The sequence below is a fragment of the Cibotium barometz genome, chromosome 7, assembly GCF_041138505.1.
Source record: "Cibotium barometz isolate CiBa-2024 chromosome 7, ASM4113850v1, whole genome shotgun sequence".
Lineage (NCBI taxonomy): Eukaryota > Viridiplantae > Streptophyta > Polypodiopsida > Cyatheales > Cibotiaceae > Cibotium > Cibotium barometz.
In genome coordinates this window covers 5,466,977-5,539,065 of record NC_141052.1, presented here as the reverse complement: position 1 = coordinate 5,539,065, position 72,089 = coordinate 5,466,977, and the positions used below count along the sequence as shown (strand labels likewise).

At 39.4% G+C, this 72,089-nt stretch overlaps 1 protein-coding gene across 7 annotated transcripts; it reads left to right on the top strand.

Annotated features, from left to right (window-relative positions):
- Positions 1 to 26,931: 26,931 nt before the first annotated feature.
- Positions 26,932 to 64,842, top strand: LOC147636617 (auxin efflux carrier component 2-like). 7 transcript variants are annotated; one of them, XM_086799817.1, is made up of 6 exons: positions 26,932 to 27,238; positions 27,340 to 27,652; positions 27,780 to 27,864; positions 27,966 to 28,126; positions 64,326 to 64,397; positions 64,527 to 64,842. In XM_086799817.1, exons 4-6 carry the CDS (start codon positions 28,064 to 28,066, stop codon positions 64,599 to 64,601), a joined length of 210 nt encoding a protein of 69 aa, XP_086655943.1. In that variant the 5' UTR covers positions 26,932 to 27,238; positions 27,340 to 27,652; positions 27,780 to 27,864; positions 27,966 to 28,063; the 3' UTR covers positions 64,602 to 64,842. The 7 variants fall into 6 exon arrangements, 4 of the variants coding, with proteins under 4 accessions (XP_086655943.1, XP_086655940.1, XP_086655942.1 ...); XR_015266120.1 differs by lacking the exons at positions 64,326 to 64,397; positions 64,527 to 64,842 and adding an exon at positions 37,474 to 37,568; XR_015266118.1 differs by lacking the exons at positions 64,326 to 64,397; positions 64,527 to 64,842 and adding an exon at positions 28,738 to 29,710.
- Positions 64,843 to 72,089: the final 7,247 nt, after the last annotated feature.

Here is a 72,089-nt window from a genome sequence, read left to right as displayed (position 1 = left end):
ACAATGAGCCTAGTAAAATTGTATTATGGCTGGTTATATGCTATTGATTAGAGCAAGAACATCTAGTATCAAAATATTTTTGGCTAATATTCAATGTAAATTCCTTAATTGTTGTTGTGATTACATTATGCAGGGAGGCTTGTGTTTTCCTCCATTCTACAATGGGTGCATGCATCCGAGTCCCCTTTTCGAATGGCAAATGTCTTGTGTCAATCAACATGATCCGGGGGAAGCTTGGAACTATTGGTGGGATAAATGTGGAGGCCTTACTTGAAATTGGAGGAGAGTATGAGCCCATTTGTCCTTTACACTTGTATGCAGGGATTGGAGATGAGGCATATTTTATCCTGGAGCATTCATTGTCCTCTGTATATATTGCCAAATCAGAGAATTATTTTGAGACCCCAGAACAAGGCCCCTCAACTATATTTCCTCCCGGTTCTCGAAAGAGTACTCCAATGCAAGTGGCATTAACTTTGACTTTGACATTTTTTGTTTTGCATTGTGCATTGAATTAGAGAGCATTGTGCTTTGCAGTGACTTGGACACTGAAGAGATAGAAGAAATCAATGTCCAGGCACATGGGTCATTGCAAGAGGAGGTAGAGGTCTCGCCTGTGGAAAAGTGCTTTCAACATTTGGAAGAGGAAGATGTTCAGTTTGATAGTGCGATCTCTTGCTTTCAAATAATCCGTATGTTACCTCCCACTGATGTCTTGCACACATTAATCCATGATTGTGATTACAAAGGCAAGGTAAAAGAGCTTCCCAAGGTGTACCCAGAGTTCAATACGTACGAGCTTGAAGGTGGGAAAGGTATGGAAGGGATGGAGCAAAAATACGAGGGCAACATTTGGACAAAGCAACAAACGCAAACTAGGGCCAATAAAACTTTTGTTCTTAGGAAGAGCTTCTGTGGGGGAACCTTCCAGTGCATGAATGAGCACTGCTCCTTTAGGACACGTATGAATCAACCAAACAAACTCCACCGGAATGGGCAGCTGATAAAATCTCCAAAATATGGAAATTTAGCAATTGGGAGCTTCGAGAACCTTCAGTGTTTTTTCTGCAAGCATGTGCCAATGTGTCTTAAAGAATGTCCTGCTTGTGTCTATTATTTTATGCCAAAAGAATCAATGCACAGCAGACTATTTATTCATTATGGCAAACATACACACATGGTTTCCAAGGGAATGTGCCGAGCATCGATACGAAATATCAAGGCCTTTGTAGCACGTGCAGTGGGCATCGACCACAACACTGGACCCAGAAAGGTACAAATGATTGTGGCAAGGGAGGTGGTTCTAAGAGCATTCACTGATGATGACAAGGCACAGGGAGAATTCATGACAGAGAGGGAGCTGCAGGAGATGTCGCAAGAGTTGCAAAGTTTGATAAATGTCAAAAAGGACGTAGGAAGTGCAATTTAGCAAAGAATAGTATGCAATTATCATCTTTAATACACTAAGTATGCTTTATGAATGCAGGGTGAAGCAGATGGTAATGCAAACACGAAAAACAACACGGCCTTTGGGTGAAGGATATGAAGCCATTCTTAATCTAAAAAGAACATGCCATTTTGAGTTCTTCCATGGTTCTCGATTTCCATTGCAAGCCACCACTACTACTGAGCGTTGCTTTATCTTTAAGATGTCTACTACTGGACCTGGTTCTGGGATTGACATTGTTCGGCGAATGGACAAGGATGGTAATGGGGATCTTCATCAAGCATGGGTCTGCTTTGATCATGTGCATCGAGTGGATACAATGGGAGCACATGTTTATGACCACATGTAAGTTACAAGCAGTAGAGAGCATTGCTTGTTTTGTGTCTTTAATATAACTCTCTTTCCATTTGCGGCATGCAGGATTGGTGAGCTGTTGACAATAGCAACTTGTGAATTTAGAGAAGAGGATGAGGATGCTCAAGTCATGTTTTGGGAAAACATGAATTTGGTAATGGTGGAGCACACAAGGAAGGTAGCAAATTTTTTTGGGTTTATGGCGGATGAGGCTGGCGCTAACTGGAATGCAGTGAGACGTGTCTTCAACAACGGCAAGGAGATGATTGAAAGGGAAAGGTCATGCTTATGGCATTGGGAAGACAACCTTCATGTCCACACGCAGAGGTACATCTATAGCCCACATCAAGAAAAGCACAGGGAGATGTGTGAGAAGTGGAGGACTGCCCCAAACAAAGAAAGTGCCCTTCAGCAATTTCGCAGGATACGAGCATGGTGGGCAACTAGCAAGGCAGCTGATAGAAACATCCCTAAGCTCGTTAGCTGGTTGAGTTGGTGGCACTATAGGGTTAGTCGATGGGGTCATTTCATTTTAAAGGTAATGTTTGTAAGAGATTATTCATTGTATTATTATGTGCCTCCTACTTATGTGCACTACATTGTTTTTAATCAATTTCTACCACTCTCTTGTAGGATGGAGAGCCTATTGTCAATGCTCTTGTCCCAAGGACAAATATGTCGGAGACCAAGCATGCAAGCTGGTTGGCAGGGGAGGGGTATAGGCAAAAGATTAGTCTTTATGATGCTTGTGTGACAGATCTAATCAATGCTTACTTCCAATGTGCCAGACAATTGGCTTTCTTGGAAGGAAAATACACAGGTTCTGGGCCTACATTGGAGCTTTTGGTTGAGAGAGCTCTTTCTCGACAAAAAGCAAGTCCATCCCCAGTAGCTACCTCACGAGCAGTGGATGATGCAGTGGGGCGGGGACCCCTATGTTTTCAAATAGGGTAAAATTCAAGGGTGAGAATAAAACTATTCGAGCCAAAAGGCCACTACACGACTCGACAGAAGAAAACTTTGGAAACTCTAGCCATAGGCCTGAGTTTAACTATGTGACAAGAGAGAGGTTAGAGCCTGCAATAGAGGTCGATGAGCAATGCAAAGTTTTGGAGAGCCTTGAAAGTGATGTGCATGATACAAAATGGGCCTTGCGGAGGATACCAACAGTGAATCGAGTTGAGTGCAACCACTCGGCATCGGGGAAAAAGTGTAGCTCAAAGTTGCGAGGGGGTGATGTCAGTCCTTGTTTTTGGAGTGATTGTCAACTATCCTCTTGGAAAAAGGAGAAGTATTGCTATTTTTGTAATACAGATGTTAGGCACACTTGGAAAATTACAAAGACAATATTACATCCACCAGAGGATGTCCCTTGTGTTTGGCCCATTGCTAAAGGTACCAAGTTACAAGTGAAAGAAGCCTGCAAGCTTATTAGAGTAGGATATGACATTGGTATTCCTCTTGAGTTTTTTCTAGAAAAGGAGCTTGCAAAAGGCACTAGTGAGACAAACAAGGAGGTGAAACAATTTCCATATCGACGAGGAATTTCAAAGGCTGCATTTGGTCAAATCACTGCGGCCTTAGATATGCATGCAGAAGTTGTAGGCAGCCATATACATATACAAGGGGTAAAGGAAACATTTAGTATTAATCCATTAACCAATGGGAGCCAAGACACACCTCTGATAGAGGTCACTATTCAGAAGAATCCAATGTGTTCATGTGTGGAGTTCAGAGATAGAGTGGCCAAGAAAAGACCATATCTTGCATGCAAGCACATATACTTTGTGTTCTTAATGATTCTTGGACAAGATGTGAATAACAATATGCATATTCATCAAGTTTGTATTTCTGAGAGAATTGTGAAAGACATGCTAACTAAGTCTATTAGAAGTCATCCTCAACAGCTTTAGGAACCTGCAACCCACTTTAGTTGAAATATGTATGGGAGTCATGTCATACCAGCTGAGCCGTAGTACGAGTTTATTAGTGATTGTTTTGGAAATGTTTTGGTTATTTTATAAATTTTCCTATCTATTGTCTTTTGTTTGCTAATGGCTCTCCAACATTGTGAATACTATAGATTCAACATCTTTTTAGCGAGCCAAGCAATATGGGTTTAATAGTGATTTTTTGTATCTGCACCATTGGTTCGAAAAAAAATTTATTGCAATGGTCATTTTAGAACATTTCATGTCTTCTTTGTTTGATTGCTACAGAATTGCACTGTGGTTCCACTCTTCTCTTTAACATTGCATGCTCGCTTAACATCATACCATCAAGAACTTGAGCTCTACTCATTTCTTTGTGCTCGCTGCTCTTGGCTCGCTTTTTGACCACCCCCCTTCTCCCTCTTGTGTGATTGGATTACAAAGGTCCCCAAGCACTCGATCGATAGAGCTCGAGGGATTGACCATCCTTAAGGTTTCCATTCTTGCAAGCAATACACTATCACAACTCTAGACGGGTTTGCACTCCTTGGTGTTGATATGCTTATTATAAGACTACAACTTCTTTATACAAGAGGCCCACTCTGTCGGGGGAGTAGAACTAGTGCTACAGTGGAATAGAGACACTCTATTGATCCATTGTTTATTTTTCTTGCCCATGAGTTGCAAAACTTGTAGTAGTTGAGTTTATGGTGTCAGTGAGTGATTAGGAGTGAAGTATGTGTGTTAGATTAAGATTTTCCTATTCGAAATGGCTTTAAGTACTCCTAGGAGTCCTTTGATCAAGCATTGTCTTCAGCCCTCTTGGGTGCCGTGGCCCTCTTCGAATCATGGTTCTTAATGCTAGGCTCCATTTTGGTTAATGATTTTGATCTTAGACTGTTTATGGATGGGGTGCCAGTAAAGCTATCATCAAAGTCTATGGCATCCAAGAAACACTCTATTAGCATTCGTCGTCGATGCCCTTTGCGGCATACAATGTAATGTAGTTACTTGCTTCTCAATCCTTTTCAAAACAATAAAATCAACCTAGTTTAACTTGGTTTTCCCTCAGTGAGACACCTGTTGCTCAAGATAATTAATTTAGTCTCTCACTATTTTGTGTTCAAGCTGCTTGAATTGATAGAGTTGAGTTATTAAGACACCTATCTTATTGTAAAACCTACCTCCAAGGCTTCCATGATTTCTCTTTAGGAATCTTCTAACAATTGGAGCCAAAGCAAAGCGTTGTTCTCTAAGGTAAAGCCAAAAATATCAATCTTTGTTCAAGGATGAGTCACCATTTTTGCAGTACAAACTTGCTTCAAAGAAGCTAGATGGCTGTAGGGATCTCTCATTTTGTCGAGCTTTGAATTGAGCTTGGCTATGAGAGAGGGTCTTATCCTAGGATGACCATACTCCATTTCCTCCCTCAATCCCTTGATTGGTTTGATTAGTGCTAGAATGGTGTCTGTGTGTCTTCTTGTTTCTTGGGTTATGTGAGTTCTAAACCTAGTCTCTATCAGTTCTACAACTTGCTCAAGAGCCATTGCGGCCATGTGCCTAGGTTCCATTCTGGGAGGTACCTGAGTGTAGGATGCTCCCACATATCCATAGGTTGGCAGCCCAAACGATGCTTCTCTTGGTTATTCATGGGATACAAATCTTGAATACATCATTGGGTACACTAGTTCTCTGGGAGTTATTGGTACACTTGAGGCTATATATTTGTGGTTCTTAACTGTTGCAGTTCCCTATCCTTAAATGAATTGGCACTACTTCAACTTGGTTATTGATATGGTTCTTTCTAAAGGCCCTTGCCTAATGGTTCTAATCCATGTGGAAGCTGAATGTTCCTCCCATATCTGGTCTAACATGGAGGGAAACCTGACTTTAACTTTGGGGTCAGTGCTAGCATTGTAGCACAACACTATGTGACATGCATAAGCACTTGATCTAGTGGCATAATATCGCTTGTAAAAGTTCTTTTAGTGAAGATTTTATGATTTTTAAAGTTTTTTTTAATTTTATGATGATTTTTTATATTTTTAAAGGTTGTTTGATAGAAAGCAATAGTCTTACAAACAAAATGAAAGGACATGCAAGATGCATATAAATAATATAATTATTTATAAATGAAAGGACATGCAAGATGCATATAAATAATATAATTATTATTTTTAAATTGTTTCTTATTTTTCAACTCTTTGAGAATCTAATAAGCTCAGCGATCTAGATATTTGATTAGGCAATTTGAATTACAGACAATATGAATTTCTTGATGATCCAACGATTGGTTGGATTGATGATCTAAGTAATGGTAATGATTTGGATCATATGATCTAGAGATACGATTGATGATCTAAAGTAATGGCAATGATTTGGATTGTAGATGATCCAGAGATACGATTGAAAAATGACCATGATTTGACCTTGGAATTGCTTAATCCAAATTTTGGATGATTTGGTTATCAGGATGATCTTAGAGTAGGATCAATGATCTAGACTTGTGTTGGCATCGATGATTGGGATTGGTGGGCTGACAATCTAATTGTCCAATAATGATGGTAGCAGGCACCATTCTATATACTTTTTCCAAATACAATATGGATCTTTACTCAACTTTATACCCTCTTACAAAAGAATATCTTGACAACCCCCTTTCTTAATGCTTAAGTGTATGATAATGAAGATCATTTACCATAAATAGTTCCTCATTAATCACTTTTAAGCTCATCACAACAATCTAGTTGTTGCAAATTCAACGATTTAAACTAGACGATTTGGATCTCGGTCAAGTGTGTGGCAATAAAGATCATTTACCACACATAGTCCCTCATCAACCGCTTTTAAGATCTGGTCCAACCATCTAGTTGTGGATTCAACAATATGAATCTAGATAATTTGGATCTTGGTCAACGATCCAAAAATTACAAATAACAGAGAACATAAAATTTTGGGGATTTTTATTTTTTTTCTTAATGTTTTTAAGGTTTTTTGACATGATAGGGGTGCTTAGCGACCCTCAACTAAGTGGAGAGATAACCTACGTTAACCACACCCAGGAGAGCTAGGAGAGCTTGCTCTTCATTCCATGACTCCCATGAGGTAAAGAATAGAAAAATAAATCAACCAAAAACATAAAAAAGGTTAAGGTTAGAAGCAAAGTGTACTCTAATCACACAAATCCACTCCTCAATACCCAAATAACACACACAATCACTCAAAACAAATTAAATCCTACTCTATAATACATTTTCTTAACATTCTACCAAGGATTTGTATCCAAGGCCAAGATAGAGTGAGAATGTTAGAAGCTCTTCCCCCCCACCCCCTTTCGCGTTGCTTCCTCCCCCCTTTTTTTTTTCGCCCCGCCATCGCCTTACCCCCCCTCCCCTTCTTTCTGCTTTTTTCCATCCCCTGGGTTTTTTTTCTCTGCCTTTCACGTTTCCCCCTCCGCCTTTTGTGCAGCTCGGTTCTTGCAGGACTCTCTGCATTCGCTCCGCCTTCGACATAGCGTCGACATAGCTTCACACACTGATGGAGGCTCCTCCTGCCACCCCACCTCAGAGGGACTCTTCCGTAGCCCCCTCCCCCACCCCTGAGGATACCCCCATCAGGCTTTCTCTTTCGCCAGAAGAGGAAGCAAGCCTCACCGCAGAGGTGGAACACCTCCAGGCACATTCCACCATCTGCCGTATAGTCGGCACTCACCCCAGCAAAGGGGAGATCCGAGATCTTCTCCAGGCCCGCCTTCTTGCAGATGTGGGCAAGATCCTGGACGTTCAGTTACTAGGTCGTGGACACTACCAAATTGAGTTCAAGACAGCCCAGAGCGTGGCCTAGAGGTCCTAGCCATGAGTCCCCTTGACATCAGGGGCGCTCGGGCATTCTTCGGACCTTGGCAGCATGGCTTTGACCTAGCAGCGGACGAGCAGGGAGAGCGCCTATTCCATGTTACAGTTTTTGTCCCTGAACTCCGTCATCGTGAGTACCTTCCGCTCCTTTCTAGGCTAGGAGCATTGGTGGGCTTGGTGCTTGAGACTGGCCCCACAATAGCTTCAGTGGTGGCTAGAGCAGTTGGGCTACCTTCGGTCAGAGTTTTGGTTCCTGACATCTCCTCCCTTCCGAAGGTCATTCAGCTACCTAGAATAGGGGGGGGATGGATTGATCAGAGAGTGGAGTTTTCGGGGCTCCCGAACCAGTGTTTTATCTGCAGGCAGGTCGGCCACATGGCCAAGGCCTACCCTCGCAGGAGACCCCGATCTTCATCGCAGGAGTAGGCCCCCGATGGCTTGCCCACAAGCGGCAGGCAGCCTTCGGGACACCTGCTCAGCCCACAGAGACCTTGGAGTGGCAGCCTGAACAGGGGCGCCGTAGAGGGAGACAACCACAGCAGCACGCCTAGAGACTGATGCAGCAGCAGCCATAGTCTCAGCATCACTGGGTTCCCATGAGGAACAGCTTTGCTCCCATTGTGGAATCCCTTGCATCTATTGGTGTTTCAGTAGATGATGATGATAAGGTGGAAGTCTATCTACGTGGTCTCAGACCACAATACAAGGCGTTCAAGGCGTTTATTTAGACTCGAGAAAACATTCCCAATTTCACAGATTTGGTGTCTATGTTGATTATAGAAAAGAATAATTCACAACAACAACATGTAGGAGAAAGAGGCCAATTCAGAGGCAGGGGGAGTCAAAGAGGTTGTGGAAATTGGCAAAGGCAGTGTAATGATACACGTGGATGCTTTTATTGTGGTAAGCCTGGACATGTGGCAGATTGTTATAAGAAGTAGGCTGACATGAAAAATGGAAAATTGCAACAAAACAACTATGCATCCTTGAGCAAAAACAATGAGGATAATGAAAGGTTGTTTGTTATGCAGCATGTCGTTAATGCCATGTCTGAAAATGTTAAAGCAGCATATAAAGATGATGTATAGTACGTTGATTCAGGTGCTTCGAACCACATGACAAGTCATGGAGAGTGATTCAAGGAGATGAAAAACCTTGAAAGACCAGGTTTTATGGAAACAGGGGATAATACTACTCATCCAATTGCCCATGTTGAAGATGTGCCATTGTCTATGCAGGATGGCAAAGTGAAGTACCTTGCAGATGTACTTCATGTTCCAAACATAACAAAGAATCTGGTTTCAGTTGGCCAGATGATTGAGCAGGGTTTGCAGGTTCGGTTTAATCCTGATGGTTGTTATGTTGAAGACTTTAAAGACAAGTGCAGGTTGGTTGCAAAAGGCAACAGAGTGGGCAGAATGTTTACATTGAATGTAAACATGCCTAAAGTGAGTACTGCGATGTTTGCAAATGGTTCAGGAATGGTTGCAAACACAGACATTTGGCATAAAAGAATTGGACATGTGAATGTGCAAATAATGAAGTCTATGCAAACTAAAGGAATTGTGACATGGCTGCCAAAGTTTAAAGTTGAAGGTATGCAGAAAATATGTGAAGCATGCCAATTTGGAAAGCAAACAAAGCATGTATTTCCATGTGACAGAAATGTGAGCAAAAATGCACTAGATGTTGTGCATCCAGATGTATGGGGTCCTACGAAGACCATGTCTATAGGAGGCTGCACAGCAGGTATTATATATATATATGTGACATTTATTGATGACCAAACAAGGAAAGTGTGGGTTTACTTCATGAAGCAGAAGAGAGGTGTTCACTCATTTTCAGAATTTCAGAGTTATGGTTGAAAAGCAAAAAGGGAAACATGTAAAGTGCCTAAGGTCAGATGGAGGGGGAGAGTACTTCTCTGAAAAGATGCAGGGGAGAAGAGAGCTTGAGCTCTTGCAAGCACACACACACTCACAAAACCCTAAAAGAGAACACACAAGGTGAGAGGCTAAAAATCATCTTCTTCTTCACACAACACTCAACACACCATATACAAAGATAAGAGTACACTCATATAAAAAGGTACTCAACCAAATACATACTAGGGTTCTCTATAGTGTGAACCCAACTAAATGAGCTGGCGCTATGACTATGCCAGTCTCTAGAATGGCTATTATACAGCCTGTCATTCCCCACTAGCCACATATCACCCATGATCTCACCAACCATGCCAGTGGTGTAAGTGTGGGGCCTATCCCCCAGGCAGGTCATCAATGTCTACTGCCTCACTAGATGAGCTCGATATCTCAACACTCCCCCTCAAGCTCAACTCCATCTCATGTACACCAAGTGAAGCCCTGAATCTGCGGAGCTTCTCTATACCCAATGCTTTGGTGAAGATGTCAACGACCTGATCCTGTGTGTGTGTGCTGACATAAACAAGGTCAACGTCTCCTGCCAAAAGCTTCTCTCTTGACAAAACGGTAGTGGACCTCTATATGCTTCATGTGAGCATGAAAAACTAGGTTCCTGGCCAACTGTATACTGCTAATGTTGTCACAGAAAATGAAAACTTGTCTATCCACCGATAGACCCAAATCTACAAGTAGCTTTCTCAACCAAGCTACCTCACATGCTGCCATAGCAGCACCTCTGTACTTGGCCTTTGTACTGGATAGAGCAACCGTAGGCTACTTCTTGCTGCTCCAAGTCACAGCAGCACTCCCCAAAGAAAACATGAAGCCACATGTACACATATCTCTGTCATAGTTTCATAAAATAGTCCACAATGCAAAGTAGACCTCACATACCTCATTATGCGTCTCAATGCATCCAAATGTGGCTTCTGAGGAACCTGCATAAACTGACTCACCAACCCAATAGCATAGCTCAAATCTGGCCTGGTGATCGTCATGTAGATCAAGCTTCCTACTATGCGCCTATACATAGTAGGATCCTCCAAAATCTCTCCTGAATCTGCACTCAACTTGCCATTCTGATCCAATGGCACTGAGATAGGCTTACAACCTGTCATACCATACTTGGACAACATGTCTAACCCATACTGTCTTTGCAGTAATCCAATACCATGTGGTGACCTAATCACCTCAATGCCTAAGAAATATCTGAGCTCCCCCAGATCCTTCATCTCAAACTTCTGTCTAAGCAAGATCTTTACATCAAAGATCTCTGCATCATGGTCTCCCGTAATGATCAAGTCATCTACATAGATGACAACAAGCACAACCCCTCTATCACTGTGTCTCACACACAATGAGAAATCTGCATTGGCTACATGAAAGCCAATAGTGACAAGATATTCAAAAATCTTGTCAGACCGTGCTCTTGGTGCTTGTTTTAAGCCATACAAGGCTTTCTTCAACCTGCAAACATGCTCGGGGTGACTCACATCCTCATAGCTAGATGGCTACAGCATATACACCTCTTCTTGCAAATCCCCATGCAAGAATGCATTCTTTACATCCATCTGATGTAAAGACCATTGCTTTGATGTAGCCACTGCTATCACAACTCTCATGGTTACCATCTTGGCAACTGGGCTGAAAGTTTCCTCATAATCAATGCCATATGTCTGCGCATATCCTTTGGCTACCAATCTAGCCTTGTACCTACTTATGCTTCCATCATTGTTATGTTTTACTTTGTACACCCACTTGCATCCAATGGCTTTCTTGCCTTCAGGCAATTGCACTAAATCCCAAGTCTCCTCATTTCCATATAGTGCATCCATCTCCTCATCCCTAGCTTTCTTCCAACACACATTTCCATATAGTGCATCCATCTCCTCATCCCTAGCTTTCTTCCAACACACATTTCCAACAGCCTCATCAGTGCATGTGGGCTCTACAACCTGCACAACTTTTGCCATGTATGCATAGTGATGTGCCACATAACCATCATAGGTAAACCTCTGCATAGGATTCTTCACTCTCCCAGATCTTTGCTTGCATTCATGGCTTCCATAGCCTTCTTTACACCAGGTGTTCTCATAGCTGGTATCCCAAGATCCTCATCAAGGCTCATCTTTGAGCCACTAGACTCTCCATCAACATGAGAATGCCCTGCAGAAATGTCAGGCATACTAAGGGGCTCAACCACTTTCTCTTTGCCTTTATGTGATGTACTAATCACATTTGTAGGACTGGTATTATAATGCAGCCTGCCACTCCATGGTCTATCAACTGAACCACTAGATGAGGACTCTCCGGGTCAACTCAAAGACTATGATTGTTGCTGACTTGCATTCTGTGCAACCACATTTCCACTCACATCAGCCCCAACAGCTTCTTTTTCAGCAGCATACCAGCTTTTTTTTCAGCAGCATAGTAGCAGGGTTATAACACCTGTATCCCTTTTTCTCAAGGGAATACCCAATAAACACACATTTTTCAGCTTTTGGATCCAGCTTAGCTCTCAGCTCATCTGGCACATGCACATATGCAATGCATCCAAAGACTTTCATATGAGACAAATCAGGTTTTCTCCTAGTAGTAAACCTCTCCTCTTGAGTTACACCATGTATGGCTGGAGTCCTGTTCATCATGTAAACTGTTGTAGAAATAGCCTCAGCCCAATAGCTATGCGGCATATTCTTCTCTCCCATCAATGCTCATGCAATCTTAGCAATGTGCCTGTTTTTCCGCTCAGCAACTCCATTTTGTTGTGGAGTGTATCTGCATGTAAACTGTCTCCAAATACCATTCTTCTTCAAAAATTCAAAGAACTCATTGGAGAAGTACTCTCCCCCTCCATCTGACCTTAGGCACTTTACATATTTCCCTGTTTGCTTTTCAACCATAACTCTGAAATTCTGAAAATGAGTGAACACCTCACCCTTCTCCTTCATGAAGTATACCCACACTTTCCTTGTGTGGACAATAAATATCACATAATACCTGTAGCCTGCCCATAGACATGGTCTTCGTAGGACCCCATACATCTAAATGCACAACATCTAGTGCGATTCTGCTCACATTTATGTCACGTGGAAATACATGCTTTGTTTGCTTTCCAAATTGGCATGCTTCACATATTTTCTGCATACCTTCAACTTTAAACTTTGGCAGCCCTGTCATAATTCCTTTAGTCTGCATAGACTTCATTCTCTGCACATTCACATGTCCAAATCTTTATGCCAAATGTCTGTGTCTGCAACAATTCCTGAACCATTTGCAAACATCGTAACACTCACGCATGTTTACATTCAATGTAAACATTCTGCCCACTCTGTTTTCTTTTGCAACCAACCTACACTTATCTTTAAAGTCTTCAACATAACAACCATCAGGGTTAAACCGAACCTACAAACCCTACTCAATCATTTGGCCAACTGAAACCAGATTCTTTGTTATGTTGGGAACATGAAGTACATCTACAAGGTACTTCACTTTGCCATCCTGCATAGACAATGGCACATCTCCAACATGGGCAATTGGATGAGCAGTGTCATCCCCTGTTTCCACAAAACCTGGTCTTTCAAGGTTTTTCATCTCCTTGAACCACTCCCCATGACTTGTCATGTGGTTCAAAGCACCTGAATCAACGTACCATACATCATCTTTATGTGCTGCTTCAACATTTTCAGACATGGCATTAACGATATGCTACATAACAAACAACCTTTCATTATCCTCATTGTTTCTACTTGAGGATGCATAATTGTTTTGCTGCAATTTTCCATTTTGCATGTCAGCCTGCTTCTTATAACAATCTACCTACACATGTCTAGGCTTACCATAATAAAAGCATCCACGTGTATCATTATACTACCTTTTCCAATTTCCACGACCTCTTTGACTCCCTCTGCCTCTGAAATTGGCCTCTTCTACCTGCGTGTTGTTGTTGTTGTGAATTTTGGGACTACTGCTGTTGCTGCTGCTGCTGGCCATAATTCTGATTACCTATTCGGCCACCTCCTTGGCCGCGTCCACGGCCTCCTCTACCTCGTCTTCTTCCTGAACTTGTGTAGAAGGCCTGTTGCTTTGAACTGTTTTTGTTTTGTGAAGATTGTTGGTCTTCACCCAAGCTCTTCTCTTCTATAATCAACATAGACACCAAATCTGTGAAATTGGGAATGTTTTTTCGAGTCTGAATAAATGTTTTGAACGCCTTGTATTGTGGCCCGAGACCACGTAGACAGACTTCCACCTTATCATCATCATCTACTGAAACGCCAATAGATGCAAGGGATTCCACAATACCCTTGATCTTCAATGCATAGTCATTCACAGACATACTCTTTTTCTCCACAGTATGAAGTTCATTCTTTAACTGTATCTTTCGTACCTTGGTATTTGTTTCATAGAGTTTTACCAAGGTGTCCCATGCCTCCTTGGGAGACTATGTGCCCAATCATGGTGTCCTGTATACTGATAGAGAGCCAATACATATCTCTGGTGCCTCTTCATGCTCACCTTCTATGTAGTCCCAGTAACCCTTTCCCATCAGGAAATTTGTCAACCTGAACCTCCAAGCATGGAAGTTGTTCTTGTCAAGATTCGCAACAATCTGGTTTATGCCATCATTTGACATCTTGCCAGACACACAATCTGCTGTATTTTCTGCAGCGGTACTGTATAGTAGGAAGTTTGATATACATGACGATCACCAGGCCAGATTTGAGCTATGCTGTTGGGTTGGTGAGTCAGTTTATGCAGGTTCCTCGGAAGCTACATTAGGATGCATTATTGATAGAAGGAAGCCTTCGCTTCCAAGAAAGCCTATGCTCTGAAACCTGGACCAATCTCAAGGCTTACCTCAGAAAGAGATTTTGTCTCCCAGGCTTTCTTGAAACTAAGATGAATGAGTTCTTGGAACTAAAGCAGGAAAGCCGGACAATTGAAGAGTACCATTAGGCTTTTGCCCTTCTCCTTAAATACTCCCCTCAATTGGATGAAGAGCAGCTGATGGCTAGGTTCATTCGGGGAATGAACGAGCCATTGGATACTTTAGTCAAGAATGCCAAACCTATCTCAATGGCCAAAGCAGTAAGTATGGCGAAGGATTTCGCCAAAGCCTTTGATGTCAAAGTCCCGCCAAAGCCAGCACCATCACCTTTCAAAAGGTTTTTATTCCCAGAAGGTGATTCCATCCTTCCTCCGCCTAAGAGATATCAGGGTCAAACCCAGGATATGGGAAGTTCTAAAATGGAAGAAATGTCCTTTTCCTGAAACTCAATTCCCTGGAATTCAACTTCACAAGTTCCACCCTTGAACAAGAGAGTGAAATGTTATAATTGTCAAGGATTTGGACATCGCAGTATGGATTGCCCAACTCCTTTTGGATCAAGGTTTTCAAGGCAGGGAAATCAGGGGTCAAGATTCCAGACTCCAGCCCCCAGTTTCAATCCAAAGTAATACAAGACCTCCACCTCAGAATAGGAAAAGTCAAAGAGAGTTGTTCCCAAATCGGCCGTCCACTTCCAAGGCAGTAACGCTGGAAGTGATTGAAGAAGAAGATGAAAAAGATCATACTCCACCTGCAAGATGAGGACATCTCGTGTTTTTTAAGTGGGGTAGAATGTACGATTCCTCCCCCAGCCCCTCATGATGTCCAGTATCTTCCCTTGTAATCAATTTCCTCTTCAGAAATATAAAAGATCTTGTTTCTATCAGTTTTGGCCTAGAGAGAGAAAATCTTCTAGAGAGTGGTTATTCAAATTTTAAATATTTTTGGACAGAAAAATACCTCATCTTATTAAAATAAGTTCCCTTGAAATAGAAGTTCAAAAAGATTTTCAGAAGGTGCATTAGAAATTAAGTATAATCTGTTCAAGAGGCATTATCCTGGGGGTGAAGATTTTTTTGAAATTTTAAATTAAGATTCCTATGGACCAATAAGATTCATCCAAATGTAGGGAGGAGATAAATGAAGAAATAAAAGAAAAATCTCCCAAAAATGAGTAAATACTCACATAAGATGAAGAGTTGACTAAGGACAAGGTTAATAGTTAAAAAAGGGAGATATTTAGAAGTAATGATGCATTTTTGACACCTCTGCATGGGGGAATTTCCCTCATGAAGAGGGTACCTATTTCACATGCTTGAATGAGTTTTAAACTCCCAAATAATGAGATATTTTTATCTCTCCTCTCTCCTGTTTCAACTAGATCCAAAAAGTGAGCAAAACTGACCTAAAAATGGTCAAAAATTGAGCAAACTGATTTGGAAAATTCTAGAATCAGTTTGCTTGGTTAAAAATTGACCAAACTGATCTGGAAAATTCTAGAATCAGTTTGGTCAAAAATTGACCAAACTGATCTGAAAAATTCTAGAATTAGATTGCTTGGTTAGAGGCTCACTTTTTTCTATAAATAGAAGCCCTCCCCTTTGTTGAAACTCAATAGTGTTTTATGCACTGTTACTCTGCTCCTCCCAAGCCAAGAACTGTGAATTTATTAATAATTCACTAGTTTTTGATATTTTCCTCTTCCAAAGATTGGTGGCCACTCTTGTTACAAACAAGAGTTGAACCCTCAAACCATCAAGCCAAAGGAAAGCTCCAAGAAATTATGTAAGTAGAGATTCTTGTATTTTTCTTTATTGATTTTATGTTTTTCTAATGTTTATGATTGTTTGAAGTGATAAATGGATGTTATGCCTTGATCGACACGCTTTTACCCTCTCTCTTCTTAGAATCAACCCTTCTTTATCCTAGTTAAGTGAAAATTGTTGGAATTAAACTTTTTATAATGTTTTCTCTTTTATAAGTGAATTTTGATTAGTATAGATTACTCTAAATCAATTAGAGTTAATTTTTAAGACAAAATTAAGTAGGAAAAATTAAAAAATGGTCAGCCATACAAAGGAGGTTATGGTAAAATTTTTGAAAATAAGAATTATCTTTTATTATGCTAAAAGAGGAATTCCTATCAATTCTATACTCTAAAAGTGTCATTTTCATGCATAGAAGATGCATATTGATTATTATTATTCTTATGCATAAAGGAATAATTTTCTTTTATTATGAAAGTGTTACTTTCATCAAAATAGATTTTTATGCATGAAGGAATAATTTTCTTTTATTATGAAAGTGTTACTTTCATCAAAATAGATTTTTATGCATAAAGGAATAATTTTTTTTATTATGAAAGTGTTACTTTCATCAAAATAAATTTTTAGGCATAAAAGATTATTATTTTATTATAAAAGTGTTACTTTTATCATAATTGATTTTCATGCATAAAAGTATGCATAAAAGATTATTATTTTATTATAAAAGTGTTACTTTTATCATAATTGATTTTCATGCATAGAGGTATGCATAAAAGATTATTATTTTATTATAAAAGTGTTACTTTTATCATATTTGATTTTCATGCATAAAGGTATGCATAAAAGATTATTATTTTATTGTAAAAGTGTTACTTTTATCATATTTGATTTTCATGGATAGAGGTATGCATAAAAGATTATTATTTTATTATAAAAGTGTTACTTTTATCATAATTGATTTTCATGCATAAAGGTATGCATAAAAGATTATTATTTTATTATAAAAGTGTTACTTTTATCATAATTGATTTTCATGCATAGAAGTATGCATAAAAGATTTTTTTTATATAAAAGTGTTACTTTCATCATAAATGATTTTATGCATAAATTAGATGCATAAAAGAAATTCTTTTATATTAAAAGAGTGATTTTCATCACATAAATGATTGTATTCATAATCATATGCATAAAAGATATTTTTTATATTAAAAGAGTGATTTTTATCATAAATGATTTTATGCATAAATTGGATGCATAAGAAAAATTCTTTTATTCTAAAAGTGTAATTCCTACTAAATTAGATTTATGCATGGAAAGATGCATAAAGAAATCTATTTTTTAGTTGAAAAGAGTTATTTTCATCAATTTTGATTTTATGCATAGGAAGATGCATTAAAGAATTGATTTTCTATTCAAAAGTATCATTCTCATTTAAAATGAATTTATGCATAGGAAGATGCATAAAAGATTGATTTTTATTTCGAAAGTGTTAATCTCCTTAAAATGAAATTTATGCATAAATAAATGCGTAAAGAAATCTTATATCGAAAAGAAGAATTCTCTTGTATTCTATAAATAGATATGAGGATGTGAAACGAATCAATTAGATGAAAATGAACGAGGAATAGATGGAGATGTATATATGTGAAAGAATAGATGTAGTTATATGTATGTGAAAGAAATGATGTAGATGTGGAATGTGGATATGGATGTATGGATGAGAATGTGAATGTGAATGTGGATGTGTGAATGTGGATATGGATGTAGATATGGAATGTGGATGTGGATGTATGGATGTATGGATGAGAATGTGAATGTGAATGTGGATGTGTGAATGTGGATATGGATGTAGATATGGAATGTGGATGTGGATGTATGTAAATGTGAATAAGGATGTGGAATGTGGATATGGATGTCTGGATGTGAATGTGTATGTGAATGTGGATGTATGTGAATGTGGATGTGTGAATGGGGATATGGATATAGATATGGAATGTGAATGTGGATGTATGTGAATATGAATGTGGATGTGTGAATGGGGATATGGAATGTGGATGTGGATGTATGTGAATGTGAATGAGGATGCGGAATGTGGATATGGATGTATAGATGTGAATGTGAATGTGGATGTATGAATGTAGATGTAGATGTGGATGTATGAATGTGGATTGGATGTGGATTTATGAATGTGGATGTGAAAATGGATGTATGAATGTAGATGTGAATGTGGATGTGTGTGTGGAATAATGAATGCAAATATGAATGTGAATGGATATGAAGTCGATATGAGCGAATGGATGAGATGAGATGTCATGAGAATCAGAATGTGAATGAATAATATAAGATCTGAACGAATGAGATATAATGAGAAATGGATGTGAGGAGACGTAATGTAAATTAAGAAAGATAAGAATGGATGTTATGTGAAGCGAATGAATCCTATGTGATGGGATAGAAAATGATGTAACTGGTCAAGAATGGATACACATATGAATTGGAATCGGATTGAATAATATGGATTAATGTGGAATAATGTGGAAAGACGAGAGTTCAATATAGAAACTGTATTTGTGACCTATTTGTAAATGACTGTATTATGTCAAGAATGCTGGGGAAGCATTTTGACCATCTTGTGATTAAGGTCGTGGAGACCTACCTGGATAAAGTTGCAACTGTTGAGACGGAGAGTCAATGGAGGACGTCTCGCGTAGCAAGGTCGGCCGAGGTCTTGACCAGCCTCGGTTCGATTTAAATGGTGAGCTTCCGGTATGGTGGATGAGGGACCAAGGAAGCGGCCTATGAGTGAAGCGCTAGGTGACCTACGAAGGATCCTAGAGGGTGCTGACCATACGATGCTCGGGCTCTGGGTCGCCGAAGATACCCACACGTGCGTCGTGGAAGATATTGGAATAAGGAGTAAGAGTTGTTTTCTGAAACCGGGCATGGATATGGTTGATTGACCTTGCTGGTCCTCCTCAACGGATGAGTCCATGGCTCTTTTATATGGATCTGTTGGTTGATCTTGCTGATCTTCAACGAGGATTCCATCTTGATTTTATAAGTGATTATCTACCGGGTACTATGAGCTAGGAACTATAGAAAAGGCCCCTGAGTGAACAGGTGGTAGCGTTCTGGTTGCCAATGATGCCATAGATACTCCGATGAAGGAATGATTAAAAATTAAGATTCAACTGGATACTTGGAAGTTTATGATCAGTAACACTATGATTTCTTTAAATGATGTTATCCTGGTGGAATCGTCCGTGCTTTCCGGGCAAGAGAAGTTTTTCCGAGTTCGGTTTGGAAGAATCGAGGAATTAGTCACCTGTCCGGATATCCGTGGTGGGCGAGGCCCTGAGTGTGGGACCCTGCCCCGCGCCAAGAAGTATTACTTCCGCTGCTAGCACCCCGAATTTGTTACGCGGCGGGGAGAGGGATCTCACAGTTGGTATCAGAGCTATTTGGCTAATGAGGATCAACCGAGAAGCCAAATATGTCAAAAACTTATCAAGAGGCACTAAAAGGTTGTAATTGTGTGATAAAATTCATACAATTTGATATTCATATTGAAATTTGTAAATTGGTAATTGGGTCTTCAAATGGACGTACCGCAATTGTACGGAATCCCTGACTTGCTTGAGGCCTAGACATGATGGTATTTACCTTATAGTTCTAAGAACCATGACTACCCGTATATATCGAGGATATAACTGCAGCTCTTTACTGGCAGTATATACGAGTAAATCTAAGACTTGAAATTATAAGCATTAATGCTATCCAGTTGATGAATTCGAATGTGATTGATATGATTTTTAAATTCTGATTGAGAACTGATGAGTTGATTTGGATTCTGATTGAAAAATGATGATCCCTGAAAATTGGTTGAAATGTAATAAGCTGAGCGAAACCGCAATGAGGATGAATGGGACGAGTCCCTGTGATAATGTTCGTAGTAGCTAGAATGAAGTTAATGACTTCAGCCAATCACTATCAGATTAGTGGACTGTGCTGCCAGATTACTACTGTTAACTTTTGATCAGTGGATCAAGTTAAGGGATGATAAATTAAAAATCTAAAAACTTGAAATCCCCATGGAGGACTGTTCAGATGGAAAAATTTAGTCTAATGGACCATTACTGTGTTAAATATATGAATGAGATATTCTGAATGAATTATTAACTGATAATGCGTTCTATATGAGTATCTTTATCCCTTGATTCTGTGGGGAGCCGACCTATTTAGAGAACCCCGGAATCAGTTGAATCAAAAATCGGATTGAATCTTAAATAAAGAGACTTAACAAGAGTTTTCGTATTGATAGGAACATGGATTGAGGTCGTCGTGGTAGAAATGTTAACCCCCAACTCAATGAAGAAGAGCTCGACCTAGATGTTCGTAAAACTCTTCATAGTTTGCAGCCTGGACCTTTCAAGGGTGAAGGGGAAAACTTGGGCGAGACTGTGGAGAAGTGGATCGAATCAATGGAAGAATACTTTGATGTCACCGGGTACAATGAGAAGAGCAAAATGGCTCTTGCAAGGCTAAAGATAGTGGAGACAGCTAGAGTGGCAATTTCACTAGTAATGGAATGCTTTTGTATTTTAGGATGCATGTAAATTCCAATGATAATGATAGTCACAAATTCATCTTGTACTCCAAAAACAAGTGTCTGTAAGTAGTTGAGCTAAAAAAAGGGAAAAACTTTGGAAAAGCCTATTTAGAGACTTGCATTTTTACCTCTAAAACATATTTCCTCAATCTTTTAAAAAAATAAAATTTTGAAGCATTTTAGTCAGAAATTAGCTCAAAAATTTTGTAAATTCTCAAAGATAATTGTGTATTGCTATAGGACCTTTGGTACATGGAGTTTTGAATATTCCACAAATTGATTAATAAAGGAAATAAACCATAGACATCACAACATAACTCAAGAGCATAAAAATCAAAGAGCACAAGATTGGGTGCAATCCTCCCTTCCCCCCCCCCCAATGTGTGTGGCTTCTCTCCCACATGTGGTATTTAAATCATATTTTATAAATTTAGCCCTTGGAGCCATAAATATCATAGCTTTTTCCAAAATTGATGCTTTTAAAGTATCTTATCGAAAATAAACCTTGCCTAATATATGTACAATGGGCTAAACCATATAAAATTAATTATTTTGCACACATGTGCATGGCTAGATAATTCTGTCCAATGTCCACCTTCATTGTCCCGATTGTAACTTGCACAGTGCTATTGGTTTGCTTTTCTATTCTCCTACATGGACACACATCGATTGTACCTCTTAAAGGTGGAAATTGAATCTGCAGAACTCGAGCATAACCTGCACAATGCTAGTTTCATTTTTTATTTGGCTTTTGCTTTTGCATGCATGGACACACGTTGATTGAACCTATTGAAGTTGAAAATTGAATTTGTAGAACTCGAGCAGGTGCATGCATAACCTGCATAGTGCTATTTTTTTTTTGCTTTTTCTTTTGCATGCGTTGACACACCTCGATATTGAAGCTACTGAAGGAGGACATTGAAGCTATTGAATCCTGGCACACAGGCTGCAGAACTCGAGCAGGTATTGGCCCTTAGTTTTTATGTGAACATATCAGTGTTTTTCCTTCTTTATAGAAAATTTTATGGTGTTCTCTTTGCTCATGTTTGGTTGTTGTAAATATGTGCAATGGTTAAGTATGGATATATTATAATCGTATGGATGTATATCTAGGGTTCAAACCCAAACCCCTACTAGGTGATCTGAATGCCTTACCAACTTGTGTACATGCCCATGGACTGAATTGGTTTATTGTTGCAGTGCTGCTAATTGGAAGTTTTCCCTTAGTTTTATGGTGAACATATCAAATTTTTATCAATGAGGATTCAAATATCAAACTTAATGCTTGAATAGGGATTTATGAATAGTTGGTGTTTATTGATGGATTTTTTAATAACTGGTACTATGCTATAAGGACGTGTGGACATATGTCAGGAGGGTGGGTCTTAGGGCGAAAGATTCGGAGAATCTTATGTTTGCCCCTCAATCATGAGATTCAAGGAAATTACAACATTGACCAGGTTTGAAACAAAGTAGACACACTAAAAAAACAATATAAAAAGAAGAAAAAACTTGTAGAGAGAACGGGCTTAGTGCCATCTACCTGGCCATTTTACTAGGCATTAGACGCCATCTTGGGTACTACTCCTAAGATGGCTAGAGTTATTGGAGCGATTGACACTGATGTAAGGCCAACACCTCTTCCTAAGGGCACAACGATGACGTGGTCTTGGAGAGCAATACACAAGACAAGAAGTAAAGGATGACAATGGTCTAAAGGGACAGAAAGTGAAGGAGCACAAACAAGCAAAAAAAGAGAACCCAGAACTAGCATTCTCGCATGTTGTACCAGAGGGGTTCAAGTGTATCACTATGGAGCAAGTCGAAGAAAAAAGAATCAACCTCGAAGAGAGACTCTTTAAAATCAAATAGGAAGAGGAGATAAAGAGATTGGAAATCATGGCAAACGTTCAACTTCGTATAGTGGAGATCATGCATTTCTCTCCACCTCAGTAGTGTGTGCAGGTAATGTGTTTGACAATTGGTTAAGATAAAGCAAAGTTGTACAATGCCTTTTATTGTTTCTTTTGTCTACCTGAATGAGGGTAGAGAGAGAGAGAGAGAGAGAGAGAGAGAGAGAGAGAGAGAGAGAGAGAGAGAGAGAGAGAGAGAGAGAGAGAGAGAGACGCCACTTTATGGTAGAGGTAGTTTATAATGTGCCCATAGCATGGATAATGAAGTAATTTTATTCATGTTGAACATGTTGATCTAGCTGTCCTGGATAAGAGATGAAGAGGATCAGACCACAATCCTTTATGGTATTATTTTTCTTTGCCATGGCGGCAATCCTAGCTATGGATGCAATAGATTCCCCTGATTAAGGGCCTCACCTATGGTGGGTATTTCCAAGGCAAGTAACATTGTGGCAACAACTACATTTAGGCTTGTGGCGTGAAGCAATGTTAGAAAACCAATATAGGTACCAAACATTTTACCGTATGGGGTACGATAGTTTTCATTTATTGAAGTCCCAAATAGAGTTGTATTTACCATCACTTTGTTAAAAGGATTTGTCTTGTGGCGCTTTGCACATAGGGACTCAGCCACGAGTGACTGTTGAAATATTTGTAATAGGATGCATCGTGATTAGAAAGTACACAAAAGCCATGATGGGAATACTATGCTCCAAACGAATGTTGGTGAAGCATGGCATTACAATTCCATCCAGCGATTGCCTAAATAGAATCATCACCGAATTTGAAGCTATGACGTCTTTTCCCAATATGTGTGGTGCAATAGACAGGTCACACATCCGATTCCATCGGCTTCCCAATGAAGATGACACCCCAGCTTAGTATGTTTGTAGACATGGTTTTCCAAGCGTCTTGCTACAAGGCATAGTTGACTCTAGAAAAACGTTCTGGAGTGTCGTGTGCAATGGTCCTAGTGGCATGCATGATTCAACACATTTCAAAGAGTCGGCCGTGTATGATAAGCTGATTGGAAAAGTGATCTTGCAAGAGCTAGTTCTCCAAATACAAGGTGAGAATATTAGATCATATATCGCTGCAAATTTTGCCTACAAGGCTAAAGCATTTGTATTGAAAGCTTTTAGAGCAAGAGGTGGGTTATACCATGAAGAGAAATTACTATTTCACCGCCAACATGTTAGCAAGGGTAGAGTTGTCATAGAGAATGCATCCGAAATGTTGAAAGGTAGGTGGTGTATTCCTAGGGAGGTCAATGCCCATATGTCTTTAGCGCCGCAATAGCTTGTTGTGTGCTGCATAACTTTGTAACAAAGCGTGGGGAGGTTGATTTAGTTGACTGTGAAAATCCTCATCTAAATGATAGGGAGGTTGCATGGGAGGTAGTGGAAGGTGAATGGATGTAGGAACTTAAATGCGAGGAGCTCTATTCAGAGATTTTACCTACAGAGCATTAGGAGTGGTAGTGAATGATGATGTTATGATTGATGGTAAGGGGGAAGAGGGGAATGGTGATGGAGGTGAAGAAGCACTGATTGATGGTGATGTTGTAAGAAATTATTTTTTTCTCATATAGGTTGGATCTACGATGACATCTTTGGTTCTGTGAGGTTAGCTTTTTAATAAAAATAAAAAAGAGTCATTTGCATGTGTTGTTTGCTTGCATCCATGTTTTTTTTTGTGCATGTGGTGTGTTTTTTTATCTTTTTTTTTAATTTTTTATTGCTTGGTCATGTGTGTGGTCCTTTGTCATGTGTGTGGCCCACCTAAGCAGTGTGTATGTATGTTTGTGTGTTAGCATGTTTGCTTGTATGCCTATTTGTAGCTTAGGTAGGCAAGGCCTCATGGTAGACACATTTGTGTCAGGGTTCGAATCCCAAAAGGTCATTAGACATGCAAATGTTATTAGAGGACATCCAAATGTTTGTAAGGTGAATCCATTGTGCCTGCCTATCGGATTTCTATCTGACACATGTGCCCCAAAACTTTGATAGGGTCTAACAAACTACAGGTTGACATGTCCCCTTGAGATCCATAAAGCACTCGGGTAGTATTTACCTGTACGCACCATCTTCAAAAGTGTACTTTGCAATGAGGCTCCTAGTTTATTAGCTATGTAGTTGTCCATATAGACATAGGCTCTCTCAAATAATTTTACAAGGGAGAGGCAGACCTTATTTTTTAAGTTTGCTTGGCCATACAGAGCATATAGCTGTCTACCTCTTGTTATTTCCTCGCTTGATATGTTGTGCGAGAAAAATTTAAAGTGTGACTTGTGCAAATCCTTCATACAATAGCCTATCATTCCTTCTAGTGTGTGCATCCTAATCTGTCGTCGAAGGCCTCTGCACATGACCAAGCCTCCCTCCGGCTTAAACCTTAAACATATCCCAACCCAGGTATCTCTTTATGGTTTTGCCTGTGCTAATTAATGATGGTGCCATTAAACTAGCCACCATTTGAAAGTGCAAGTGATTCAATGTGCCCCCCTCCTTTAAATAAAAAAGGCCTTTAAAGCATTCCATTCTAACAAATTCTTCTAAGGGTTCCCAGGAAGATAATTTAATATTGCCATTCCCTATACCTATAGTCACATACACCTCAAACAGTCGTGTTTTTTTCTCTGCTGGGAATTTAGGTATCTTGTGAATCGATGGTTCGGATGTCTTTGGTTTTTTCTTATCCGAATATGTGGATCATGTAATTTTCAGAAATGCAGTATTTAATATAATTTTAAATTAATATATATCATCATTTAAACATTACCGGACTGATGTAGTTTACAAAAATGTAGTATTTAACTCTTTTTAAATCAAAATAAATCATCATTTCAAACATTTCAGACTGTTATATATAAGACAAAGACTTTATAGTGTTATAAAGTGCACAACACTTATTAGCAAACGACGAAATATGAAAAAAAAAAAGAAACAGAGCATATAAGACTATAAGCATCAATTTATTTTCCTGGATAGCGGATAGAAATAGAGCATACAAGGCCTTATAGTCTTTATTAGCAACATTGCATGATATCGTGGCAGGTCCAGAAAAGGAAACTAACATTGCATGCAAGCCTTCATATACCATGGCTGCAATTAAACACTTGTCCAAAAGCCAAACAAGTGTTTGATTGGATAGCGAAAAGAAATGGCGCATACAATATCATATTTGTGGAGTTATTTTAATTCACACATGTGGAGAACGAACTGCACGCAGCTTTTATTTTATTGCATATTGCACAGAAAGACTATCCAATCAACGACGTAGTTAACAAACGACAAAATAACAACATAAAATAAATCAGGGAAATCAATACCGGAGGATCTGGCTGTTTGCTTCACCGCACGAAGATTACGGACTATAGAAGGGCCATCAGGTGGAGTGGTGATCGGGGCCCCACGGAGACCTCTCTAGGCATAGTAGATGATGTAGGGCAATCTGAAATTCGAGCTGGTCATGGTGACGGACTTTGCATGCATGCAACAACTCCATCAGAAGGACGAGAAGGGACACTGGGAACTGTCCAAGTAGAAGGATATCCTTCACGACAAGCCGAAGTAGAAGGACGACGATCAACACACATAAAGTTGCTAATATCATTCATGGCTTTCCTTTTAGGAGCCATTTGAGAGAAGAGGACCACACAAACTGTACAGAAGACAACTGTACGAACTATGATACCAAACAGATACAACGGAAAGGCGAACACAACGTTGATTAAATAGGGGAAGAGGCATAACTTGCCATAACAGGCCACAACGAAACATAGCCACATACCCAAGGAGCATGAGCATCCATAATGTAGGTGGCACGAGAAATGATGCGCAGTGGCCACGAAGGACATCCAAAAGCAGGTGAAGAAGACCCTGATCCGGAAGAAACGATCATGCTTGGCGAAGAAGATCTCCTCCCAGCAACATTGCATGATGTCATGGCTGCTCCAGGAAAAGAAGCAAAGATTGCATGCAAGCCTTCATATAGAGTGGCTGCAATCAAACACTTGTCCAAATAATCCTCTAAAAAGGTTCTGGGTGCATATTCATTCTCTAAAATATTAGGTTTAGTTCAGTCTCACTTTCCGTCAAATGAATTGTGATGTTCACAACTTCGCTCTCTCTCTCTCTCTCTCTCTCTCTCGACACACTTTCTCTCTCTACGCCCCTCTATAGACATACTCTCTCTCTCTACACCCCTCTCTCTAGACACAGTACTGTTCAACTTCAGTGGATATGCGCGCGCGCTCTCTCTCTCTCTCTCTCTTACTGTTTAACTTCAGTGGATATGCGCGCGCGCGCTCTCTCTCTCTCTCTCTCTCGACACACTTTCTCTCTCTACGCCCCTCTATAGACATACTCTCTCTCTCTACACCCCTCTCTCTAGACACAGTACTGTTCACTGTCTTTGGCGCCCTTTCTCTCTACTCTCTATGCACACTTTCAGAACTGCGCTACCTACTGTTCTTTGGTAAGGAGCTGCACATGTTTGTTGGAGCTCAACAGCTTCCCCTTTATCAGAAGTTAGAACTCAAAGGTGTACAAGAAGTGAAGGAATTAAGGATGCATGTTCGGCCTTCTCGACCACACACACCTAATGGAGGTAACCAAATGTTTATGGGTTGGTTGGTTCATGTTTGATAGCATGTATAATGTGATGACCCACCATTATCTGGTATCCTTCATTGAAGTTTTATGTAGCAGATCTCCATGAACCCTTGAATCAGGCACCCTGTCCACCACGTGCGCTTAATGGGGGTGAAGCCTTCAGTTTTGGGAGCCGAGCAGTGTACCCATAAGAAACACACTCCCCTTTTGATAAAGATCAGCAAAGTGCATCCATGTCTATTACAACAACACATTCCCCAAAAATGCCTGGATTTGGAAACCCTAAAGAGATGCCTCCTACTCCTGTCATGATGAAGCTTATCCTACAGATGGTTGGCCAAAAACTTCTCCGGAATCCTAATACATACTCAAGCTTAGTTGGCCTCGTGTGGTCTCTTATCTCCTTCAGGTGAGTGGGTGTGTGTTATCCATGTTGGCAATCTGCCTTAGCTATCTTATGTATATTGATAGTCGTCAAGCATAGGACAGTACTCAAATCCTATGCTTATTCTATGTCTTTCTTTGGATTTTTGAAGGTGGAACATTAGGGTGCCAAAGATCATTGATAACTCAATAAGCATACTATCAGACGCTGGTCTGGGGATGCTATATTCAGTTTAGGTGAAGCTCTCATGCGTATTTGTTAGAGGAAGTCTACTCATGCATGCATTCTCTGCAAAGCAGTTTTTTGCCTAATAGGCATTTTGATTGCATTTGGTTAGGTTTGTTTATGGCCCTCCAGCATAGACTCATTGCCTGTGGCACCCACATCCTTCACCACATTTGCAATGGCTGAAGATTTCTGACAGGGCCGGCCATAATGGCTGCTTCATCAATTGCGGTTGGCTTAAGAGGTGTTGATCTACATGCTGCTGTAGTACAGGTATGCATCCTAATATACTGTGTCTTGCCGTTGTGGTTGAGTATGCCTCTCTATCTGTCATAGTTTCGGGCACACCCCATTGTTGCAAATGCCTGCGTCCTCTTTTTAATGACTAAACAATGTCAAAGTGTGTCTCCAGACTTAGAAGGGGTCACAGTTCAACATGTGGAGTGCTCTTTTTAATTGCACGAGGAAAGCATAGAAAGTAAAAAATCCGTTAAGTTGACCATGTAAGCCCTGGTGGGGTCTTAGGCACCTGGCTGTGCTGATTTGGGGCTGCCTAGGGCTGAATAAACAGCCTCCAAATTGGCCATCCATGCCTGCACACCTCGTGCTCATCTCCTCTATGCTGAGATCTGGGCCTGCCATTAGCTTCCACATTGCATTCGTTTAGGCAGGCACAAAAGCCTCCAGGCACTGGTACCTCCCATCATAGGCATGCACTTGTTCAATTTAAGTGCATCCCTACTCACCTGAAGGAGATAAGAGACCACACGAGGCCAACTACCCCACGAAATGTTCCTCACTTTTAAGTTGAGGGTTGGCTTTCTTTTTTAAGGGTGGGGTGTTGAAGCTTTCCTTTTTAACGATATGTTTCTTATTTTGCCCAGTTTCTTCTTGGCTTTTACATCTTTTTGGAAATAATGTCATCAAAATCGCTTCCTTCCTATGTTTCGACTCCTCACACGTTTTCAAAAGACAAATGCACTCATCATTGAAAGGGTTACCTCCTCCCCTTGGACATTTTAGATTCAACTTTGTGTTGGACTATACCAACAGTTGTATCCAGTTCTCGTAATACGAAGGATCTGGAATAGAAGCAACTTCCCTTTCTTGGTCTTTGATTTCTACTCCAATCTTTTTAAGATCCATGTTAAGGCCTTCATTAACGACCCCTTCTTTCTCAGCAAAGATTTGTTGTTCAAGGTCTAAGACTTATCTTCACACATTAAGCAAACACCTGTCTCAGCAGTGGATTTCTTTGAATGAGATGTTATGTTCGATTCTAGAACAGTAGGAGATCTAGTGATTAAGCGATACGATTAGCCACACCGTGCACTCTCAATCAGCTTCTCCCTCTATGCTCCAAGGCAAGAAGACCACAAGAAGCTCAAGCTCTTGGTTAAAGAGCTATGAAAAAGGAAGCGTCAGGAAAAAAAACGAAAAGCTTTTATTGCTTCAAGAACTAACATAGTGCTTCCTCTCGTAATCACAAGAAGACCTCAAAGTACTAGAAAAAAATAATTATTTAAGTTTTATTAAAACAAAAAAACTTTTCTTATTCATATATAGATGGATATCCTTACAATACTATGGTCTTTGACACACTATAAAGAGATTGTTATGAGAATTACTCTTGAGTATTCGGAATTATATTTCTTATTTTATATCGGGGACGCTCGTGTTTATTGTACTAGTTGGTTCTTGTGATTTGATATTGTGGTTGCTTATATCCAAAAATAGCATTAGGATTGATTGATGTATTCTATTGATTATTTAACTAACGTGGATTATGTCTATAAGTATAGGTAATGAGATGTGCGAGGGTAACGATTGAGGTGTTGTACTATACGAGGGTATTGATTGAGGTGTTATATGAGTGCGAGAGTACCGATTGAGGTGCCGCACTATTGATTCTAAGGGCTAAAAATATGAACATAACATAAATACCGCGAGTGGGAGGAAGAGCCATACATGTTGGAGGGGAGATTGTACCCAATACCCGTGTCTTGTGTGGTAAAGTATTTCTGAAGTGTCCATGTTCATCTTCTGAATGCTTGTATTATTTTTCTCTATTCAATTTAATTGCATTATGAGAATATGATTTAAATTTGTATTTGGAGAAAGATTTTCGTTTCAGATGTATTAGAGCTAACGTCAGTATAAGGATATCTTGAAAGTTTAAATCTAAAAATATAATATTGAAGAAATTTAAAATTCAAAAGTATGCTTAAATCTCTTGTAGATTTAATTTAAGCTATTTTAAAGCGTATGAAAATAGTTTTTTTTAAAAGTCTGTGAATTTATTTCAAGTTGAAACGTGAAGTGTACAAATAATTTTTATGGTTTGGGAATAAAAGCATGTGTTTTCTTGAGTCTTTTGGATAAAAGAATAGAGAATCTAGAGACTTTTGGATAAAGGGATTCAATGGTTTATGTGATTTTTTTGGATAATTGGATCTAACACTAAATCAAAGGCTCTTAATTTATATTATATTCTTGTCCAAAATCACTTTATATAACTAAAGATCTCTTTTCTTGATAAAAAATGATTCTCTCTCTCTTAACTTTTTGTTGGTACGTCTATACTAATGAAATTGACATATAAGAGAGGATTGGATTCAATCGTTAGATTGTAAAACTAGTAAAGGAGTCATAAATCTATAATGAATGGTGGGAGTTTGCACAAAAATCAATTTGAAGTTCAAAAGTGATTTTTGAACTCAATTGTTGGATTGTTAAACCAGTAGTAGAGGAGTCAAAAATCTATAATGGATGGTCTATAATGGTAGGAGTTTGTATCAAATCAATTTGAAGTTCAAAAGAGATTTTTTTATAAGCCATTAGTATTGGGTTAAAGCTTAATTAATAAAAAATTTAAGACTTTTAAAGCTTTGAATTTTATAATGGAGATTGTAACAAATCAATCAAATGAACATATGTGAATCGATCGAGTCTAAATGACCTATACCATAAAGGCACATTCCACATATACACATAAGGTGATAAAAGATAAAAGACATAAATGTGTTTGGTGTAGGTGCATGCAATGTGTTTCATGTAGGTACATGAAATGAATTTGATGTTCCATGCCACCAGATTAATTCTATATATTACTCTTTCATAATAGAAATTTGAGACGGAGTGGGCAGTTTTCTTTGAAACTTAAATTTTGACATAAATTTTTTTATCTTAAAATTTTAGTGTGTGTGTGTGTGCGTATATATATATATATATATAAATTTAAATTTCTAATTAAGTTTTTATAAATTAATATCTAAAGTGAAAAATATTTAGAGTATGCATGCTAAAGTGTATTATTACTTATAAAATGAGAGGTGAGTGAGATGTTAATGAATTTTCTTTGAATAATTATTTCTTTTCGAAATCTTATTCTAAGGGTTGAGAGTGTTTTAAAGGAAGTTTGAATTATTCTCTTGAATTTCTTGGTAGACTTAATCATTATAGAAACTTGAAGAGAAGAGAAGAACAAGCAAATTTAAAGCATTGATAGCCTTCAATTTCATATTAATTAATCCAAAACTAATGGCTTGTAAAAAGAAAATCGCTTTAATCCAAAACTAATGGCTTGTAAAAAGAAAATCGTTTTTCTTCTTCGAATTAATTTTTGAGTAAACTCTCATTATCCATTATAGATTTTTGACTCCTCTATTGATTTAATAATCCAACAATTGAATCTAATTCTTTCTTGTATGTTAGTTTTATACATATAGATGGATCAATAAGAGGTTAAGAGACATGGAAAACCTTTTTTGATCAAGGATGATTTTTAGTTATACAAAGTGGTTTTGGACAAGAAGATGGCATCAATTAAGAGCGCTTGATCTAGTGTTAGATCTAATTATCCAAAAAATTCACATAAATCATTGAACCCCTTTACCCAAAGGTCTCTAGATTCTATATTCTTTTATCTAAAAGACTAATGTTGGTGAGTATTATATACTTCTAACCACCCGTGTGACTGATTATCCATTGATAAGTATTAGCGACAATCTCGTAGTTGACTGGTGTTGCTGGTATGTCATTTGGGACAAACAGGTCGAGTTTGTTGACCCTGTTGTCCAGAATTTTTGAATTTTGTAAGACATGACACCAACTACGGAGGTTGAGGACTATTGGATGTAAAGGATAAAAGAAGATATCTTGTGGGTTAGTTAATATCAGATTCTCCCTCAAATGTCCATACAGATAGTTGGGTCAGCATCTCGCTCGGTATTTTGTTTAATAAGAGTTAATTCTCCTAAACTTATATCTTCAGCTAAGTTAATGTCATGTTGAAGTAATGAGAGTGTTAGTGTAGACAGAAAGCACATGCTTTTATTCCCAAACCTTAAGAATTATTTATATACTTCACATTTCAACTTAATGAAGACTTATATGTTTTTTCTTTAAAAACTATTTTTATATCTTTGAAATAATTTAAATCAAATTTACAAGAGATTTAGATATACTTTAGAATTTTAAATTATTTCAATATTATATTTTTGGATTTAAATCTTTAAGATATCCTTGTACTTGTCTTAGCTCTGATACCACTGAAATATGAATCTTTCTCTAAGTATAAATTTAAACCAATATTCTCACAATACAATTAAATGGAATAGAGAAGATGAACGTGAACACTTGAAAAACACTTTACACAAGCATTGGGTGCAATCTTCTCCCTGATGTGTGTGACTCCTTCTCCCATATGTGGTATTTATGTCATATTTATATTTTTAGTCCTTGGAGCTAATAATAATATCTTTTTCATTTTTGGGCTTTTGCTCTACATATAAATAACCTTGTCAAAAGTTTTTAAGGTTTACACATGACAACTTTAGTTCAATGATAAATACTAATGGATCTATACACATAACTACATGTGCACAGGGTACATAAAATAATTTTGTATAATCTTGTGCACATTGATACATAAAATAATCTTTTACATACTCGTACATGAAATAATCTTGTACACACTTGCACAAAATCTAGCCACATGATAGGTTACAAATAATTAATTAAATTTTAATACGTGATTATCACATGATCTTTATCTTTTTACCACCGCTCAATCCAACATTCATACGACACCTCAATCGGTATCCTTGTATAGTATGACACCTCAGTCGGTACCCTCGCATATCTCGATTCATACAATAGCCCAAACGATAACCTCTTATAGTGTGACACCTCAATTAGTATCCTCATATATCTCATTATCTATTTCTCATACATATAATCCACGTTAATTAAACAATCAATTGAACACATCAATCAATCCCAATGTTGTGACGAGAAATAGACAACCATAATATCAAATCACATGTACTAACTGGTACGGTACACATGAGCATCCCTGATATAAAATAAGAAATATAATTTCCAATACTCAAGAGTAATTCTCATAACAAAGATGGTCTAAAAATATATATGCCTAGAATTAAAAAGTTAAAATACACGTGCTTAGAAATAATAAGTTGAACTTGTCAGCTTAGCAAGGCCTTCTTGAGTTGATAAGAGTCATTCTTCTTGAGTTGATAAGAGTCATTCTTCTTGAGGTGCTTGGGTACTTGTCTTTGTAATTGTCCAATTAGCTATCTTTAGTCTCTTATTGCTTATATTGATCATCCTAAAATCCATGCTGCTTATGTTGCTTTGGTCTTCGTGTGTGTTTCCTTAAAAGTACAAAGAGAATCATCACAAAATTGGATGCATAGGTTTGTGAACATATTATAATGTGTGCAATAATGTTTTTTCTAAAAGAAAAGCACTTTGCTTAAAAATAAAAATAAAAATATAGAGATAGCTTTTGAAAATCTAGAAGATGAAGTAGGAAAGAAGTCGAGTCTTCGGCATTTGTTGCATCACGTCGTTTTACAAGTGGCGAGGGTGTGCGTCCGTATCAAAAATAAACTTTTTTTCTAACTGGTGAAAAAAAGAATGACCTTCAAGTCCAACGAGTTTTATAAAAAAAATGCATAGATTAATCGATTTTATAACTAAAACTTTAAAAATTTAAAAGGCTAGGCAAAATTATAACCGGTTTAGGCAAAACTATAACTAGTTTTTCTCGATTTGAGCCGTGAAAATTACATTGAAGGACGGTTTTTTTCTGACACTGTGCAACGTTAAAGGCTTAAAAGCATTGTGTAAAGACTTGCAAACCTAGGATTAAGGCCTATGAGGGGCTAGCGTGCGAGACCAATCCTAGGAACATTAGTAGATGAAGAGAGTAGAGGAAACGTTGTAAGCTAGCAGCAGTCGTGGGTTGGCTTATCAAATGGGGAGAGCTATGTAGATCTTTGTGCTAATGTCGCAACAGTATGTAGTGACACAACTGACATATCCCTGAGAGATTTAGGCTGCCCATGGTCCACAATATACACAATCAGAGAAGAGAGTTCTAGGTCGACGGCTTAAGCACTAATCCACAGTTCGTGAAAGGTGTCGTTGAAGAAGCAATAGGGTTAGGCTAGGGTTTCGTTGTAGAAGTAATCAAGGTTGCTCTGTGAGTCATGCGGCTCTATTTCACCAAAGAGTGTAAGGTTTCATTGTAAAAGGTATCTTTGGTTTGCAGTGGTAGTAGTGCAAGGAGCCATCAGTAACATGAACAAAAAAGTGTCGTTTTCTCCCCAGAAGTTTGTCAATTTGGAGCCCAGTTTTAATAGACGTTAGTAATAAGGTTTTAAAAAAATATCTTGTAATAGAGGCCTGAGGGTGGTCGAAGACTCTGTTTAAGGAAAAATGCTTTTTATATACGTTTATCAAATTGTAGTTTAGATACGGACATCTTCAAAAAATTTTAGTAGCACGTCTGTAGAGATTCCTCAAACTGGTTTGAGTCTAGTCTTTGCAACCGGATTTTGACATGGCACTTTATGGTTTTATTGAGTCTTTAATGGTGAAGGATATGTGGTTTAATTCGGACAATGGTACAAATTGGCCATGATGAAGAATGATTGATTCCTAGTCGGGATGTGACAAAGAAGGATTGGAATTTGATAGCTAGAGGTATACTATGGGTTTTTTTTGCCCAACTTTGTTATGGTCAGACTTTTAGGATCAACCATGTGGGTTTTCCATAAAAAGAAGATCGCCTTAAGTAGTCAGATTGGTAACAAACGAAGAGGTTCATGTACATGAGGTTATTAATGATACTTGTATGCAAGCCTCGTGGATAAGACCTTGGACTTTCTACGGGAGGTCTTGGTTCAAATCTTCTTGGGGACATCTTATACTAAGAGTGTGTTCGCGTGTAGGTGGGCACGTAGGCAGCCATCCGTACTCCTTGGGCCGTCATCGTTCGATCATCATGGTGCTTGCTTCCACCTTCCTCTTCGGCAATCCTGCGGCGGCGGTGACAAGTTACAACAGTGTGCAATGCTTGCCCTTCAAGCTCACGCTCTGTATCAAGAAGGATGGTTTCCATGAACATCAAAGATCGTGACTCGACTTACGATGCCCAGTTCTACCAAAGCTGTGCAAGGTGTTCACTCCAATCGGCTGAGTGACTAACTTGTGGGGTTTGTCTCGTGGATTGTCCACTACCTATAAAGTAGCCAGTATTTGGAAAGGGTGGTACTCCCTTGTGGTACTCAGGTGTGTGTGTGTGGTTAGTATGGTGTGTGTAGCCGACTGAGATTCCCATGTGCGACTAGGAATGAAATAAGACCTCATGAAACAAAAAGAGTGGGGTTTCCATGTGTTGCCTAGAACACCTAAGGTTGAGTTGGAAAGCGAGCAAGAGGCTTGAAAGTTGCGCAATGACAAAGGAGGGAGGTTGCTTGAGAACTATGGAATAGACTCTAGTTTCCTCTATCTTTGTTAAAGACACGAGAGCATGTGGATCGTCTTCTTTGGATGTGTTTGAAGACCTTGTTGTGGTTGGTGTGATAGATAATCTTCTTCTTGAATTGGCGTTTTTTGCCGCCTATGGCTGTTTTTGACTGTTATGGGGCTTGCTTCCTTTAGGCCTTGCCTTGGGTGGGTGCCTTGGACTCTTTGGTCTCCCTTTAAAAAGCTCTCCTCCAACCTTCTCTCCATCATAAGTTTCAAGCTCTTAATCTCAAGCTCTTATAGCTCCTCTAGCTTCTCAAGCTCAAGCTCTCATTGCTCTCAAGCTCTCCTCTCTTCGGCCTTGGCACTTGTAAGGTGCCCAACTCCAAGTCTCCAAGCATTGTCTCTCCCTGTAATGAAGGGGTTTTAATGAGCACATACATATGGGGGATGGGCCTAGGCACCTTGGGCTTAGGGGCATTTGCACATACGTTGTGTAGGGTATATGGGGACTATAAAAGGCACCAGACCTACGATATTGAACTCTTTGATATCTTTTGATATACTTTTTGATATATGACATCTTCTTGCGTAGAGCAAGCTTCTCCTTCTTGAGATGCTAGGATGGTGACCTACACCCTTGTTGTTTACTCTAAGCATTTAGTGGGCCACTATCTTACAATGGTATCAGAATTCTTGGCTTAGATATCTCTTAATGATTTGATTAAGAGATTAATCATTTTCAGATTCTTCTTAATCTAGTTTTTAGAATGCATTTTCTTGATTATGACTAATGATAATCATTTTTAGATTACTGTTAATTTAATTTTTTAAAATGCATTTTCTTGATTATGATTAGTATTAATCATTTTCGGAATTGATTTTTACACAGTTTTCAGATTTGCTAATTTCTTGATTTAAAAAGATTAGCAATGAAATTTGTATTAATCATTTTTAAATTTATATTCATCAATGTTTTGAGAACCGTAATTCACTTTACTGCATGATTTCTTGAAGTTCTTGATCTTCTTGAACTTGATTTTTTGAAATTTTCTTGATTTTCAAAATTAGGGTTTACAAAAATTTCAACAATCGATTTTAAGTGATTTCTTGTATTATCTTTCTTTAGAAGCATACTTTTTCAAAGAGTAATCCTTAGAGCCCTTATTTCTTGAAGATTGAAATCCTAGATTGCCAAATCTTTGAGTTCTTAAAGAAACATTACAAGAAGAAGGTTACTCTGCAGAATCTTGGTGTAGTTTCAAGAAAGTGTACAAAATATTGGTATAGTTTCAAGAAGTATGCAAAATACAGTTATTGTGCAGATTTAAGTATAGAGTTGAAGAACAGTGAAGATCTGTTTCAAGATCAGTCTAGAATTGAAGATTATAGTACAGAGTACTGTTCTGTTCTAGATCTACAGTGTAGAATAGAGCAGTTTGTAAATTATGCAAAGTTTATTGTGTTGAAATCAAATCTTGATGGAAAACAACAACAGTAAGTGATTCTTGAACAAAATCTTTCTAATCTTGTTACGTTCTTGCAAAGACGTTAGAAAAAGATTACAAATTTATATTAGAGTAGTACAAATCTACACAGATTAGTGTGATCCTGATGTATTGTATGAAAAGTGTTGAGAAAACACTGTTTGCAAGCACACATTCTGGATTATAGCATTTTAGTACATTTTCATCTAGAAATGTTTAGCATAGTGTTCTATAGATGTAGATATTAGTGTTATGTAGAGAGCATATTTATGAATAATTGATGCAAAAGTGTGCATCTTTAACCATTTCAAGTGCACAAATTCAGAAACTTAGCTTACTAACAATTGTATTTGCAAGTATGGTCCTGCTGGGAATCGAACCCAGTGTACAGGTTGAACCAGTGTGCACCATACACCACAGGGTTCTCTAACCTGGTGACACATGATGGAAATGTAGTTCATATGGGACAAGTGTCGTGACTTACTTGCGGTGCAAGACTTTTGCAAGTCGTTTTAGAGTTTCAAGCTATTTTGGGATACTATTTTACCATTGGACAAAGTGAAGGTAGGGTCAATGACTTGAGATCAACTAATCTGATCATCTGAATGTGATTCATTGGCCTTTGATCCTACAAACAACGTCAACACTTATAGGCAAGCTCAACATTCATCAAAGTTGTTCAAGGTTTCATCGTTGCCTTAGGAAGGCTCAACTTATCGTTAGAGAGAGAGAGAGAGGAACACATCTCACTCCCTCGGGAGCAACGCTCTACTCTCAACTTTCTTAAATGCTGATTTTGAATAAGTACAATGAGTAATGCAGAGTGCAAATGCAAAATCTGAGGATTCGTTTCTATGGAGTGATTTGCAGAGGTCGTGGCAATTCTACCTCACAGGCTCGTTTTATTGTATAACTTTGAATGCCAGGTTTCTTTATCAGAAGAAGCTCTCAAGAGAGAACCTCTCTCATGGGGGTAAGAAGAGCAAAACTAGTGGTATGTTCCACGGTGTGCGTGCTACTGCTACTGCTACTGCTACTGTTGGCTTTATGTAAGAGTACTAGTGCTTCATCGTTTCTTTTAATCTGTGCCCAAAGCTCCACCTTGAAGAAGAGGCTCTCTGGATATCAGTGCCTTTATGATGATGATGATGGTGGAAATTGGGTTTACAGTGGCATAACGTCAAGAGTTGCAGAGGTTAATGGCACAACTCTGGTTTACAGCGACATAGCGTCCAGAGTTGTAGAACCAGCGTAGCTGCCAAGCATTTCAGACGATAACCTGTTTCAGCCAGCGTCAGAAAGAATGAGCGCAACTGCCAGCGTCTCACACCACAGCCTGTTTCAGCCACACCGAGCACAAGCTTGCAGCTGAAATCGCAAACAAGGCTTTGCAGGTCGTCCTTGCTGATTGTAGGAGCTTGACCTTACAGACATTGTCACCAAGCACAAGCTTACAGCCAAAATTGCAAGCAAGGCTTTGCAGGTCGGCATAGTGTTTAAGGAGAGCAACTCTCTGCTTCGTTTTGTTTCCAGCATTTCATCGTCCTCTGAGACTCGGCGCCACGAAACTGGCTACAGTGGTGTTTCCTCTCCGTAGTAAGAATTTATGCGCAAGCATACGTTTCGTCTCTCTCTCTCTCTCTCTCTCTCCAATGCATTTTTCTTTTTTTTTTTTTCCCTGGGCACACGGTAAAGAAGCTCAGCTAGTTCCCTTTGCATACTTAGATCCTATACTATTGGACAAAGAGTTATCATGGGATGTAGGGGCATCATTGATGGAGATAGACTATGTTTATGAGGATGACCTTAGAGCCTTGGGAATGCCATTAGATGATGATTTAGGAGATGATACCATTTATCTTTCATGTGAGGATACCTCTTCATTTTCCAGTGTGATGACTATGATGATGATGATGATGATTATATTGATGACATGCATAGAGGGTCTTTTGCACATGAGGATATAGTCCATGGGTCGGCGGATCACACTCATGCACATATAGATGCAGTGGATCATGCCTTAAGACTTTTCGAGTGGAGCTATGTGGGATGATGATGGCATGGGTGCGAAGGATGGGTGGCAAAACCACCTTACCATAAACAATCTCAAACGGGGCCTTTCCCGATGCGTGCACTGTGTTGTTGTATGCAAATTCCACAAGCGGTAAGTACTTCTCCCAAGAAGACTTCTGATCCACCACATAACATTTCAAGAGATCCAACACGGCTGAATTTGCAGCCTCACTTTGTCCATCCGTTTGAGGGTGATAAGCTGATGAGAAGTCCAATTTGGTGCCCATATTATCCAATAAGGCCTGCCAAAAGAGACTGGTAGTCCTAGGATCTCTATCCCCCACAATGGACTTCAGCATTCCATGATGTTTGAACACTTGTGCAAGATATATTTTAACCATATGCTGAGCTTTGATGGTCTTTTTGACCGGCTAGAAATGAGCTTGCTTGCTAAACCTGTCCACAATTGTCCAAATTGTATCATTATCCTGTTGGGTACGTGGCAAGTCCATAATGAAATCCACTGTAATACTTTCCCATGGCTGCGTGAGAATAGGCAATGGCTGAAGCAAACCTGGTGCCTTTTGCCTATCAAATTTGACCTTTTGACAGGTGATACATGCACGTACATGTGCCTCTATGTCCTTCCGCATACCTGGCCAAACGAAATACCGCTCAATCATGTGCGTAGTAGGCATTATGCCTCTATGACCAGCATATGGAGGAGCATGGCACTCATCCAAAACCTTTTGCCTCATGTCAGACACCACACATAGGCAATTATCTTTCATGAGATAACCCTCTTTGATCACATATGAGGCATGTGCATGACCAACCATCAAATTAGCCCAAATAGTGGCAAAATCAGCATCCGTATGATACAAATCACGCATGGTAGACAAGTCCCCATGAGAGGCAACCGAGATAGTTGCTACATACGGCTTTCGTGACAATGCATCGGCCACTACATTCTTCTTTCCCGGGGTGTGTAAGATCTGAAAATGAAACATAGAGAGGAAATTGGCCATCCTCATATGCTTCTCTGATAACTTAGTTTGAGTAAGAAAATACCTCAAACTCTGGTGATCTGTCTTCATAGTGAAATCAGCCCCAAGAAGATAGTGTTTCCATATAGTAAGTGCATGAATTACAGCCAAGAGCTCTTTCTCATACATGCCAAGAGATAGCTCCGCATGATGCAACCTACTGCTGTCATAAGCCACGGCGTGTCCCTCTTGATTAAGGACAGCTCCTATGCAATTTCCAGATGCATCACATTCCACACAAAAAGGCTTTTGCAAATCCAGAACGATCAACACTGGACCATGAGTAGTTCCATCTTTCAATATTAGGAATGCATCTCTCTCTACATTAGTCCATTTGAACACGGCCTTCTTCTTTGTCAAATCATGCAAAGGAGAAGGAATCCATGCAAAGTGCCGAATGAACTTGCGGTAGTAAGAGCATAATCCAAGAAAACTACGGATCTCATGCACCGAACTCAATTCGGGCCAATTTCGAATTGCATCAATCTTTGCAGGATCCATCCGCACTCCATCTTTGGACACAATATGCCCAAGATAATGTATCTCTGATAAGAAGAACTCACTCTTCTTTGCATTTATGAAGAGTTTATGCTTATGGAGCTCTTTAAAAACAATAGCCAAATGAGCTTTATGCTCTTCTTCGGTCTTCGAGAAGACTAGGATGTCATTAAAGAAGACACCTGTAAATTTTCTGTATCCACAGAATATGGATCCATCATTCTATTGAATGTAGCCGGGGCATTTGTAAGACCAAAAGGCATAACAAGATACTCATAAAGCCCAAATGCTGTCCTGAAAGCAGTTTTGTGTACATCCTCAGTCACACTACACGCACTTGATGATATCCACTCTTGAGATCAATTCGGCAAAGCATGCCGATCTATCCAACTTGTCAAGGATGTCGTCTATGCGTGGAATCGAAAACCGATTCTTGATGGTAAGCTTATTCAAAGCTCAATAATCCACACACATACGAAAGGATCCATCCTTCTTTTGAACTAAGAGGACGGGTGAACAATATGGGGAAGAGCTTGGCTGAACCAAACCCTTCTCAAGAAGCTCATTTACTTGCTTCATGATCTCCTCTTTTTGGGATGCATTTACACGATAGGCTGGCCTATTAGGTGGTGAGCTACCCGGCACAAGATCAATGCGATGATCTTCCGGTCGTACAGGTGGTAACTCATTTGGTAACTCATCAGCAAAACAATCATTGTGCTCTTGCAAAAATTTCAGCCTATCATTACAAAGAGTGTTTACATGTATATCATTTTCCTCAACAGGATCTCGTACAAAAATCAAGTACGCAAAAATACTCTTTTTCATTACTTTCTTAATTTGTACATGAGATACAAGGGGAATGGTATCACCCTCACCAGCATGAAGGTGATCCTGTTAGTCTTGTAAGCCTTGCAGGGATCAATACGTGTATGCTAAGGCTTTCCAAGCAATACATCACAGCTATTCAAAGGCGCCACAAGAAAATCCTCATGATCCACATAGCCTTGAATGTGTATGCGCAACTTGCCAAAAATAGGCATGACCTGCACTTCTCTACCAACAAAGGCAGCCCCTCCTTCAATTTGAGGACCCATGTCCTCCACTTCAATACCCAAAGCAGCTGCCATCTGAGTGGATATGAAATTCTCTGTTGCACAATCATCAAACATAAACAAAGCGGGCTGATTCTTGAGTTGTTCCCAAGCTTTGCATACAACCCTATCTTTGCTATCATGTGAAGTGTTGCCCTGCACATCCGGAACCACATGCACATTAGGCTTCGGTACATTAGCATTTTCAGTTTTGTTCTTTTTATTTGGGCATGCTCTTGCCATGTGCTCAGTGCTGCCACAAGTAAAGCATTTGCCTTCACGCATATATTGCTCTTTCTTCTCAGCACTAAGACCAAAGTTTGCCGGCTTATAAGGGCGCTTTTTAGCAAACTTATTTTCAGCTTTTGGACCTAATTTGGCTTGGTTTTGGTCCCTTTTAGGTGGCTGTCATCATTTTGTAGGTTTTGGATAGCCCTCTCTTTGCCTTGAAATGAGGGTCTAGCCTTATTGGATCGACTCAATTTGAGTTCCAATTGCTCGGTGGCAGTAGCGGCTGTGATTAATTGGTGTAAGGTATGACTAGGATACATTTGTAATCCCGCTTTGTACACGGGTTGCAATCCCGATTGAAACCTTCTCTTCCTATCCGCCTCGGTGACATGCATAAATGGAGACACCTCTAAGAGCACTTTCCAAAACTTTTGTACATATGCATTTACCGATTCCCCCTCATTTTGCTTTACCCAATCCCACTCCATTGTTATCTCATTCAATGCATTGGGAGAGGCAAGAATTGAGCATAGAACCTCTCCTTGAACTCTTCCCATGATCTAACAGGATTCGGTGAGAGCTTCTCCGTGAGCCACCAATGGGCAGCAGTGCCTTTCATGAACATGCTTACATGCCGGATCATGGATTTCTGAGTGAAATCCTCATCACTGAAAGCAATATCAAACTAGGCAATAAAAGAAAGTGCCTTTGATGCATCATATTCTCCATGATATGTGTCAAACTTCACAGATTTGTCTCCGGCTTTGAAGTCACAAGACTTTGATGCATGTGTGTGCATCTCAACATGTTTTCCCCCATGTTTGTCCATTGGGACAGCCCCTGTAAAACTGGCATCATTTTTGGACCAAAAGGTGATGCATAAGGCATAGATACATGTGCCCTATAAGCATGAGGCATGGCTGGCCCCTCAACATGCATTGATACATTTTCAGCCATAACTTCTCCCTCACGAGCACACTCGAAGGCATGAGTGGCATGAGAGATACGCGGAATACCTGCACCAACAGAAAATTGCAGCTCATGTTGCATGTGTTGTGCATGTACATTTTCAGCCGGCAATGGTATTTGACATACATTTTGACCACTGCCATAAACATTGTATCCTTCACGGACTACATGAGGTATTCCTGCATGGCGTGAAGTCACTAATTGTTCCTCTCCCATAGCATGGAGATTTATCCTCTTAGACATAAGTTCTTGTTCGGGCACCAGTGGGGATTCCAAGACATGTGGGATGGTTGCCTTTTCTGCATAGGCATCCTCGGTACGAGCCAAGTATGTACGTGCTGCATCCCTCGGTTGCATGTGCAACTCTTGAGCAATCATTGCCATTGCATGATCCATATAAGATTCAGCTTTCTTGGCCTTTAAACGATCATGTACCAATGGATCCTCGCGGCGATAGAGATTCAATTCTTCTTGTTGTGCATGGAGAAGAGCCTGCATACGAGTAAGTTCAGCCCTCAAGACTATGGACTCTTCTTCTTGCATCTTCTCTTTGCCACGGGACGGTTGTCCCACATATTCATGTTCCCTTTTGTGCACCACATGAGTTTGCTCATCTTGTAAAGCATTGGAGGCATGCATTTCATTGTTCTTGCCTCTTGTATTAGCATCTCCAACATTCATTGTATGGCTCTCCATAATGTTCTAAGTGTAGAGATAGCTAGTGTTTATGGTGATCGTCTCTCACGATAGAAGTGAAAGAGAACCGTATGCTCTGATACCAATGTAACTTGATTGAACACAATGCTAATCAATACACTTAAATACACTAATATTTGAAGGACACTTGCTCATATACAAGAAGTAAATTGTTGAATTGACAAGAGACACAATGAGCCGGAATGGCCGACCCCTCCCTTGAGTAAATTATATTACTATTGGAGAAATTCAATACATAGCTTCACTTGCATCCATTGCCAAATCCTTCATGCCAATGCATATGAAATTCAGCATTTAGAAAACAATGGTATGTCGATGTAGATCACCAAGGAGCTGCCTTGATGCCCGGCCCAACTTCAGTGCCCATATTCTCTACCATTGGCTCTGTGTTCTACCAAGCAAGGTAGCAACATCTTCAAGAGCACATAAGACAAGAGAAATACTACACAGGGCGGTACAAGGAGTCCTGCCCTTCTACTGAATAAGCAATGACAACACATTGTCCAATTAGCTTACCACCTTCATAGAAGTTGTTGCAAGCGGAAGCCTTCGCGTTGGAAGCTTTAGAAGTGTTGATATCTTCGATTTGCCGCAATCCTTCGCGATAAAAGTTTTCAAGAGGATGAAGGGAACCCTGGGAAAGCTTCCCCTATGGTTCAACTTGAGAAAGGAAGGTTGAAAGTAGAGTTTTCAGCAAAAAGACCAGAAATTATAGCAAAAATGAGAGCTGTTTTGTTGAATTTCAGTCATTGGGAGTGAGTAGGAGAGTGATTAGCACTTGGAAACACTCTTGGAAGCTTGGAAAACACCCTAGCAAGTTGGGTATGGAGCTTGGAAATGGAGAAAAATATTGGAAAAACAGAGTTTTCAGCCTCCAAAAATCCTCATGAAGAGAAAACACGAATTTTCTCTTAATAAGTAAGTGAATTGGGGTCCAATCAGGTGAGGGGACATGGGGAGATGCCCATTTATGAGTAAAAAGGGAGGATCAGGTCCTGGACATTGAGTCTTGTCGGTCTCGGGACTTCAGTGAGTGTGAACTTGGAAGCAGTCATAATTTATAAGTGACTTTTGGGCGCCCAAACTTTAATGAAGTGGGAACGCACTCACTTATAAATATTGGCTAAGTCCTAAGGGCTATTTGAGCCTAGATTGGGTAATACTTACCACCTGTTCACATGCCACACAACCATGTCAACAGATAGTTTCACACGCACGGTTCACGGGCGGGCGTCCCCTAGCCCGGAACTACACATAGGTCATGCAGGCATGAAAACAGCATGCAATTTCATTTGCAGGCAAGCACATAAAGATGCTATGTAATGCAGCATTGGCATGAGCAATTTCCATTCATGAAACCATATAAGATCAGGCGTTTCCAGGCAAGTATATGCGATACCAGACCCAGTGGAAAGCCAATCCTCCAGGCGTTTCCGGGCATGTACACAAAGGCACAAGTTTGAGCAGAAAGCCAAGTCCTCCAGATATTCCGGGCATGATAACGTCAAGTCCCAGCGGAATATCATATCCAAGTATACAGCATGACACCATGACACGTGTCAATCACATGCATAGGCACATTTCATAACCATGGACACGAATCCAATATGCACATAGTGTGAAAGCAAGAGTGAACCATTCGGGTGGCCAAATGGTGACAGAGCTTATGTCGTGTTTCTTTCTGTCTAACATCAAGAATTGTCTCTGGAATTAAGAGTATGTGTTCATCTTCGATTTCTGGAACATAATCCAAAACTGGAAAATCACCATCCACAAACTTCTTGAGCCAAGAAATATGGAAAGTTGGATGAATTCTATCCCAAGAAGGCGGTAACTCCAACTTATAACTGAGAGATGAGTTCTTTCTTATAATACGAAAGGGTCCATAATATCTTGGGCGAAGCTTTGGAAAGACTGATTTCACTGTCTTGTATCTATGAGGGGCAATATATAATAATACCAAGTCTCCTTCTTGAAATTCAGTGTGACGACGATGCTTATTAGCTGTGCGCTGATATTGCTCTTGGACGCTGACCATCTTATCCTTAATCTGTAATAGAATATCTTGCATTACTTGAATGAGTTGGTTTGCTAAAGCCACTTTATGTTGAAGAACAAAGTTGGCAGGAACAAGGGGAGTATGGCCATAAGCTGCTTGAAAAGGTGTCATTCCAATAGCTAAATGATAAGAATTATTATAAGCAAATTCCACCAAAGGTAAATATTCTTCCCATGAAGCTAATCGAGACTGAACATAATGACGCAGAATTTCTTCTAGAATCTGATTAACTCATTCCGTTTGTCCATCTGTCTATGGATGATAAGCAGAGCTAAAGAGTAAATTTGTACCAAGAGACTTGAATATCGAAGTCCAAAAATGTCTTGTAAACTTTGGATCTCGATCAGAAACTATAGATTTTGGCAACCCATGAAGTTTGAAGATATACTGTATGAACAGTATTGCAATACCCGAAGCGTGGACTGCTTTCTTGCACGGAATGAAATGTGTCATCTTAGAAAATCTTTCAACCACCACAAGAATGTGTATTGCCTTTAGAAGAACGTGGCAATGAAGTGATAAAATCCAAACTAATACTTTTCGAGCGTTCATTGGGAACTGGAAGTGGTTGAAGAAGACTAGCAGGAACTTGTTTGCTAGCTTTTATACGTTGGCACGAAAGACATGCTGTGACAAACTTAATAACATCTTGCTTCATTTGAGGCCAATAGTATGTAGCCGTCAAAAGACGATATGTCTTGTTGATGCTTGGGTGTGCTGCATAAGTGACCTCGTGATGTTCTTTCACCAAGATGCTTTGAACATGAGTATCATGAGGTACACAAATACAATCTTGATAATATGCTAAACCATCCACTAATGTACATGCTCCATAAATCTTCAATTCGGAAGGAGTTGCATTCTGAGAATTGAGAATTCGAAATGTATTTCCAAAATCACGATCCTTTGAATAACAGTCCTTGAAACATTGAGGTATATCCATTTCAACTGTAGAAATAGCCAAGACCGATCGCAACCACATTGGTAAGACCAAGGACATACTCAATTGTCATATGAAAATTGGCTAAGAATTCGACCCAACGCGCTTGCCTAGCATTCATAACTGGCTGCGTGAAGATGTATTTCAAAGAATGATGATCTGTTTTCACCACTGAATCTGCACTAAGGAGAGAATGTTTCCATGCACGACATGCATGAACAATAGCCAAAAATTCCTTGACATATACTGGGTATCTTACTTGAATCGCAGAGTGCTTATGACTATTAAATACAATAGCACGTCCTTGTTGCATCAAGACGGCACCATTGGCAATATCAGAAGCATTCGTATAAACATCAAAGGGGAGAGTAGGGTCACGAATAGCCATGACAAGAGTTGTTGTCAAAGCTGTCTTTAAATTTCAAAAGCTTGTGTGGCGGCTTTTGTCCACTTGAATGCAGGAGCAGACTTTAAAAGTTCTGTGAGAGGAGCAGCTATTTTTGAAAATCGATGAACCTTTGTGTGATAGAAGTTGGCAAGTCCCAAGAATGAACGAACATCATGGAGTAGGTGGAGCACTACCAGGAAACTCGATATGAAGCACGAGTAGGTGGAGCATTGCTAGGAAGGAGATCAATACCATGGTCGACTGGTCGTCGAGGTTGGAGAACCGCAGGAAGCTCTTGAGGAAAAAGATCCAAGTGTGGAGCAAAGAAAGGTTGCTTGAGGTACATCACCTTCGTATCTATGTCCTCGGGAGGATCTTTGGCTAAATAGACCATTAAAAGTGCTAAGGAACAACCACTCTTGCGGACCCACCGTTTTGCTTGAAGAGCTGAAAGGGTTGGTGTAGAAGGTTGCTCTCTGATACCTTCGAGTGCCACAAGCACATCATTTTGAGTAAATTGTATGAAATGGTTTCGAAAACTGATCAGGGGATCATATTGATACAACCATTCTTGACCAAGAATCATATCATAATGTGCCAAAGACATGACGTGGAAATCCAATTGTACGATAGTGCTGAATTCGAAAGGAGAGGTGTTTGGCAACGGTGTTACACAAGGATGTGGAACCATCGGCAAGCTCTACTTCATAAATAACAGCACTTTGAGAAGTCAAAATCTTCAATCTCTGGGTCAAGGTGGTTCCCACAAAGTTATGAGAACACCCACTGTTAATGAGCACATGAATAGGATGACTGGAAATAGAACCTTGAAGAACCAAAACCTGAGTAGATCGCTGGGGTAATGGTGAAGAGATAGCTTGAGCTGTGGTAGGAACAGTGATCACCGAAGCATGTGCAATAGCTGTATGCTTTCCTTTGTTAGCAATTGGGGGTTTCTCCTCGAAAGTGGAGGGTTCAGCATTAGAATTCTGTCGATGGGTTGGTCTTTTGGGGCACTCAAACCAACGATGAGGTCCATTGCAAATTGTGCACAATCCTGTCTTCTATTGATCCCGTCTAGAAGGAACAGTGAAAGAACCAGGATTGCGAGATTGGTCACGTCCTTGGTCTCGTCCACGATCCAAATTGCGTGGTTGGAAGGACTGAGGAAGTCGAGATTGAAAAGAGGACGATTCTTCTGATCGGCGAGAGTGTTGAGAATTATTCCATTGGGGGTTAGGCTGGGAGGTAGAAGTGCTAGAAGATTCTCTGCGACTATCTCCGTTCATACGAGATTCATTGGCTTTTCTGAAAGGCATTAGCTCGACCGGAAGAGGTCGCATTTCGAGAATTAATGTCTGCAACGCGCTTGGTGTATCGTATGGCATCGGTAAGATCGACGGGATTATATTTCTGAACATCGGCACGCAGTGTGGGGTTAAGACCTTCAACGAAGGCATGAAGTTTGTTTGCTGGGGACAAGGAGTCAATCTCCAGTATCAAGTTGGTGAACTGGGAGATATAAGAGGCCAAGGAACCATTTTGGTCCAAATGGCGTAAGCGAGTATGGGCTTGGAAATCCGCATTGGCAGGTATGATGTTACGACCCTGTGTTTTTTTCTTTGGACAACAAGCATGTGGGCATGGGCACGGGAACGGGCACGAGATAGACAATGTGAAAGGCATCAGTTTGGATATGAAAAGGAAACCCAATATGGTGGCTAGCCCAAGTGTGAAAGGGGACAAAAAGGATTTTTAAAGTTTGTAAGGTTTAATAAACCATACAGAGCTTAAAATATTAATATATTTATAAGCATGCGTTTTGCTGTTGCTTTTGCGTTTTTGATGAAAAGCGTATCGCCTCTTTAAAAAGGGCGAAGCGTGGCGGATTGGAGGTGTGTCACCATGTGGAGTCATCGTGTGGTCGCCGTGTGGTACAAGCGGCTACCACGGGGCTACGAAAACATGTGGAACAGGCAGTTGCACGTATGTGTGCCAGCAGGCGGCTGCGTGTACATGTGGTACTGGTGAAGTGCTGCTGCGCATGGTCTACAGCAGGTGCTGCTGCGCCTGGGCTCCAGGCAGGCGCTGCGCCTGGGCTACAATTGGGTATGGTTGTGCATACGGACTGCATCCAGTCGGGCAGCCAGGCAGGTGACCAGGTGGCTGCGCATGGGCTACTGCTAGCAAAAGGCGACCAAGTGGCTGTGCGTAGGGGCTGCTGTCAGTCGGGCAGCCAGCGGGTTTCAGGTAGAGGCTGCACGTGTGGAAGACCAAGTGGCTGCGCATATGGGCTGCAGGTAGCAACAGGAGCCAGGCGGATGCATGCAGGTTGCATGTGTGGAAGCAGCCAATAGAGACATCTCAAGGCGACTGTTGGGTTGGACAGCACGACTCTATCTCTCCCTTGGAAGAAGGCGAGCTGAAGGAGGCACCGAGGGGCTAACAGCCAAGGGGTTTCTCTCTCTCTCTTCGCAAGAAGGTTTTATTTTACGAGATTGGGATACAGAGGATCAAGTTAAGAAGCACAAGATGATGTGTTGCTTTGCTCTTCGACTTGGACTTATGTGTATTTAGGGATTGCTTACACGTCCTCTATGTTTCTCTCTCTGGGTTTTGGCAACCTTGATTGGATGGTTTATCTGTTATGGAAACAGGACATTGGTTTGGCGAGAGGAAAACAGGACTTTGGTATCGAGAAAATAGGCCTAAGGTTATGGGATACAGGTCTATGGTTTATTGGATACAGGTCTTTGGTTTCATGTGGAGAACATGTCTTTGGATTCATGTGAACAGGTTATAGTTTTCTGGAGGTTACATGCAAGCTATGACTATAGGGAAGGACATATGGTTTGGTACAGCCCTACTACTATTTGGAAAAGGATTTGTGGGATCCATAGTAGAGATGGAGAAGACCTTTTCAAGCAGGGAGGTGTCGTACAGGTGTGCCTTCTCTATGGAATGCTTTGCCGTGATAACAAGAGTTCTTATTTGGAAGTCTTGGGTGAAAAGCTATAAGGGATCCTATTGGTAGAGGATTCGACAAGTTGTACTTTGTACTCATATTTGATCAAGTAAAGAAATACCGCAAGGGGTGCCACTATGTTTTGGGGCCAATCGGTGTCCTTGTACTTTTGCAGGAGCACTTTGGCTCCCCCTGTTTGTTTCCTTTTCCAGGTTTCCATGGGTGATGAAGTGTTTTATGTGCGAGTGTTTGTTTCACTGTCCGTCAGATTTCTGAAGGCCGGTTTCATGGTTCCATTATTGCCGGGATATTGTCGACTTTCTCAAGGAGGCGAGCCCGTGGTCGTTTCATGAGAGTCACATCAAAAGCTTCTACATGAGGAAAGTGAAAAGGAAGTGCAGGAGGCAGTGCAGGATTGTGTGTCTTTGCCTGTATGAGGTGAAGAGCAAACGCTAAAGATGAAGCTCAGGAGAAAAGACACCAAGGATAGGAAGTAGTCAACCAGGAACAAAAAGCAGGTCAAGTGTTATGGTGCAAAAGATGGATTGAAGGCTATGGCTTTCGACACTTTGTCACAGGTGGTATCTTCACTCACGGAGCCTTCATGGGTTCGGAAGACAGTTTCTTTCTATGTTTAGCAGTGGTGATCTACCATGCTTCATTGGGGACTTGTGCTTACCACTTGGGTGGAGTGCAAGCAGGTTTTGGGTGCCTGTGGATGTATCAGATGAGGCTTAGTTGGAAGTGGAGGAACTTCATAAGGTTCTTATTCCTGAGCAGATACTGGCACATAAGGAAAGAAAGGTACAAGGTAAAGTTTCCCGTTGCTATGTTGTGAAGTTTAAAGAACTATTCACCGATGGATGCGAAGTGGATGGAGGAGGGTGGCTTAGTAGATTCACCTGAGGTATTGTAGCTTTATCTTAATGCCTTTGAGTTGGAGCCGACTCTTGCTACAGCTCATTCAGTTTCAGTAGAGCATGGGTCTGGAGCATTGCTTGATGCTCAAGAGGGGGGTAGCACCTCCGCTCCCTTGTTACAGACAGGCTCAGTTTTTCATCTAGGAGTCGCTTAGTGACATCTTTGTATTCACTCGAGGTACTGAGGCTGAGAGTACATCTGCTTATGGGACTTCTATGATATTGTGTACTAGTCACATGAGATGATGCTATTTCTGGAGTTGATCTCCTTTGGAACGACATGGTTTGGTTTAGCTCAAAGTCTGCAGCAACCCGAGTTAACACTTCGAGACTACATGGAGGGCATAAGTCTTGCGAGCAGTCCTAGAGTTGGTTTGGTTCATATATGGATTGAACTCTATTTGTGCATGTATTTATACACTTTTTTGAGGTATTACTGTATTCTGGTGCCATTGGATCTTGGTATCCTTGGGGATACATGGATAATACTCTGGATGTGTCAGGATGAGATGCATGTATATTGGTATGATACATCAAGTACTTTATTATGTTCATGGATGCATCACTGAGTGTGACTCCTGCGGGATAGCCATGAGACATATGTGGGAAGTACTTGGTGGATGTACTGTTTGGATGCATTGAGTGCTTTCATATGCTCATGTTGCACCATCAATCGTGGGTCCTACAGAATATCATGGGTGTAAGGCTTGCGAGCAGCCCCGAGACTGTTATTTTGGAGTAGGTAGAGCATCTTGAGGAGCATATTGTTTGCAAATGCATATATGTGTCATGCATATGTTTGTTATATGTAGAATGATGCATAGTTTTGTTTTTGGCTAACACAGGTAACGTGTTTCCACTTGGTTTTAGACTTTTGCTGCAGGTTCTGAAGGAACAAGGAAGAGTTGTTTGTCACTTCGATGTGATGGTATGGCCTTATTGTTCAGGATGATTGTTTCATCACCTAGATGCACTGGAGGGGCATTGCTTTGGTCATATGGGGAATCTTTTGGATACTTACTGTGTTATTGAGTGCAATCGAGGACGCTTGCTATTTTTCAAGAGGGAGGTATGTTACGACCCTGTGTTTTTCCCTCTGGACAACAAGTAGGTGGGCACGGGCACGGGCAGGAGATGGACAGTGTGAAAGGCATTAGCACGGTAGACTATGTTCTAGCCCCTTTATCGCTCATACCCTGCATCCAGGGACTTACTGTTTCACCTCGCCCGATTGGAGTAGCTGCAAATCATGCATAGAATCTCCTTCACTATGGATGGTCACTATACCACTCAGCCTCATACCGGGGTGGTACATGGTACCCAAATACCATTTCACTGCCCATGTCTATACCTCGGAGATTTTTCAGTCTCTAGCCACGACAGACCCTCATGTATCACTAGAGGAGCTCACTAGGTAGCTTGCAGACTCACTCCACTTTTCTGCAGCCAACTGCTTTTCCTCACTCATTGGGGATGAGGAGACCACCATTGGGGAGTATGCCCCAAAATAGATGGTATGATGATGAATGTCATGAGGTGAGAGCTAGACTACAGAGTGAGGTTGATTTGGGATCCACCACTCAGCGACAAGCACAGATCTTCCGCCGTCTTACGAGGCACAAGAAACGAGCTTTCCTTTCCCACCTAGAGCGAGAGCTATACCAGCCCTTTTTAGGATGGGATTCCAGGGAGGCTTGCAAACTTTTTCGAGAGCATAGCCCGCCCATGCCCATCACCTCGATGGCCACCTGGAGTCAGGTAGCTACCGCCCTCTAAATACGTATGTGCTTGTCAACTTAACCAGGCCTTTGGTCCTTTACTCGCCTTCCTGGATCAATGAGAAAATGTTGAAGCCAATTCATTCCTTCATGCATCGTTGAGCAACTCTTCTTGACGTCTAAGTGCCATACATATCACAAATACACTCATGATCTCTCGGTCCACTGTCTCTTTGTTGGAATGAAGCTCCTCCTTCTCGGCTGACACATGGCAGCCCATAATTTCGCATGCATAAAAGTGGTGTTACACACCTTCCTATAAAGGGTCAAAAAGACTCTTTTCCCCTCTCATCCCTACACACACCTTTGGTGGCTTGCAGACTTTTTCCAGAGCATAGCCCGCCCATGCCCATCACCTTGACGGCCACCTGGAGTCAGGTAGCTACCGCCCTCTAGAGAGGATGGTTCTTTTTGTATTTGTTTGAAGGGGCCATTTAAGTTAAAGATTGCATGTATTGAGGAGTGGAAAAGCATTGTGAAAGCTGTGCACTATGTCAAGGGCACAAGAGAACACAAAAGTGCAAATGCCACGCTGGTGCACTGACATCAGAAGGCATGGAATACCCTCATCTTACATCAAGGAGCTTATTAATACATGTCGTAGCAAGAATCAACAACTCCCTTTAATTACGTTTCACAAATGGGATCTAAACAAGGTGCCATTATATGCTATACATACAAATAGGGTTGATGTGGACATACAATTGAAGAATATAATGATAGAGCATATGGTGAGACCAGTTATGGTGCGTTCATCAAAGAGGCACCACCCATCCAAGGATATGGTTGACTATATGTGTCATAGAGGAGGTGGAGGTCATACAGGACATGAACCAGGCACAAGAAGTGACTTATATCACTTGCCATTTCACCCATCTATTATAGAATGTTGCACGGAAGATTTATTTGATGTGGGAAGCTCTCGCCATGTTGCAAAAATGTCCTTATCTAAAGAACGATATCACACGGAAAGAGCATCTGTTCTTGATTGTGCTATTTGTAGTTTCTTTATGATTCCTAAGTTTTCTTCATTGTCATATCAAATTCGCACTGAAGCTACTTTCTTGTTCTTTGTTTATGACTAAATATTATTAGATATTTAGTCATAAACAATTGAGTGCACCAACATGATGCATGTAAGGTTTCAAAAGATGATTGGGAGTCAATGTACATGGAGGCTTCAACATTGAAATAGTAGCAAAAAGTAGTGTATAAGTCAATATTATGTAATTTGGGAAAAATCTCACATTTTGGGAATCAATTACTCTATTTCGTTTTGGACATATCTTAAACATACTAACTCCAAATTTGTCGGAGATCATAGATTTAGATTCTACTCTTCAAGATCTTTCCGATGATATGTCACATGAGGGGGTTTTGACAAACTTTTGGACAAGTTCACCATGCTCTCATTTTTCAAATGGGAATGGAATTTTTCCCAAATTATCTAACATGGTGTTGTACTATTCTAAACTTTAGAGTACCTTGGAGATATCTACCATATGTGTTGCATTGAGGTATATCACACATTGTTGTTATGTGGGTGTTGTATTGTCAACCCTATAATCCAAGTGCAAAGGATGCCAAATATAGGCCATTTATCTTGGTTTTGCAAGATGATTGGATTTTAGAAATGGCTTTATATTTCTCTAAAAGAACTCATGGGCCATAGATAGCACTCTCAAGACAAACGCATTTGGGTTACCCTTATATGTTGCAGTGCTACCAAACCAACTTGGTATTTGCATACTAATTTGGTTCATGTTGTGCACATGTGATGTGAAAGCCCACCATGAAGTCATTGCCTTGGAGTTGACATTGTGGATTGTTCTCTCTAGAGTGGTTCATGTTCGTCCTATTGCACTTGTTCTTGATAAGTCATAACAAAATTAGGGGCTATACGCAAGGTGGTGAATGAAGATCCATATTGATGGGAATTTCAAGAGAATGGAACTCCATTTTAGATTGTATGTCATGTCTTGCTATGTTGGTTTCATACTAAGAAGGCTTGGGTCGAGAATTTTCTTCCACGAGTAGCACTAATCCATTTCATAGTCAAGATTATTTTATTACCCACCTAGATTGCCCTTTATATTTATAGCTTTGTGAATTATGTAAACATTGTTTGTAAATTCCGGTTCCAAAGGAGATGAGAGATGATATATATATTTCAATGTCAAACCTTATGCATTCCATTATGGAGGATGATTTTGAGGGAAGGTATCAACTACTTACAGAAGTATTCGATCCAAAACAATGTCATTCATTATGTTACAAACGGTTGATGTGGACAAAATTATATGTGAAGAAAATGATGGCCAAAGTTTGGACATCTTTCCAACTATGGAAGTGTTGACACAACAAATTTGGTGCAGCGGCTATGAAAATATATCAAATACACGCTCTTGGAAGCTAGTATAAATTGATCCATTTTGGATTGAATGCATGTACTTATGAAGGATTCAAAGGTTGGCAGTCACATGGGTGGAACCTTACTTGGTTTCTTTAAGAAAAAGCAAGAAATAGGTATATATTTTTGACTTATTTTTGTGTAGCCTGCCAATGATAGAAGTTTCTAATCTTGTTCTATTATTCTTGTGTGATATCTAATTCTGGTCGGTTTAGCATCAAAGAATAAAAAGCACACTTTAAAATTGCTTGAAGGAGAGAAGATTCTACGCTGATATGAAGTTAATCCATCTTCTTTGCAGATTGTGAATGAAATGATATTATTATTTAAGATACAAAGTAGCTCCACATGAATTCAATGATACCATGTCAGTATGCAAAGTAACTATTGTGATTGTCCAGATTGGATTAGTGAATGCAAGTACCTTTATGGCATCCGATTGATAGTTATGCCATATTTTCTTATTTGCATGCTATTCTTCCAATAATAGACAATGTCCATGAGATGGTGTCTCCTCCAATGAATGACATGTGCAATAAGACAAGACTTAAAGAGGAGGTATTTCAATGTATACAAGATCTCGAGAAAATGTGTGGCAAATCCAAGCAAATGTAACCCAAACTTGACTTGGGCATGGGAAAGCACAACCAAATCTCGTATTACCAATAGAGATGGGTGCACAAGGTTCCACTTACAAACCTAATAAGCCAACACATCAAACTGGCATTCTTAAAAAGAAGTGTCAACGTGGTTGACATCGTGTATGTTCTGAGAGAAGGCCTCAAATTTGGTGTCCACATTGTTGTACCAAAACATTGTTGGTGGATCCAACAACCACTATCTTATGTCATATTTATCATGCCTTGCTACCTTTGAGCAAGAGACATGACTCTACCGAAGTACACGCGAGTCTCATTGGCAAGGAGGTCAAAGTTTGCAATGATGCTAATAGTTTTTACTCTAAAATCACTTCTTGCAAGTATGGTAACTTGCAAGATGAAGAGCGGTCATTCTCTTTGATTCTTCTAGATGCAAATGAAATTCATAACATTTTTGCATCTCAAGTAAGGATATTGCTTATGTATACACAACACATGTTAATTGAATTATTATTACGTTAACTCCCTTTACACTTCCGAACAATTAAAGTGTTTATAAAGTTTTAGGGTCTTATATGTCCTATTTATGTAGTCATTTTGAAGTGGTGTGGTGCGTGTGCTAACTACAATATGTGTCAATAAATAAAGAGAACTTCAGTGTATGTAAAACAAGTCAATATCTTTGCTTTTTGACTATCCTATGAAAGTAATCTTGGGAACTCGAGATTACATTCACAATCTTAGATTACTTTCCACTTCAGAGACCTATATGCAATTTAGGTCTCTTATATGAAAAGTAGGATTACTTTTCACAGTAGAGACCTACATGCAGTTTAGGTCTCTCCTGTGAAAAGTAATCTTGGGCTGTGAACGTAATCTTGGGTTCTCGAGATTACTTTCAGAGGAGAGTCCAAAAGACAAGATGTTGACATGTTTTGCATGCATTGAAGTTGTCTCTTTATTTATTGGCACACATACTATAGTTGGCACCCAAGATTACTTTCATAACAGTCTAGATGATTATTAAAGCAAAGTTAATAGTGTGCTCAATAAACATAATTAGTATCCACTTTAATACAAAGATAGAGAGAACATCCTTCTCTTAAGCACAATTCCTTTTGCAATCGTATAGAGAGAACTTCACTTGATTTCACATTGGTCTCTAGGCAGTCCATTGACATGTTGAATGTGTCCGTTGTTGTAGAATGCCACAAGGACCCAATGACATATCATTAACTTCAAGGGACGTCATGGCACGAGATTACTCAACGGCCCACTCAGATCAACGGCGTAGGGCAATCTAGGTAGGTAATAAAATAAGCTTGAATATGAAATTGATTAGTTCTACCTATGGAAGAATATTCTCGACCCAAGTCTTCTTAGTATGGAACGAACATAACAAGACATGATATGTAATCATCTCTACTGTGAAAGTAATCTTGGGTTTTCAAGATTACTTTCATAGCCCGAGATTACTTTCACAATAACAGAGACCTTAACTACACTGTGGAAAGCCGTGAAATTAATCTCAAGAACTTGAGATTACTTTCATAGCCTAAGATTACGTTTCACAGTAGCAGAGACCTAAATTGAATGCAGGTCTTTGCTGTGAAAAGTAATCTCAGGCTATGAAAGTAATCTCGGGTTCTCAAGATTACTTTCAGTCTGAGATTGCTTTTCACAACATAGACACAAAAGCTTGGGAGATTTCTTGCACACAAGGATTTGATAAGGAATAAAAACAAAAGCTTGGAAGAAGGATTTGTCTCTTGATCAAAGCAAATTGTAAAATTTTATTAATAAGACAAAGATGAAAAAGCACTGAACTATTTTGAATAGGTGTATTGCAAGGACCTTACACCTAATGTATTCCAAATATTGTTTACAAGTATACTTGGTAGCATGATTTCTTCATCTACTTGGTCTTGTAGTGGAAACTATAATGATAAATGTGATAGATGTTTTAAAACATTAAACATAGTACATGTTTCAAAGAGAGGAGAATCGACGATATCATCCTAGGCTACCTAAGCTCATGAAATGTAGAGATTTTAAACAGACTTTGATATCAAAATACTATGGGAAAATATGAAACTAAAAAACGCAACCATAACTTGCTTTTGAGAAGATTACAAGAGCCATGACTATCAAAATCATTCAAAGTCAATGTATTGAACTATCCAAGGGTGGTAAATATTGAATCAACTATATATATATGCAAAAAGATGTAGAAACTTAAAGCTACAACATCATCTAATGGTGTATGGTTCTCATACAAAAAGATATAAAACCCAGAGTGTTGGCATCGTCTAGTGGTATATAACCATCTCATACAAAGATATAGAATCTCAATAATCGTCTCATACAAAAAACTATCTCATACAAAAAGATATACAATCCCAACGTGGCTAGGCAGTCTTCTACAAAGATATAAAGAACACACAAGCACCCACATCATCTAGCGATGTATGACTGTCTCATACAAAAAGATGTAAAACCCTAAAGCTTTTCCATCATCTACTGTCGCATGGTCATCTCCAATGTGAAGTTTGGATCTAGGCTTGGAGGTCATACTTCATGCGCTCTACATGCATATGTGAAAACTAAGGTTTTGAAAGCTGAATACAACATATCTAAATCCAAAATCTCACTCCGTACCATAGGATGAGAACTATGGCGTGCTAAAAATGCAAGCACCTAGCAATAATAACATAACCTCCATCTTAACAAGCTCGTGGAGTTATTTCTTTATACAACATCTACATTAAAATATTGAAAGTAGATTTACACCTGTAAATAGGTAGCAAGTAGTTTCACAAGCAGTGCATATACAAGGAATCAAAAAATAAGATTGCACTTTGGTTCTAGGCAGTCCATTGACATATTGAATATGTCTGTTGTAGAATGCCACAAGGGTTCAATGAGATATGTATAATTACGTATATTATAAGTAATTTCAATTTACAAATGAAGTTAGTAATATTTTAGTTTTACAATTCATAAGTGGTCTTACCTATCAATGATTAGGAAAAAGGTGAATATATAGCTTTTAAGATTTGGTGTCCCAAGGAAATTTTGAAGTTATATATTATTAACTTTCAAGGGACGTAGAGGACAATCATAAACTATTCACGAACCACGTGTGATCTATCACATTATTTGGCAATGTGTACTCCATCCATCTATATAAAACTTCTTTAATATTATGACACACACAAACATGTTTCTTAAAAAGAGAGACTGCAAAAAAACTAGAGGTGATCGTCCTTTTTGGATTACCTTTAGTTTTTTTGCAGTGTCTCTTTTTAAGAAACATGTTTATGTATGTGTTGTAATATTAAAGAAGTTTTATATAGGTGGATGAAGTACACATTGCCAAATAATGTGATAAATTATGTGTGGTTCGTGGACAGCTTATGGTTGTTTTTTATGTCCCTTGAAATTGATGATATGTCACTTTAAAATTTCTTTGGGACACCAGATCTTGGAAGATATTCACCTTTTTTCTAATCATTGATAGGTAAACCCACTTGTGAATTGTAAAACTGAAATGTTGCTAACTTCATTTGTGGATTAGAATCATTTGTGATAAGTGTAATTATACATATCTCATTCGGTCCTTATGCATTCTTCAATAGACACATTCAACATGTCAATGGGTTGCCTAAAATCAAAGTGTAATCTTGTTTTCTGATTCCTTGTCTGTGCACTGTTTGTCAGACTACTTGCCGCCTGTTTACATGTGTAAATTTACTTTTAATATTTTACTGTATATGTTGTATATAGAAATAACTCTATGAGCTTGTTTAGATAGAGGTTATGTTATTATTCGAGGGTGCTTGCATTTTTAACATGCCACAGTTCTTATCTTGTGGTACAGAGTGAGCTTTTGGATTTGGATACATTGTGTCAGGTCATGATAGTGGATATATGTTTACCGTACGATTGCGGCTATTATGTTATGGCTACTATGTAGTTTTTGATCGAGGATATATTATAACATTCCAAGCTTAGAAATTAGATATAATCTTGCATCTCTATGTTCTTTAGTTGCATGGTTAATTTATCATTTCATTTATCTTGTTGATATGTTGTATTCAGCTTTCAAAACCTTAGTTTTCACATGTAGATATAGAGTGACCTCCAAGCCTAGATCCATACTTGCGTGTTGGAGACGACAACGCAGAAGTAGATGATGGAAAAGCTTTGGGGTATTCCATCTTTTTGTATGAGACGGTTATACGTCGCTAGATGATGTGGGTGCTTGTGGATTCTTTATATCTTTGTGGGAGACTACCTAGCCACTTTGGGATTGAATATTTGTTTGTATGAGAGTTTTTTCTATGAGACAATCATTGAGATTCTATATCTTTTGTATGAGATGGTTGTATACCACTAGACGATGTCAACACTTTGGGTTTTATATCTTTTTGTATGAGATGGTTGTATACCACTACACGATGTCAACGCTATGGGTTTTATATCTTTTTGTATAAGACGACCATACACCACTAGATGATGTGGTGGCTTTAAGGTTCTATATGATTCTATATATGGTTGATTCAATATTTACTGCCCTTGGATAGTTCAATACATTGGCTTTGAATGGTTTTGGCAGTTATGGCTCTTGTAATCTTGTCAAAAGTAAGTTATGGTTGTGTTTTTTAGTTTTATATTTTTCCATAAGCATTTTGATGTCAAAGCTTGTTTAAAATCTCTACATTTCATGAGCTTGGGTAGCATAAGATGATATCGTCGATTCTCCTCTCCTTGAAACATGTACTATGTTTAATGCTTTAAAACATCTACCATATTTATCATTATAGTTTTCACTATTACAGGACCAAGAAGATAAGGAAATCATGCTATCAAGTATACTTGCAAACAATATTTGGAATACATTAGGTGTAAGGTCCTTGTAGTATACTTATTCAAAATAGTTCAATGGTCTTTCATCTTGGTCGTCTTGGTCTTGTTGATAAAATTTTACAATTTGCTATGATCAAGAGGCAAATCCTTCTCCCAAGCTTTTGTTGTCATTCCTTAATAATATCAAATCCTTGGACAAGGAATCTCCCAAGCTTTTGTGTCTATGCTGTGAAAAGTAATCTCGGATTGTGAAAGTAATCTCGAGAATCCAAGATTACTTTCACAGCCCAAGATTTCTTTTCACAGCAGAGACCTACATGCAATTAAGGTCTCGGTTGTGAAAAGTAATCTTGCGCTGTGAAAGTAATCTCAAGTTTTCGAGATTACTTTCATAACTTTTCACAGTGTAGTTAAGGTCTATGCTGTGAAAGTAATCTTGGAAACTCGAGATTACTTTTAGAGCAGAGATGATTGCATGTCATGTCAAGTCTTGCTATGTTCGTTCCATACTAAGAAGGCTTGGGTCGAGAATATTCTTCCATAGGTAGAACTAATCCATTTCATAGTCAAGCTTATTTTATCACCCACCTAGATTGTTGATGTGAGTGGGCTGTTGAGTAATCTTGCATCGTGACATCCCTTGAAGTTGATGATATGTCATTGGGCCCTTGTGGCATTCTACAACAATGGACACATTCAACGTGCCAATGGATTGCATAGAGACCAAAGTGCAATCAAGAGAATATTTTGCATAAGAGGATGTTCTCTCTATGATTGCAAAAAGAATTGTGCTTAAGAGAAGGACGTTCTCTCTATTTTAATATTAAAGTGGATGCTTATTATATTTAAGGACACTATTGACTCTGCTATAATAATAATCTTTGCTATGAAAGTAATCTTGGGTGCTAACTACAGTATGTGTGCCAATAAATAAAGAGAACTTCAATGCATGCAAAACATGTCAATATCTTTTCTTTTTGACTCTCTTGTGAAAGTAATCTCGGGGACCCGAGATTACGTTCACAGCCTGAGATTACCTTTCACAAGAGAGACCTAAACTCCATGTAGGTCTATTATGAAAAGTAATCTTGGGAATCCGAGATTACTTTCACATCCCGAGATTACTTTTCATAGAAGAGACCTAAATTGCATATAGGTATCTACGCGGCGGCATGAAAAGTAATCTGAGGTTGTGAATGTAATCTTGGGTTCGCGAGATTACTTTCACAACAGAGTCAAAAACCAAAGATATTGACATGTTTTGTATACATTGAAGTTATCTCCTTATTTATTGGCACACATACTGTAGTTAGTAGAGGCACCACACGACTTCAATCACTATATAAATAGGATATATCAGACACTAAAACTTTGTAAAAAATTTAATTGTTGGGAAGTTTAAAGAGAATTAACGTAACAATAACTCAGTCAACATGTGTTGTGTATACATAAGCAAGGCCTTTACTTGAGATGCAAAAATGTTATGAATTTCATTTGCATCTGGAAGAATCAAAGAGAATGATCGCTCTTCATCTTGCAAGTTACGATACTTGCAAGAAGTGATTTTAGGGTAAAAACTATTAGCATCATTGCAAACTTTGAACTAGCAAGTGATATAAGTCACTTCGTTTGCCTGGTTCATGTCCTATATGGATTGGATTAATGAAAATGCACACTTCATCCATGCCGTCGATGTATTCCACTTGCACTTTGAAAGTGCATCCACATTTCTTTGTTGTACGTAACGTCTTTATTTTTCCACTTTGTTCAGCTCCATCTCCTCTATAGTCAACCATAGCCTTGGATGGGTGGTGCTTTTTTAATGAATGCACCATGACTAGTCTCACCATATGCTCTATCATTATAGTCTTCAATTGCATATCCACGTTAGCCGTATTTGTGTGTATAGCATATGTGGCTCCTTGTTTAGATCCCATTTGTGATGCCTAATTAAAGGGAGTTGTTGATTCTTTCAATGATTACATGTACATGTGTTAATAAACTTCTTGATGTAAGATGAGGGTATTCCATGCCTTCTGATGTTAGTGCACCATGTTGACTTGATCACTTCAAGCGTGGCGTTTGCACTTTTGTGTTCTCTTGTGCCTTTGACACAGCGTGCAGCTTTAACAATGCTTTCCCACTCCTCAATACATATAATACTTAACTTAAATGGCTCCTTTAAACAAATACAAAGAGAACCATCCGCTCTCTCTCTCCCAAGCAAAGCTCATCTTTCTTTTTTCGCCACTTCTTTAAATTAAGCATTCCTCTATCATCGTGATAGTGTGATGTGTATTATCTTTAAATAATGTATAGTATAGCATATTGATCAATTAGATAATGAAATTCTTTGTTTTGACATTAGGGCCAAAAACGAAAAAAAGGACCCTTTAAGGTTTTGATTAAAACACTAATTAACTGAGGTTGTAGCAGAATGAGACCTCCAAATTTGACCGTTCAGAGGTACTTTTGGTGCATTTAAGAGACGGGCCACAATAAATGCTAACATTCCTTAAATCATGTCAGAAGTACTTTTTAGTCATCATTCTCAGTGTTATTGTATAAATATTCCCACCAAAACAGGTCTATTTTTGTTCTCGTCATCATTTGAGTGCTCTCTCTCTCTCTCTCTCTCTCTCTCTCTCTCTCTCTCTCGTATGTACTCTCCAAAAATACTCGAAATTTTCTCATTCATAGCAATCCTAGCAGTAGAAACTGAAAGGCATCTTGGTAAACCAAAAGCCCTTATTCTCTTGCATCTAAGATTTTGGAACCATAATCCAGAAAGAGCTTGGTAACCTTGACTAATACCCACAGTGTCACAAGTCTCTACTATTTCATCTAGTTTCACAATGGTCCTTAAGTCTCTTACCAACTCTTTGAGAGTAAGATCTCTCAAATTTGTATTCTCTGGAGATTGAAGAATTCTAACAAGGTCTGCCTTGTTCATATGAGGTTTCAATGAGAAGCTTGATTCTCTCCTCATTTCGATGGATATTAATACTTGAAATGTGAGAGACACATTTCTTTGCAAGGTTGAGTCTCCTCTTTTTAGCCCCACTACTTTCAGACAACTCACTTATATTCTTTAAAGTTCTCTTCCTCTCTTTGAATCCTCCTAGGGTTTCTTTCAAGTTTACTAGTTTCTCTTTCAAGGAGTGGTTTACAGCTTCTAGCTCTCTAATATTATCATAAAGCTCTGAAATAGTTTTCTGAGATGTTAAAAAAGATTCTTTCAGTTGATGCATTTGGACTGAGCACACAGAAGATGCAGAATATAACTTCATACAGTAACCAAGCAGACCACCATCTCCAACAAATCTAATCAAGTCATGAACATTTACAAATGGAGGAGGTCTACCAGTTGAAGGATCATTGGGATAAATACTTCAATCCACCCACAAATCAATGTTCTTTCTTCCCTTTAGTCGTAGTCTATTTGCCTCATCTTTGTCCAACAATGCTCGGTGATGAATACTTCTCCAAGATGAATAGACCTGATCTATGTTAATAGCAAGTTTGTGTCTGCGTTCTCTTGCATTGAGTAAAGAGACCATTCAGAGTTTGAGCCAATGTGTTAGTGTTGTCTATACTTAGTATACTTGATGTAAGTAGAAAAATATAAGATACTTGACCAACCCGGCTCTTTTTGTCCCTACTGTGTTGTGCATTTCAAATTTCTTGACTAAGGATTTTTGCTGATATTCCAGGCTACACTCCCACAAGGCATCGTTCCGTTTGTCTTTGCAAGGGAATACAATTTGCACCTAGATATTCCTGATGTAAGTGATGTTTATAATCTACATCTCCATCACCTAACGTAGAGCTCTATGAGGTTTATAATCTACGTCTCCATCACCTAACATAGAGCTCTATGAGGTTTCTAACAAAACATTTTCCTTTACGTACAGGAACTTAATCTGTGCAAATATACTCAATTGCATGTTAAACAATTCAGGATAAAAGCTGTACAAATAATTATTTAGAGGTGCATGATCGTGCAGAAGAAGAGATAAGACGGGTAGGAGATTTTGCAAGGGAAGCCGAAGAGAGTAGGCGTCACCAAGAAGAACAATACTAAAGGGAAGTTCAAGCCCACCAAGCTGCTATTGACGAATTTGAGAAGTGCACAACTGAGGTGGATGAATGGGTGGAATCTAGGAGACAAGTTGAGCTGGAGGCCCGAAGGCAAGAACAGGAGGCCAGTAGGCAAGCAGAGGAAAGAATGTGGGAAGAAATGTCAAGAGCAGAAGAGACCAGTCGTCCAAGGCCAACCCAATCACAGACACATTCACATTCATCATAGACACCTCGCCGCCATTGCCTAGCCCATGTATATGTACATAGAGTGACTAACATGTATATTTTCTGGAATATATGAATACTGTTGTCTCTTCTATAATTCTATCTGTGCGTTGTTTCCTTCTTGTCCTCTACATCTGCCCCACCTAGCAGCTGGTTCCCAAAGGAGACCACCTCAACATCACTAGAAAGAATGGCAAACCATCAATTATAGTCTCAACTAGCTTTTGGGTAAAATAGCAATTCCAATCCTCGCCTCTACACCAAGCGTAGCCAAAGACAACCCCCTCAACGACATCACTAAAGAGAATGGCACCATCAATACTCTCAGCCAATGACGATAACACCCCGCTAAAGAAAATGGCAAACATCAATATTCCTACGATAACTAACTTCTAGTTGCAAATGGAATATGGTGAATTTATGTTTCCTAAGAAAACGTGCTAGATTTACAAGTTTGTCAGCAATCTTCAAGTTTAAAGAATAGACATGCTCTGCCTCTGTGAATATGTTTATGTAATAATCCGAATTGGAACACTTGCTTAACTTGAAGTGGTGGCCTTCATTCTGGCCTGAAATATAGCAGGGATTCCCATTTCACACACTGATTTTAGTTCAAATTTGTTAACACTGAGACTCTGTGAGTATTGCCCTCGAAATGAATGACAGGACTAGCATGGAAACAGAGAATTAGCGTTGCTCCTGCTATATCATGTTTGCACATACCTACCTTGGCCGCTAGTAAAACACACACATTCTCGCGTCCATCTTTGCTATAGCCCCAGCAACACAGTGGGCAACAAGCATGCCAAAAACAACTCTGCAAAACAATGAGTTGTTAGAAGGCTGGCACACTTACCCACATCCACAAGCGCACGGGCAAGCCCACTGCACACCGGCCGCACTAAGAAACCTATATTTTTCAACTAAAAAAGCAGTGTGCTGCTGAGAATATCTGGGTGCAAACTGTATTCCCTTGCAAAGACAAACGGAACGATGCCTTGTGGGCGTGCAGCCTGGAATATCAGCAAAAATCCTTAGTCAAGAAACTTGAAATGCACAGCACAGTAGGGACCAGAAGAGCCGGGTAGGTTATATTTTTCAACCTACATCAACTATACACTAAGTTGACGTCGTAGCACACAACCCCATAAACATTGTTTTGCTCAACTTTGCCCGAGTGCGTGAATCCCGAGGACTGCGTTTCGCTGTTCCAAGCTGATTGTAGAGAGCTTGCACACCGGGCTGTCCGTTGTTGCTTGTTGCCAAGGCAAACCCTCATCTCTATCCTCTCTATATGGCCCGGGCAGCCTCCAGAGGGATCGAGGGTGGAGAAGGTTGGGGGGCCACATTTCGACACAAGGGGCGTTGATCTTGTCGGAAGGCGGATCTCCGGCCGGCAAATCTTTTCGGGAAAATGAGGAGAATTGAATGTGCTGCATACAATTTTGAAAAAATTGAAAAGAGTGTCCATATCTCCTTAAATGATGTTTACTAAACATCACTAGAGCTACAATAATACTAGCTGCCAATAAGTAATCTCGACCCATAGTAATTTTGGGATGGCAACAAAAAAAAACAAAAAAAAGACCATTGACATTGTAGCCCCTCTCTCTCTCTCTCTCTCTCTCTCTCTCTCTCATGCACGCGTGCATACACACACACACACACACACAATCATTATCTAGACAATACATTGCAAAAAGTGGGGGAGAAAAGATCAATCTATCATCTTATTGGATCTAAGCTCTAACCATGTTGCAAAAATGTCCTTATCCAAAGAATGATATCACATGCAGAGAGCATCTATTCTTGACTACGTTGTCTATAGGTTCTTCATGATTCCTAAAAAGTTTTCTTCATTGTCATATCGAATTCGCACGAAAGGTACTTTCTTGCTCTTTGTTTATGACTAAATATGCTTAGATAATTAAGAATGATCATTAGTTTATTGAGTAAATATTGTTAGATTAGTAAGAATAATTATTTGAGTGCACCAACATGATGCAGCAGGTAAGGTTTCAAAAGATGATTGGGAGTCGATGTACATGGAGGCCTTAGCATTGAAACAACAAAAGGTAGTGTATTCTAAACTTCACATTACTTTGGAGATCTCTACCATATGTGTTGCATTGGGGTATATCACACATTGTTGTTATGTAGGTGTTGTATTGCCAACCCTATAATACAAGTGCAAAGGATGCCAAATATAGGCCAGTCATCTTGGTTTTGCAACATGATTAGATGTTAGAAATGGTTTTACTTTTCTATAAAAAAAAACTCATGGTCCATAGATAGCACTTTCAAGACAAACACATTTGGGTTACCCTTATATGTTGCAATGCTACTAAACCAACTTGGTATTAGCATACTAATTTGGTTCATGTTGTGCACATGTGATATGGGAGCCCACCATGAAGTCATTGCCTTGGAGTTGACATTGTGGATTGTTCTCTCTGGAGGAATGGGTCATGTTCGTCCTACCGCACTTGTTATTGGCAAGTCACAACAAGAATTAGAGGCTATACTCAAGGTGGTGAATTAAGATCCATATTGATGGGAATTTCAAGAGAATGGAACTCTGTTTTAAATTGCATATCATGTCTTGATATGTTGGTTCCATACTAAGAAGGCTTGGGTCAATAATCTTCTTCCATAGGTAAAACCAATCCATTGCATAGTCACAAGATTATTTTATTACCCACCTAGATTGCACTTTATATTTATAGCTTTGTGAATTATGTAAACATTGTTTGTAAATTCAAGTTCCAAAGGAGATGAGAGATGATATACATACTTTTTGTCAAACCTAACGCATTCCGTTAAAACGGAGGATGATTTTGAGGGAAGATATCAACTACTTCTACAGTAGTATTCAATCCAAAACAATGTCATCCCCGTTATGTTACAAAACGGTTGGTGTGGACAAAATTGTATGTGGAGAAAATGATGGTCAAAATTTGGATACCATTTCAACTATGGAAATGTTAACACAACAAATTTGGTGGAGCTGCTATGGCAGTATATCAAATACACGCCCTTGGAAGCTCGTATAAATGGATCCATTTTGGATTTAATGCATGCACTTATGGGGGATTCAAAGGAGGCTGGCAGCAGTCACATGGGTGGAACCTTACTTGGTTTCTTTAAGCAGAAGCAAGAAATAGGTATATACTTTTGACTTGTTTTTGTGTAGCTTGCTAATGATATAAGTTTCTAATCTGGTTCTTTTATTCTCGTGTGATATCTAATTTTGGACGGTTTAGCATCAAAAGGATAAAAAGCACACTTTAAAATTGCTTGAAGGAGAGAAGATTCTATGCCGATATGAAGTTGACCCATCTTCTTTGTAGATTGTGAATGAAATTAAATTATTATTTAAGATACAAAGTAGCTCCATTCGAAGTCAATGGTATCACGTCAGTATGCAAAGTAACTATTGTGATTGTCCAAATTGGATTAGTGAGTGCAAGCACCTTTATGGCATCCAATTGATAGTTATGCTACATTTTTCTCATTTGCATATTATTCTTCCAATAATAGACAATGCCCATGAGATGGTGTCTCCTCTAATGAATGACATGTGCGATAAGACAAAACCTAAAGAGGAGGTATTTCAATGTATACAAGATCTTAAAGATACCTTGTGATCAATCCAGCAATGAATACCTAAGAGAGGTGCCAAAGAAATGAAATTTGTCGTGCATCATTAAAGCTATCTAAAGATACTCTTGCATCTGTGGTGTCTCCAAGCCAAATAAACATGCCAACTCGAGGAAATGTGTGGAAAATCCAAGCAAATGTAATCCATACTCGACTTGGGCACGAGAAAGTACAACCAAATCTCACATCACCAATAGAGATGGGTGCACAAGGTTCCACTTACAAACCCAATAAGCCAACACATCAAACTAGCATTCTTAAAGAAAGCGTCAACGTGGTCGACATTATGTATGTTCTAAGAGAAGGCCTCGAATTTGGTGTCCACATTGTTGTACCAAAACATTGTTGTGGATCCGGCAATCACTATCTCATGTAATACTTGTCATGCCTTGCTACCTTTGAGCAAGAGACATGGCTATACCGAAGTACATGCGAGTCTTATTGGCAAGGAGGTCAAAGTTTGCAATGATGCTAATAGTTTTTACTCTAAAATCACTTCTTGCAAGTATGGTAACTTGCAAGATGAACAGCGGTCATTCTCTTTGATTCTTCTAGATATAAATGAAATTCATAACATTTTTGCATCTTAAGTAAGGACCTTGCTTATGTATACACAATACATGTTGACTGAGTTATTGTTACGCTAACTCCCTTTAAACTTCCCACCAATTAAAAATTTTATAAAGTGTTGGTGTCTGATATGTTCTATTTGGGTGGATGCATGGTAAGGTGGTACACTTTGGACCAGTAGTTCAATAGTGGTTTTTGGGTTGTTGTTTGCAACTTGGAAATGAACTAGCGCGTTTGTGAGTAAAATAGGTAATATTACCTCAAAAAAGAAACATTTGGCATTTTTTAAAGATTCCTTCCAAAAAAGGCCTTTTTAGGCTTTTTTTGAAAACATTGTACTCTTGAGTAAAGCATGCCCAAAAAATGGCAAAATTTTGGGCATTGTGTATAAATTTGAGATTTTTTGAACAAAATGTTACTTGAAAAAGTAGACAACTTCTCGAATAAAAGTATAAATTCATGCCATAATTTGGACTCTTACATTAACGATTGGAATGTCAATAAAAAACTATACTCTGATCAGTGTAGCTCCCACACTACTTATTCTTCGTTACTAGTGAGTCCTCCACTAGTGGCAGTCTCATCCCTTGAGGAAGTTGATGATGCGTACTCCTCCTCACTATCCACAAGTGCATTTCCCTCCTCTAAGTGAACTCCTGGAGGAAGAACTCCACTACTTCGTTGGCATGTCCATGGCACATTTGGTGATGAAGTGTTTGCATGCTCCCCAACATTCAAAGAAAGAATTTTTTGCTTGACAATTAATACTGTAGAGTTCTGTAAGTAACCATCTTTTGTGAGAGTAAAGTCATAAACTAAAATATCCACATCTACAAATACCAATAGACTAGTGCTTGGAGTGTTTTTGTTTCTCTTTCTTTTTCCCCTACCATGAGCCTCGCTTATCATTTTTGGGTTGTACTTCCCTTCATTTTTGTGTGTTGTCCTAAACCAATGCATAGTTAGAGAAATTGTTTTTTGAGATTCTTCATCTACATGGATACTTATAACTTAAGCAATCCAAAATGGATGGCCTAAAGCATCTCCATGTGCTAGAGTAGCTACTAAAGTGCCTTCCTTTATGTCTTGTGCATCACCATTCCACATCTCTTGAAAAGGTAACTACCTTTCTGTGGAGCATCAAGATCCTAAATGCATCTCTCATGATTCACCATGTAGCAGTTTGCTAGAGGATACAGATCCTTGAGGCTTGGTCCCGACTCCCAAGTCATGCGTCATGACAAATGTTAGATGAAAAATCTTTCGTTAGATGAGAAATCTTTCGTTAGATGAGAAATCTCTTGTAAGACTAAGTTTGGATATTCGACAACCAAACATTACTACTACATTATCCCAATTTGGATGTTGGATATCCAAATTGAATAAATTTGGATGTCCAACATCCAAATTGAACAAATTTGGATGTTCAACATCGAACTTAAATAAAAATGGATGTCCAACATCCATTATGTTTCAATTTGCATATCCAACATCCATTTTGTTTCAATTTGGATGCTCATGTATGGTGACCAGAATGCGGCTTTTTTAGTTGTCACAAAAGAGGATGTTGGACATCCTCTTAGTTGCATTATAAATGTAGGACATCTAACTTGAAGCAGAAATGTAATTTATCATACCAACGTGTTTGTAATCATTTGGATCTCTCTCTCTCTCTCTCTCTCTCTCTCTCTCTCTCTCACACACACACACACACACACACACACACACACACACACAATGTTGTTTTGCTAGTAAATGAATGAAGGTGACGATTCTTTGTTGAGGTCTTGTTTTGTGGCGTTTTTCATCAAATCGCATCCTAGCATAAGCAATCTAGACTAGGTAGCATTTAGAACCTTTCTGGTTGTAGACTGAGCCACCATTCTGACAAAGAGTTATCATTTACTCATTTGTCCGCCCACCATTGTGCAGTCACCTGTCACCTGTCCTCACCACCACTGACTCACCAGTGCCCACGGTCCAGAGTGCCACCACTTCACCACCACGGATGATGTTGGTACCACGGTCCACCACTCCCCCCCCCTTTAACTGGTAAAACCTTAAATTTAAATGCTAATGCCCCCACTTTTGTTTGGGGAGGGGGGAAGGGAACGCTGCTACTATTTTTTGAATGCACCCGGCTCCCTCTCGAGTCCCGGCCCCGGAGTCCAGACCAAGAAGGTGGTCTGGACTGCATGAGGAGATGAAATTATTTTTATTTTAAAAGGGGCCAAAAATTCCTAGTATACTATGATGTGGCTCTCGGACAACCAAGCAAACACACCTCACGCAGAAAGAGCCGCACAACCCTTTCTTTTCCCTAGGGGGCCCGTTCATGCATGATGCCTCGAGAGGTCTTGTTTTGATTATACGCTTCAAATGACAAGACATTGCAATACGCAGGCTTATTCATCAACTAATATAATTAAAAAACAATATTATTTAGACTAAATCTGAGATATGTTTTAAAAAAAATATACATACTCAAATATGCTATTATAGCAGATTTAGACATTGATAATATGCTCCTCACAGCATATGATGTAAACATAAGAGTGATGGGTTTTTGGAATGCCTTTATGGGTCATTTTTTCACACCAGGATAATGACTTTATTTTTTACCTTTTTTTTAAAAAAATTACGAGATAGATTAGCTAGTACAATTAAAAGGGGCCGCCTCCCCACTCATCCTAAATTAATTATGGTGGTTATCTCTGGGAAATCGCAGGCCCTGCAGACCTTATTTTGTGCAGCACAGAGGAACGCATGACCCCCCCTGAGGACTATTTGACACCCCTTTTTTCAAAGGGGATCAATGGCGGACATTGTTGCTCAAAAATCGAGGATCGGGTGGGCTGTCGGATTTTGTGATCCATGTGTAATCCCTGTGAAATCCAAGTGTGAACCCTGTGTGATCCCATCTTGTGATCCCCGTGTGA

What these genes read in the sequence shown, in the direction of transcription:
- LOC147636617 (XM_086799814.1), top strand. Translation starts at nt 27,477, where the DNA reads ATGTCTATTACAACAACACATTCCCCAAAAATGCCTGGATTTGGAAAC. An exon ending in TGGTCTCTTATCTCCTTCAG is followed by an intron (nt 27,653 to 27,779) that starts GTGAGTGGGTGT and finishes GGATTTTTGAAG; the next exon opens with GTGGAACATTAGGGTGCCAA.